This window comes from Ascidia mentula, chromosome 3 (assembly GCF_947561715.1).
Source record: "Ascidia mentula chromosome 3, kaAscMent1.1, whole genome shotgun sequence".
NCBI classification, from domain to species: Eukaryota; Metazoa; Chordata; class Ascidiacea; order Phlebobranchia; family Ascidiidae; genus Ascidia; species Ascidia mentula.
This window is the reverse complement of record NC_138568.1, coordinates 22,675,164-22,740,833: the sequence shown is the minus strand read 5'-3', so window position 1 is coordinate 22,740,833 and position 65,670 is coordinate 22,675,164. Positions and strand designations below refer to the sequence as shown.

The 65,670-nt window shown below is 39.1% G+C and overlaps 2 protein-coding genes and 1 long non-coding RNA gene across 3 annotated transcripts; 1 reads left to right on the top strand and 2 right to left on the bottom strand.

Moving 5' to 3' along the window:
- Positions 1-13,533: 13,533 nt before the first annotated feature.
- LOC145895326 (G-protein coupled receptor GRL101-like) lies at positions 13,534-14,382 on the bottom strand. Its single transcript, XM_082984119.1, has 3 exons — positions 14,207-14,382; positions 13,936-14,147; positions 13,534-13,878 (listed from the first exon to the last, which is right to left on the bottom strand). The coding sequence occupies exons 1-3, from the start codon at positions 14,380-14,382 to the stop codon at positions 13,559-13,561; spliced, it is 708 nt and encodes a 235-aa protein (XP_082840245.1). The 3' UTR covers positions 13,534-13,558.
- A 16,012-nt stretch (positions 14,383-30,394) lies between these two features.
- On the top strand, positions 30,395-31,829 carry LOC145895984 (uncharacterized). Its single transcript, XR_014401633.1, has 3 exons — positions 30,395-30,420; positions 31,187-31,253; positions 31,530-31,829. It is a non-coding gene; the product is annotated as an uncharacterized LOC145895984 (long non-coding RNA).
- Positions 31,830-32,426: 597 nt separating this feature from the next.
- Positions 32,427-41,794, bottom strand: LOC145895982 (uncharacterized). The gene is made up of 6 exons (XM_082984749.1): positions 41,749-41,794; positions 41,503-41,680; positions 41,232-41,443; positions 40,906-41,174; positions 40,455-40,581; positions 32,427-32,593 (listed from the first exon to the last, which is right to left on the bottom strand). Exons 1-6 carry the CDS (start codon positions 41,792-41,794, stop codon positions 32,427-32,429), a joined length of 999 nt encoding a protein of 332 aa, XP_082840875.1.
- Between the last annotated feature and the right edge of the window lie 23,876 nt (positions 41,795-65,670).

The window sequence follows — 65,670 nt, the reverse complement described above, 5'->3', positions numbered from 1 at the left end:
CAACAGAAACCTCGACACCGCCCGCCAAATTCTCAACGACAATCCCTCTCCCGATAACTTCCGTACTTTCGAATCTATCAAAAAAAAACTAAACTCTTTACCTTTCTAAATCCCGTTCTTTTATTCTAAAATCTCTTTCCTCCGACGCCCACTTTAAGAATATAACTGATAAACTTCTTTACTCCCAATTGCTCCCCTCACGCCTTCACAGTCCTATACTAGAGCTTCAAAACACTCATGGTCTCCCTCTTTCTACCCCCAAGGAACTTCTTTCCCACACCCGGCAATTTTTTGAAACTCTTTATTCCGATCAACACCTTCCAATGCCCGACCCTTCTAATTTATTTGTTAAAACTCCTTTTTAAAGTAATACCAGATCAATTCCTTACAACCTTATCGAACCCCATCACACAGCATGAAGTAAGAAAAACACTTTCCCTCTTTCCTTCCGGCAAAACCCCCGGTCCCGACGGTCTCAGCACCCATTTCTCTGTTAAATACTGATCTTAAAATTCTCCACAAACTTTTGAACATAAGACTCAAACCCTTTATACCAAAAATTCTTTCTTCAAACCAATTCGCTACTCCCGGCTCATCCACATCCGACGCAACTTCAATCTTACGCGATCTTCACCACCACGCATCCTCCATCAATTCGGACACTTTCTTCATTTCCCTAGATTTTCAAAAAGCCTTCGATTCTGTTTCATTCTCCTGGTTACTTTTTCAGTTAAATCTTAAACGCTATCCCACTTGCTTTACTAATTACCTTTCTGCTCTTCACTCTAGCGCCAACTCCCGGGCCTTCGTAAACGGCTTTGCCACAACGGACTTTCCGATGAGGAGAGGTATCAGACAAGGTGACCCCCTTAGTCTGAACCTCTTCCTGATTGCCCTAGATCCGCTTCTCGTTGCCCTTCAAAACAACCCTGCTATCACTTCAACCCTAGTGCCATGCCGCAACACACCCAAGGCAATCGCTTGCGCCGATGACGTCACCTTAGTGGTGGCTCATCGGCATTCCCTCACCAAAGCCCTCGGCCTCATTCACAATTTTGCTAAATTTTCTGGTTTAAAACTAAACCCCACCAAAACCGAAGCGATTGCCATCCTTCGACCTCCCCTTGACGACCCAACCTTGTGTAATATAAAGTAGAACCCTAAATCGATAAATCCGTTAAATACCCCAATAGGCTTTTACTTTTACCCCAAATTTCATACCTTGCTAAAACTTACCCCTTACCACCCCAGCAACGAGAACGGATCGACGGCATTGTGGTAAAGTTCGTCGTCGGCCCAAATAATCCAACCTTGTCAATTAACATCCTGGCAGCCCGTCGTAACCATGGTGGTTACGGCGCGGCAAACATTCCCGTCTACGCTGACCTATCACTTCTCTCTCCTATAAAGCAATATTACAATCACCGCCTTTTGGATTCCCCAACTACTCCGCAACTTTCCTTTATAGAATATAATCTTGGACTCCCCCTCAGCAAACTTTTCAACCTTCGCACTAGAAATTACCTACCACACGCAACAACACCTTCTCCCCACTATCTATATATTCTAAACCTCCTCAAATCTTTAAACCTTACCGAAACTGAACTCATGACCCATAAACTAAAGCCCATCTACCACCGTATCGTGGACGAATCCAACACACCCCATCATTTCAACGACTGGTCCCAAATCCACCACCCTATCTTCCCCAACTACCTTAAAACTTTTAATTATCGCCTTCCCCTTAAAATTCTTCCGCTAAAATGCCAACAAACTTACCTTGCCCTGGATCAAGAACCCCACTGCTACCTTTGTAATTCCTCATTAGAAACTTTCTCTCATCTTTTTTACAACTGTCGCTCCATTCAACCTCTTCTCACCCTAACTAGAAATATTTTCCGAACTTTAACTAACTCAAACTCTTCTCTATTTGATACACCTTTACACATCGTCTTTCCACAACTTCACAACACAACACTACACACAAAAACATTAGCAGCATTCCTTAACACCTCACTTACACACACTATTTGGAAAACACGGAACATAATTAAACACGACATACGACCCATCAACGACATTTCCCGGCATTTGGTATCATCCTTCAAAACCTCTGTACACTTTAAGCTAGCTATCCAACGGAACAGAGGCAACCCTTTTCTCGAGGAAGTCTTGGCTGATGTCGTTAACGCCATACCCAACCAATGAATCGCAAAAACCGCGCTCTACCGCCCTCTCCCGGATGACACCCCAAAATTACATCTCCCTGTTTTCTTTTGTTATGTATACTGTATATATTGTAAATTATACATGAAAACTACTCTCCCGGCAAAATGGACAAAACCTCGCCTCAGCGCCCACTTGTGGACCTTATTGTAAGAGCCATTAGACCACCTTGTGTCAGTGCCCGTCAACCTTTTTTTTGTGTACCCGTAGTTGTTGTGTCATTGCAAATTTCCCTAATGACCAATACCCCTTTTCTTGTATACTTGTTGTGTTATTGTTATTTCCTGTTAATGTTCGACATTTCTTTACCACGTACATGTACTCGCTGTGTTATTGTTTTTTTTTCTTGTTAACGTTAGATATTTCTTTATTACGCACCTGTACTTGTTGCTTCTATTGCCTTTTATTGTTAATGCTCGACATTTTTTTTTATCACGTACCTGGACTTTTCCTGTTATTGTTGTATTTTTCGATATCGTCCGATATTCGTGGGGACTATTGGTGCCTCGAATAAAATAATCACCTGTCACAATCTTATGTTGCTCAGGTTTCAGAGGTGTTAAAGCGACAAGACACAGAAACGCGATTTGGTTACTTGATGGCGCTGTTGACGAGTGACGACACAGATGAGAGCGGTCAGGACGGAAGTGATGAAAGCGACTTCACGGATGAATAAACTTTGAACCAACATGTTGATATTTGTTGTCAGTGGAAAAGTTTTGTTTGGTCGCCGACTTGGAAGTTATGCAAGCTACGTAAATTGTACTTTGGAGTTTCAAGGATTCATGAAACTAAGCAGAATTTACTTTGGGTTCAACTTGAGATTTTAATAGGATTTGTACAAGAGAGCATAACTTGGCAAGGAATATAATAGATTTTGATTTGAGCTTATTTCATTTTATTGACTTCCACATTAGCTGCCTATGTTTCATTTGAACTTATTTCAATTGGGCGAATGATCTGACTTGTTTTAATGTCAACACTGTGTTCTTATATTATTATTATTTTCTTCACCTTGCTAGACTTTTTGTATTCGTGTGAAAAACAGAAAAACCAGTTTGTGATGGTGATGGTGGTTTTATCACAGGGAATAGTCCACTGTCGCAGAATGGAAGCAGATTGCTTCGTTCATCAATAGATCAAGGTGTTGTTGTGACTTCTAAACCGACCAGAAGACATCATAAACGTTGTCAGTAAAGTTTAATTTTAACGTCAATGCAGTTTATCAAAATGACCAACCCTGAAAAGGACAGTTTACCATCATGACAGGTTAGACATGAAAAGTCACAGTCGGGAATGCATCTGTCACGGTATATTAGAGAACAGTTCCCAGTATTATGGTTCTAATGTTTACCATGAAATTGCTTTGTCCCGACATCAACCTGTTACAATTAGCTACGGGCACTTCCCAGACTCACGTCAACTCGTTTAGAACGGTCGAACATTCATCATTCTTCCTTCAACCCAATCAACTGCACTCTCTCTGGCTGTATAATCTGTTCAAATTTATCAAGTAACCAGACAAAGACAAAGAGAGAGTGATAGAAAGAAGAGAGACAGGAGCCAATTGGGTTGATGTCGCCTTGATAAACGGGCTGTTGTTTGGGACCCGATTCTATGAGTTGTTTGTAAGTTGTCGATGTAGTTTTTGTTTGTGTTCAACGAATTAAATTGAAGGGGAAATCTTAAAGGTCTACAGTATTTGTTTAAACAGTAACGCAGGAGTCAGATATGCGGCAGTGTTATATTTTGTACGACGTTCCAGGAACGGTCACTGCACAACCGTCATCGAAACGGATTGTCGCGTTAAGTTCCCTTTGAAAGATCGGAGGATTATGCAAGTGTAATTGGTACGAAGCCTCAATGACGACATGAGCTCATCAATGTAAAATATGCTACTGCTTGTTGAAGTTGTATGGACAAGGTTTTACACAAGAAAGTGGTAAACCGTCGTACGGGAACAGGCTTGTAGTTAACGCAGCGTTCTGAGGACCTAGGAAAGCGTTGTTTTAAGAAGCGTAACACCAATATACGAAACAAGTATTTGCCATTATAAGGCCTTGTCCAACAAACTTGTACTAAATGCTGCCAACTCGGCACTCCATTGGAACCACAGTAAGTGTTTATGACGTCATAGGAAGTGGATAGCTACGGGGTTAATTGATAGCACGTGTGTTATAGACGTCATTACACGTCATAGGCATTGGGAAGGAATTTATTTTAAGCTTTCAGATATTTGTTCGTATGTATTTACCATAGTAACTGTTTATACAGCACAAGCCGTCGACTTCTAGCACGAACTTCACGGCTGTCAAGGGGAGAAGTTATGAGAGTATGAATTTGCGAAAACAGCTGTCTGTGTTTTTGTATGGCAAACAAACTTGGCTTAGTTATTCTAATACGTACGTAATGACAAGTTCGCTTGTTTAGGTGACAGTTTTGCCATATTTGATAAACTAATTATCAGGACTATTTCAGAAAAAGCATTGAGGGACACTTGAGGAATTTGTCGAAAAGTATTTAACACCATTTTCCAAAGGGGACGGAACTTATGAATCCAAAATCGATTTGCACCAAATGTCGAAGAACAAACGCATGCAGAATTGGTGAAGATCTTGATTCTGTCACATTCGCCTAAATGCGGACGAAATAAAAAAAAGGCTTAGTAATCTTTATTAAGGAAGATTTTTGTAACGTTTTGGAAAATCCTGATCATTTAAAATCTTAGCTCTTTGCATCTTCAAGTTCCAAGCATTTCCAAGTCGCTCTCACATGATTATCTTCACAACGATTCAGATCTATCTTAAACCTGTGGTCGTTTTACACTAAATTTGTGTTTATTTATTTGCAGTTTAATTCTTGTACATTTTAAATTTACCGGCAATTACAAATACAGCTGCACTGGTGGGAAACAGTGGCCATATGTCTGCAGCTTACACAATTCATATTATTGATTCCACTTTGCTTAAATTAATAATTGTCCAATGCGTTGCCAACCTTACGGAGAAAACAAGGTGGAAACACTCTGGCCAAGCAAAGCTCAACCAATAGTGCCTTTTAGGTCGAAACAGTGGCCATCTGTCTGCAGGTTACACAATTCATATTATTGACTCCAACTGGATAAGAAACAACAAGTCAACGCCTGCTGCTACGTCAGAATAATAAGATTGAAGGCGAGAACCTGAAAAACCCGGGAGATTTTCGCCTTTGTGTTGTTTACGTCATTTTAAAAGGATTTTGAAATCTAGGCAGCAACCAAACATAGACAGACATTTTTATACGAATGACATGGATTTTTTTTACCGCCTGACATTCATAACTGGCATTTCCTAATCCATTTTCTTCTGGTCAACATCCTGGCAAATCAAGACGTCGTTGTGTCAAATGAGTTATTAGATGCATTAAATATTCCCTATCATTACTAACGTTGAAAAGGTTTTCCTCATCATTTGTCAATTGAAGCATTTTTATGTTGGAAATACGAATATCTTAATGGTGAAGCCCACCTCGCTTGTATGCCAGAGTGTTGTAATATTGACACATTGAGACGCACGCATCAAACACTGCTAAAAACACTCTTGTTCTATCCAACACCTTTGAAACGCCATAATTTAAAAGGGAAAGTTTCCGATTGAAGTCAGCTGGTCAACTGGAAAACTAAACGAGTCGACATCGGAAACGTTTGTTAAGTAGAGGCAGGGTGTCGATTTATGCCTTTTTTGCCATTCTGAGTTTTCGACACGCGACGCCACTGTTCGACACGCGAGGCGTGAATAAATGTTGAGTTACCGGTATACAGTACTATGAACAGAACAACGCTATTGTTATCAACCAAAGTCCACAAATTGAATTCCTATAAAAACTTAATTAAGCCTAACGTATCGGTTACGCCAATCTTGCAACATTCACATCGATCTTACTAGTATTCTTTGTTCGAAGATTGGACGCCAACGATTTTCCTATTTACATGCAGTTTTTTTGCCCACATGCTGGTGGCAAAAGTGGTTCGAAGACGTTGGTGCCAGTATAAGTCGTTCAATTTTAAACCGCAAACAAATATTTGGGAAGAAATTTGTATTTCGAGTCACTATTAAACAACAGCATTTAACTGAACCGGTTATGTAATGTTGAAAACTTAACGGCATCATCGCTTGGAATCCCCACCCAACATAAATTTGCATGTTTACATTGCTAAATAAACGCAACCGAAATAAATTTTTGGACAAAATCCATGCAAAAACCAGCCAGCACTTGCTGAACGCGTTAAACTAACCATTGTTTCCAAACATGGAGCATTGTTACCAAACACGTGGCATTTGTTAGCAAACATGTTGCATTGTTACAAAACAAGTACCATTTTTCGTTCAATCGGATTTTAAGAGACATAGCATCCTACAGCATGCAAGGTTATTAATTGCTTTGTCGTTACTTTAACGTGTATACCAAACTTATGCAAAGTACAAGAATCCTGTAATCGAAATAAGCCTGGCCGTTCTCATGCGTTAGTTACCAGATACGACATTTTTACTGTTCGACACGCACGACAATTTTTCTCAAGATGTTCGACACGCGGAAAAAAAATCGACGCCCTGAGTAGAGCGCAGGATTCCAGCACAATTAAGGAATCAAAGAAAAGCAATGATAATGATGCGTGCCATGCTTTACACTAAAAGTTATCTGTGAGTTGGTGATGTTTAAAACGTATCCAGTTAGGAGCGGACAACTTCGACATAAGGATTCAGTGTTGATTTCTATGGTCTCACTCATCACCAAGCCTTATGAATATTTTTTGCTTGTTTGTCACGATTAATCGTGTGTTGGGTAGAACTCGCGCATTGAATGATTATGAGTAAATAAAGGATCGAGTAGTCTCTGAATGTTGTAATGGTGTTGACTTCTTCAAAAATGATCTAGCGGAATGTTAAAAAATTTGTGTGAAATTCCCGCTCTGTTTTCCCGCAGATTTTTATTTTGACACTCGGTCTCCCTCTTCAACAGCTTAACGACCGACTTCCTGCTCAGTATTCAAATATTTCCATAATCATGACGTTACAGCCCTGGTTGCAAGTTGATTGACAGCTTTGAGCTGTTCATTATTGAGGCATGTGGTGAATGTAGAAACCATTGAACTCGTGGCTTTCCCAATACATCACATAGTGGAGTTGATAACAACAGTAAACTTCAAACAGCGAAAACGAGAAACAAAAACGAAATTGTGGCGAATCCATCGCACAAGGTCGACTTTAAGAATCCAACAATCCTTGGACAGATTGAAGGAAAATGGCGCCTCCCTTTTTTGGAAACAATTTACTAATTGCTGCAGACCTATCGACAATCTTTGCCACAACACGCAAAACGTCATGCCAATGAATGGAATAATTTGTTCGTGTGTGTCGTGGACGTGAAGTAACAGAGTATCGCTTTTTGTCATGTACGCCTTCTGTAAAGTGAAAAGAAAAAAAATTAGATGTGGATCTAAGGTTCCATGCAGTAGTTGCTGTCTTCCATACAAAAATTAGTTACGTGAATATGAAACTAAAGAAGTCAAAGTTCTAGAACACAGAACATAATACATGCAAATAAAATAACTCAACTATCACTTACTGCTTGAGAACTGGATGTTAAAATATTTGCATCTCGTTACTGCCACTGTGGTAAACACAGATTTGCGAGTTGTTTGTGTGCACATTCAGACCTGGCGCACTCGAAGTACAAGAAAGTACCGGTCGAAATGTTTTCCCTTCGCCACGGAAAAATTATCCTGCTTTGTGGTCATCTCGCTATTACCGATTGTGTTTGGGATGTGCAAGTAACGCACCCATATGTCATGTAACAATGGTAGACACTTTAACCACTTCACGGACGGGGGAAACGGGATGTCCCCGTTTCATGCGTGGCTACTTCAACTTTCGTTTTCACGAAGACTTTGCAATATTATAACTCTAATATTTACTTTATTTACGCAAAAACGTTGTTACACACTAAGAGCATATTGTTTCTTGAATTTCGGTACTTTGGGACGTGTGTAGCATTGTCGAAGCACATGGTGAACGGAACAATCGTTTCGTTGATGTAAGATCTATTGCTGGTTTTTGAAATAGCTCTATACAATACCTTAATAACTGTTTTAGCTCAGAATGAATGATATTTCTGACAAACATGTCCGAAACACTAGTTTAACCATATCACGATGAACCGGGGAAATCCCTTTTCGCCCGTCCGTGACAACAGTGGCTGTAACCGTTTTCGTGACACGTGCCACACGGTGACATATGTCACTGTTTTCAAGCATGTCACTTCACGTGTCACAAAATTTCAGCATGTCACTTTGCATGTCACCGTTGGTGCGTGTCACTTTATGTGTGGTATTGCGTAATGTCAAATAAGTGGAAATTAAGCCTTTGAGAAATGAGAACAATACAACTCATTGGTCATTGCTCATATTGCAGCAAAACTTTCAAGTTCTGTGACAAAAGAGAAAGGTGACGGAAGATATGTAGTTAAGAACGTTGGTTGGACATATAACTGGCTGCTTAGGGCTGATGCACACGAATAAGATGACACCCATCATAGGACAATGACTTCAAATGAACTATCATATTGTTTTTGTGAGGTGTACAACTAATAATAGTGACATGCTCGGGTTTGATGACACGTGTCATAAAAATAGTTACACGCTTGCCTCGTCCTTGAGGTGGTTGAAGTATCTACATGTAACAATACAGGAGCAAAGTAAATTAAACTTTTCTACTGACGATATTTTACAGACCAACAGCTCTTCATTAAACAATGTCAAAACAAGCAAGAGCATTTCACAGCAAGAAACTTGTAAGCTACTACTGCTTGTAAATGTGTGTTAACTTATTCTGTGTATTTAATAAAAGTAATTGTTTTTCAGGTAGGCGAGTTATTTACACTACCTTACGGGGCATTGGTTTCACAAATTATCAAAGATTATAAAAAAGATGAAGATGTTAACAAACATGCAAACTTTTCCTGTCACATTTGAAAAGACTGCTTTTTGTTTATTTTAAATTCATATGTTGATAAACAGGGTTTGGTTTAGAATCGTTACTAATGAACACAACAAACAGTGCGTTTCAGAGTCACAAGATTGAAACGATTTGTTGTGTAATTTTTTGCACACAACTGAAAATAATTATTCGAAATGTACGCATAGCTCATATGATTTATGTAATATTCTTTTCTCCGTTTAATTGTTGTTGTTTTTTACTTTTTTATCCCCATCTCCACTACGTTGTCTTCACGGCTATATTCGTTATATTGTATTGAGGACGATTATAGAAACAATCTCTACGTCTGCCTGATGTATTTCACATGGGGGAAGTGAGCCGGGATGTCTTTGCAGCGGCGCCGTTTTGCTGGGAAATAAATATTCCAACTCAGCGAAATTATTCACCTATTTAAGAAATCTCACTTAGGAAACACAATGTTTTTTTTTGTGTAGGTTAACGGCGCGGTAATATTTTTTTACTATCAGCATAGACTATATGGGTCATATTGTGTATATTAAAGATTTACAAAACCTGTAGTTATGTTCCTGAGCAAATGAATAGGTCCCACAACCATGCTTTGTCATAACTTGTCCCTTTGGAATGATTCATCAGCAATTTTCCATAAATTCCTGGAAAACTATTAAAAAAGTTGATCGCAAACTTTTTACTTTCTTGGCAGTAAATGATGATTGCAATGCAATATTCCAGTCTCAATGCATGGCTCATTGAAACGTTGTCGGTACCTCGCCACTGTTAACGTTGTCGGTACCTCGCCACTGTTAACGTTGTCGGTACCTCGCCACTGTTAACAGGACAACAATATTGATTATCCGGAAACCGCTTGAATTAAATAAATGATTGTTTTGTCGCAGATTTAATCTTTTCCAAACGTCCTCTTTCTTTGAATTGACCCACGTTAACCGCTAAACGGAAGCCCCGCAACCCCCCATGTTAACGGGTTTTCTGGGTCTGTTGGGTTCAAAAGCTGCTGGAGCTTGGAAAGTGTAGAAAACCACTCAACCGTGTCGATAACTAGCGTGTTTTGTCGAACGTTGATAATCGTTACTGGAAATCGGCGCCACGCGACAAACGGGAGGGGCCCATTGTGGGCAATACAGCGGAACCGTGACGTTTCAAGGTGGAACCCATTTTAAGTGGGTCTTGATGAAAAGTTATCGGCTAAGGTTTAACTGTCAGTGAAATATATAAAAATCATTAACTAAACCTCGCTTGTAATAAGCAGTATTTTCAAATCCAGTTAGCAGTAATGTACAATGGACAATACCTAATTTATGTACATGCGATTACGCTGAACCTTGACCTCTGAGCACCCTAGGTTAAAGATCCAATACCTTCTCATTTAAGCTTTTCCAAATCCCCATTGTTCGGTAAAAATATTCAGTCGGTTCCGGGGAAGTCCCCTGCAGGAACCAAGTTTCATGGCAAGTCCCGGCAAGTTGTGACGTCATCTATTCTACAAATAAAAGGAACCCCCTCGGAACTCCGTGAAACAATTGGCGCCCAAGCGACTGTTTCACTGCAAGAGAACAAAATCGAACGTCGCGCGCGTCTACCGCCCCCCCTCCAATGCGCTTTATTCAACAATCAATCCTCCGAAAATTGGCAACTTGCCGAAATTCACCCCCCTAAACGAGCTCTTTGTCACGTCACAATCGCATCTTCCCGTTGACGGGTTGTTTGTTTTCGTTGCCAGATCGGCGACTGTGACGAAATAAAGGCTCGTGTCTTGCGATAATCACGTGACAGTTAAAGGCGTTTACTCGTGCGCGAAGAATTTTTTCTGGATTATTTTATGAATCGATCAACAAGTGACATAAATTGGACAAAGAGATGGCGCAGGACGTCGATCCCCAGGATTCGTGATTGGTTTTGAGTTGAAGTCACATTTTTAGACAAGTGAAAACTGGTCTCAATCGATGGTGTTTGAAACCTCATTCATTCAAATAAGATTAAAACGTACACATGTAGAACAATTACCAACTGTGAAAAATAAAACTTCGATAAAATGATTGTTTCATGGACACCGCGTTACCAACGAGGCCCGAGATTTAACTTTCCTTAAAAACTGATGACGCCATCGCTGCAGGTTTATCTACGCAGAATTCCAACACATGCAAATCAAACCGTTCAAGGCCACCCTGCCAGCAAACTTACACATTTGAAACTCAACAAACATCTTTGCTCAAGCTGCGACTTTGAAAGCATTCAGTTTGACCACAGTCGGTGATTTGGGAATTGAGAAGACAAGAAAGCATTTGTAGGATAATGATCCCTGAAGTGCTGACATGACAGAGGTTCTAAGATTATCTTAACACAACGTTGGAGAACTCTGTCTCTGTATACCTGGGTAGATAATAACAACCCACCGTAAGTACAAGGTTTAAGGGACACCCTGTGTTTGACGTCTGCAGGTCATCAACAACTCAATTAATTGTGAGACGTTTACTATCAGGCTCCGAGGTAATTCCCCTGTCCGGGAATCGATTTCGCAACTATCAATCGTCTCGTTGTGAAACAAAACTCGCATTGCAATTTCACTTCTAATAATTTCTGACACTGATCGTATTTCCTACAATCTCTCTAGTTCCATCTAACGGAAGACGTGACATTATTATCATTCGATTTCACTGCTTAACGCTCGTCGTCATTCCAGCTGCAATCATTTGTTAGATCTTGATGGTTCTCTACCATTTTTTTCTCTTGCACCTTCAATTCTCTCCTCCTCGTTTCACAATTCAAGTTCAAGAATACACACACTTTTACCCTCTCAACACTGTGTTTATTGATAACAACAACAAGTAGCACAAAATATGCGCAATCAGCAAACATTCAACAAAACGATTAAATTTTCGTGAAAGTTTAAATTAGCCGCGAACCAACCGGTTGATATTGAATGCCAAACAACAATTGATTGTTAGAAAAAAACACTACAAACGAAAAATCTTGCTGCTGGACATGTGATGCAATGTTAACGATGGAATGTGAATTGTGATGCGATTTACACAGAGAGTTTGTCCTGCCAAGAATTCTACGACATCTTGTTTGCAGTAAAATATACTTTTCAATAATATACAAAATACACAGGGCAAGGTTTATGTATAAGTCGTGTAAGAGGGGGTTTTGAGGGGGTGTTTTAAACTTTTTTTAGTGATATTTGAAGGTAGCAGATTATATTTTCATCTGCCGATAGTTTGTATTCCATGAGTTGATTACATGGAATGTTTCCAACATCATAACATCATATTTACAAGTAAACGTTGATCCAGAGACAAAATATAGTAAGGAAGTCACTGGAAGCAAGGGGAATCACCGCATCATTGTAATGTCCAAAATGATTCTACCCAAGTTGATGTCAAGCGTTCCAACACTCACACATAATAAGAGTGTCCATGTGTTGGATGAAATGTGAACGTGGACGACGAGTCCGACCAACTCATCACGTGACTCATACCATGGTACATAAAATGAAGACACACGAAATACAACCAAAAAGCAAAACTATAGGCCAGTGGTTCTCAAACTGTGGTACGCGTACCACTAGTGGTACGCGATTTAGTCTACTCTATACAATTTGCCGCACTTTGCAGAAGCCAAAACCGCTGCAAATACATGATGTCGGTTTTCTTTATTGTGCATTTGTGACGCAATAGTATTAACGTGAAATTGTTGCACTGTTGAAGTAATTCTGACATCGTGTATTCAACTGTGCAACAATTTCACGTTGATACTGTTGCGTCACAAATGCTCAATAAAGAAATCCAAGCAAGTGGTTATATTGGCTAAATTGTTATTCATTGGTGGTATGTCATAACAGTTTTGGTGTAGTAATACGGTGGTACGCAGTGTATTAAAAAACAAATGAGCGGTACGTGATTGGAAAAAGTTTGAGAAACACTGGTGTAGGCAAACGTTGACGTGTTGGATGACGTGTGAACGTTGACGACGAGTCCGACCAACTCATCACGTGACTCATACCATGGTACATAAAATAAAGACACACGAAATACAACCAAAAAGCAAAACTAAGCAAACGGAGTGCGTACACCAACTAAAATCCACGTATTTTCGTTCTTTTGTTTGGGTCTGACGTCAAAGATGTTACTTTGTCCTACTTGTGAGATTATCAAATGGAAAGTTGTAACTTGATATATCAATTTTATGTTGGAATTACTTTGCCATCACAAACTAAATAATATTCTACACAAAGAAGGTACGCGTGACGTCAAAAAAGATTCAGTTCTATCCATTTTATGCCAGGAAAAACACATTTTGCACAAACTAAATGCAAGGTTTATTTACAGAGCGGTTTCTGCTTCAACCACATGTAAGTTTTCTCGGTTAGCAACCACAGCCACATTTTCCTGTTGCTCTTCCTGTTGCTGACGCCTGAAAACGGCATGTAGGCCATCCCGGACTCTATCATAAAGCAGTTTCGGTGCGTTGGAGTAGATGAGGGGATTTAGAGAGCTGTTGACGGGGAGCAGGATAATTGCTGACACAGCGTACATTACTGGAGGCATAGGGACTCCACCGAAGTTTACAAATGCCATGATGGAAATTGGAACCCAGCAAAAAAAATCGGTAAATATCAGTCGAAGGATTTTCTTTTGCATTTCTGCAGAAACAAACAGCATTAATGGTACAATATCTATGCACATACCAATGTGTTTACCTTTGTTTTGTGTTGCAGCCCTACCATCTCTTGGTCTCTCGTTCACTTGCCTGGCACTGGCAGTTGACTTCTTGTAAATCCAAATATACGTAATTGCCACAAACATGAAGGCCAGGAAGTTAAGAGTAATGATAGCGATTGAATATCCCCATGCCTTGTCGTTGGTCGTTACATACAGTTTGCTGATGCAAACACTGCTACTGCTGTAATATCTACACATAAACAATTTTGTAGCGATAAAATTGAAGATTTTGCGCAAATAAAAACGAACCCCAAATATCCAGAAATATCAAATAGCTCAGTGTAATTGTAATCCTCTAGAATATCCATAAAATCCATCCAGGAATTAGCATCATTCACTCGCATAAGGGCAGTGTTGTGTACTTGGGAATCGTTGCTTGTGAAGTTGTGTTGGAAAGTTACAAATCGATCCATGAAGTTATGCATACCTGTATACGCAAATATTTAATGTGATTTGAAACTGGTTTCACCACCAACATCTACGACAATTTCTTACTAGAGAAGTCGACTGCAACATTGTCAAAAAACGGATTCTCATTCATCCAAGCTTTCGTTTCAAACAAATGTTGAAGTTGAGTTGTGAGTGGAATAAAAGCAATTGTAAACGAGAATGCCCAGGAGAGGATAATGCAAAGGATGACAGTTTTCAATTCCGGTTTTAAGGATGCAACGAATGGCTAAAACAAAAAAAGAACATTGACATGTGTTTATTCAAAAGAAAGAAGTTTTGCAAGCTTGGTGATTATATCAATTCGAGGGACGGAGAATGTAGTTGTCAGTTCGAATCCCATCGGACTGGAATTGTTTCCTCTTTCTCTACCCTGTAGTTCCCAAATTAGGCAAAACTGCGTCATTTCAACAATATTCGAAATTCGTGTTGCTGCCAGGCATATTGCAATTAAAAATGTACTGCTCTTCTGGCATAAACGTATTGTATTTTACGACGTTTCGTCTGCCATGCGGCGAGACTTCATCAGGTATGACGCAACAATTGAATCACACTAAAATATTCGTTTCTCATGTCAGGCTTAGAATCTAGCGATAGCTGTGAAAGTGACAATAAATAGGTTTCCAGAGGTAAAGGATTTCCAGAAAGAAAGTTGTCATAAAATTTTGGAAAGGGCCGTCATCGGTTCAACGAAGTTGGCAATAGCTGACTTAACCAAATACAATTGTTTCAGTTACGTTTTTCACAGCATACAGTCGGAATATGGTCAACAAAACCATTGTAAACACCGATGTTTCGCTTGAAAGCGAAACCAATACCCCCATTGTGGTACAACTTCCGCTTGATCTCCAAATAAGGTCATTGGCACAATAACTTCCGGAGTATCTGACACCAGCGGCTCCCAGCATGATCAGATAAACTCCCATGAGTAGATCGGAAACGGATAGATTTAAAACGAGCAGATGGTTTGTGCGAAATGCAGCAGATTGTGATTCTGTCGTCACCAACGTTTTGCCTTCCATCACCATGACAACCTTAAAACAAATTAAAGGAATATAACACGTGTTCCTATTGTGCAACAAAGACAAAACAAACTTAGTTTAATTTACCAAATTTCCGGCAATGGCGAGCATCCCCATTATCCACACAACGGCTCGTAGAAATGGGTTTGCAATCAACTCGTATCGTGATGAAAATATGTTTTCGTTGATCACTTTTGTATTTGTTGGGCACTCGTCTGACCAATCAGAGCAGTCGCCGACTCCATTGAATTTCTATGTGGAGTAAATTAAAGAAAACTTTGTAGTTAAGTTGGTCATATTGGCGTCTGTAAACAGCATATTGCGAAATTACTGTTTTGTATGTAATTGGTGAACAACGGAACTATGGAAATTGGACAAAAAATGTGTACTGCAAAATGCATGTGTAGTTTTGGGTACGTGGAAGGCGTGTGACGCGCTATTTAGCCAGAAATCTGGCGACAAAAATAAGATTTAATTCGTAAACTGGCAGTTCTCATCTGGTGGCAAACGTTGAGGTGTGCTTGTGTGGTTAGGTGTAAAGAACGTGATTTGTGCAGTGGGTCGCACTTTATTCTTTGGTATTCGTGCTTTTAACATTGGGCGCTTCTAAATTATGAAAGTAGCCGCCTCTGTAGATCGGCTTCCAACTTTTGTTTTGACGGTGAGCCGTTAGTGCAGGGTGAACTGAACGTTTACCATAGTTGAGGTTGCGAAATTAAGCGCTGAAATACGGAGAAAAGGTCTTTCTTTATCAGTCCTAAAACTTCCATATCCGAATTCATTAACATGCACGAAATCAAAACATCTTTGACACAGGACACAAAACTTTAAATATTTTTAACATGTGTTTACCTTCTCCTTCTTAACGAACAATGGATCTTTGTTTTCGCAATAAAACCTTCCGTCATTTGTGCAGTTTATTTCGTCACTTTGATCATCGCAGTTAATTGTGAGGTCACAAACATCCGATTCGTTGATAGAAATCTGTCACAAGAATCTGGGAAATACTTAAACCGTCTTTGTGGTTAACTGTGTGCGAAAGATTCAACAAAGGGCATTATGACAAACAATACTAAACAACAGACACCGATACCTTTGCCTTTTATAGTAGTGATGCACCGAAACAGCATTTTTTTTATTCAGCCGAAACCGAATATTCGGCAAAAGTTGCCGAATAAATTCGGCCGAATAAACCGAAACTGATTCTGGTATCCATCTCTTAAAAATCGCAATAAATGTAAACAAAACATATGCCGGAATGCATCTGATCTAGGGATGTGACAAAGCGAACCCAAAGCCGAACAGATTCGCCGAATTTGAGCACAGATTTCAGATTCGTACAAACCCGAATGTTGCGCAAGATTCGTATGCGAATATTTGTTAAAGCATAATATAGTTGTGTGATACAACCGCTAAAGTTTTTGTCTTTTTCGCATGACCAATAACGGTAGCACACCGCTTATAATGCAACGAGAACTGGTGTAGTCGTTTTTGCTATTGGTTTATCACCACGATTGAACAAAACGTGACGAAAATGCCGTTGCGATTGTAGCAAAATCCTGGTGGTCTAACATCGTATTGCAGTTCTGGGCGCTGCTCGTATAGCACGGGTTTTCGTCACCAAAATACAGAAGCGCATTTGAAAACAAAAGAACGGAAGTCCTGTGTTGTTCAACATTATATTTCCTCAATCATGACATATCGGCTTTATTACGTTATGTCAATCAAAGTATCGTTTTTCCTAAACACTGGCGATAAAGGCCACTGTTCGTCTGAGATATAGTATAGATTCGGTTGTTGGTTACCAAAAGTTCATTAAACTTTGCAGAAATCAACTGTATGCAATTTATTTGGCGCATGATAGCAAAACAATAGTTGGTGAAGCAACGTACTTGCGCACGTGATGCAAACGACCAACTATTATTGACGTCACACTTACATAGGAATATATTTGGATTCGCACGAACCCGAATCTTTGTCCATTGGCGCATCCCTATTCTCATCCTATCATACAACCTTTTATTGGCACTTAAAAAATGCTGTACCAACTGCTTAAAGTTGATTTCGATGACAATTACCAAATAAAACACACTAGTACAGTTTGAACTATGATGCAAATCTATACGTAACTTTACGTACCAGTGTTGCATACAGTAAAAAAGTTTCGGTTTCGGCCGAATTTTGCAAAAACCTTCGGCCGAAACCGAATAATTATAAAAACCTTGGTTTCGGCCGAATAAATTCGGCAAACCAAACTTTCGGTGCATCCCTATTTTATAGTTAAAATACAGCTTTGAAGTGATTTTACTCTAACTTTTGCAATTAAGGTGTCTTTAATTTTTTGTGGTTTTGTTGACAAGAAATAACTTTACTTTGGCTCCATTTAACGTTGGACAGTAGAATCTTCCTTTCTTTGTGCAGTTTTGTTCTGGATATTCGTCACTTTCATCCTTGCAATCGATGAAACCGTCGCATACTTTGGACGTAGGAATATTGAGATGTCCGTCTTTTGTGTCGCAGTGTTTCCGATGTTTGCAAAGTTGAGGATCTTCATCGTCGTCCAAGAGTTGACCTGTGTCAGCATTGTAGATCAAACCACCGCGATCCTGCCTCCAATCGCACAGTAGTTTGTTGTCGAGCCAACTCCCCCACAACGCACCCTGTATAAAACACATCACGTGGTTCCTGGTATATTTTTGCGAACGATTTGTTGTTTATGCTGGAAGAAATATTTTGTTATTATTTTAAACGAATCTTTTATTATATATTGTAAGGCTTGCCAGGAATTCTTGTTGCAAGAGTTATTTTTATTAGCAAGTTTTGAAACAGATATGTCTGCCACAAAATCTGTGAATCCGGTGGCGAAAGACCAGCAGCGACCTTAAATTTTTGCTTACAAACTTATTTTGTCAGGTAACGGTGCCCTTGTGGGACACCTAGAAACGTCCAACAATACATCGACAGCAACAGACGTCATGACAGCAAACGTATTCGAGACTTTTATACCTGGGAATGTGATCACTATGTGATTGTCATGCATTACAAGGTGTTTATTTTGTAAACGTTTTTACATCATCCAGGTAAAAAACAAAGAAAGTAACAAAATAAGCTTGACAAACAAATACAATTTGCGACGAAAGGGAGAATTAACTGCTGCTATTTTTGTGCCACTTGTTAAACATGTAGGAATCACAAATCAGTACTACATGCCGTGTTGGGTGGTTTAGTGCAACCCAAATACCACATAAATTCCACGCATGTCAACGTTGCACAGGAAACGTATGGGGAACTCGGTACAAGCACGAGTTCCAACTGTTAACGACCTTGAAGGTATTTCTTTAGTAAACTAATATGATTTTGTAAATAATTATTATCACGTGTTATTGTAGTCTTGTTTCAATTTTTTTTGAATTTTTTTTTCAATGTTTCAGAATGAGCAATCTTGCATGCGAAGCTAGTTTTACTCGCCACCACATCCCATAGTTGGTTTTAAACAATGGGATGGAATTCCAAACTCCGAGCTTTTGAGATTTAAGTACATTACAAAGAGTTAACAAATGTGCAATGTGTCAAAGAGAGCGAACAATCTTCCATGATGATAAGGAATCTGATTGAAAATATCTAAGAGGTTATATATCGCGATAAAAGTATTCAAACGAATCCGTAACGATATTACGGGGATCTTTGTCGGCTACGACGGTGAAGTTCGGTGTTACGAAGTGGCTCAACCTCATGAGACACCGGGTTCGTACATCGTCCGTGAAGATAATGACAAAGTAAGATGCGGCGGAAGTCATATCCACCATAGAGCAGCCGAATGCAACGCGCTTTGGAGGAATTACTTGAACCCTGTGTTTTGTAGCAACGAAGTAGGTGTAGTTTGGTTATTGTGTATGATGTCACTGAATATTGCCCACCAGTATATAACAACGTCTGTACAACGTAATCTTTCTACATGCAACAGTGTTTGAAGTGGTCGCGATGGCGCCACAGACAGAACAAATATTAACGTTTAAACTGGAGTTTGTCCGGCAAGTGAGTAAGTACATTGTGTTGGTAAGAACCTACAAACGTACGTAAACATCTAAACCACTTATTTCCGACTAAACAATAAATTATGTATTCCCACTTACGTAACACTGCCACCTCCCCTGTATGTAGTTGGTTGTTGTTGTTGGGCAGTCGTTCTTCACTTCCTCATCAACACTGAAAATATTTGAATGTTTCGGGTTTATTTTGAAATAAAAAACTTAAATTGAATGCAGATGATATTTTTGTGACTCATGCAGTAATTAAACAAACGTCTTTAAAACCCATACATGGGAATTCAGCTCAAAACTGACCCAAAATTACGAAAGGAAGTTTAACCTCCAAACACCTGCAGCACTCCACTGAAATAACCTCTATAGTACGTCAAGAATATAAACAATACCAAAGATTCGCTTTATCCTAATTGGTTTCAAAACACTGTAGCTGAAGAACAGACAAACATATTGAAACCACTTTAACCCAATAAATAAAACTGTCAACTTAGTAAGCAAACTTCCTATACATGGTCGCCCATTATTGAAACACTGTTACGTCACAATAGATGCTTGCTCAGATATGCGATAACTTGCTTTTAAAGTCTTTTTCGACTGCAATACTTTGTAATCAAGGTCAAAAACGTAATCGACAGTAAAGGAATGGGTATTTTCCTGCAACGGCGAAACACATCCTTAACACCTGCATTAGTTTGTGAGTCATGCCAATGAAAACAAGTCATGTAGTATTTACAGACACTTAACACACCTTACACTATTGCAAGTCATAGAATTCTGGTGACGCATTGGATGTCAGTGGTTTCAATCCAAAGAATAAACTAATGCTTTATCACTTACTAGTGAAACTTGCCACAATCTTTGGTTTTCCTAGGTTGACAAAAACATTCGTCACTTTTATCGGGACAGTCGATGACGTCATCACACACACTTGACCTTGAGATAATCATGGGGTCATTTGTACATTGGAAACATAAACGATGATTAAATGTCTGAGAACTTCGAGTGTCTCTGCGAATGACACAAGTCCATTCTGTCTAATCTTAACGGAAGGAATTTTTAACCAACCACAACAGTTCACAAATACCTGACATCTCCATTCTCCGAGGTGTAACACAAATCAGATTTATCATCACAATCTGAAATGCCGTCCCATAGAAACATCTGCGGAAGATTGCAATTCCTGCCATTCCGAACACATTTAAATCCATGTCCATTATTCCAGTGTTGGAAAGCTGGACAGTCATTGCAAGGATCGCCATCACAAACAGTCGAACGTTTCCGACAAGATGAATTCGGACACTGGAAATGGGAGGGGCAGATGTCAAAAGTTTTTCCAACACATTGGATCACACCTTTGCAAAACTCCTCCACTCTTAGGGCGCATACTTTGTTTGAACCGAGGAAGTCAAACTTGTTGTCGCAACTGTAACAAAAGTAATGTATTACGTCATATAACAATGGTTTCGCGACGTATTGTTTTTGCAAATGGCTGACTTTCTGTATATATTAGGTTGGTTTTAAATAAACCAGCTTAATGCCAAGTATTCATGCACGATTGTGTATGCAAGTATGTGAATAACAATACACAATCTACAACTTTACAATAATTTCGCGTAACATCTGCTGAAAAATAACTAATAGAAAGCAAATTTGAGACAATATTATAAATTCAATGTGCTGTAAACAGTTGACCATTGTTTCGACCTAGATGCATCCATACCGAGAAAACAAGGACGATGAAAACCATTGGAATTAGATAAGCGTCTGAAAGTCAGTCAAGCAAAAGCAAATATATTAAGTCCCTCGCGAAGTTGTGGAGTTTTCCTGTTTCCGTTTTCTTGTTTCAGCTTTCTCGTTTAATGAGCTGTTCTGATAGATTTACTGAAGCCACTCTAAGCAAAGCCAGTCCTGCTCTTGTTAGGGATGCTTTTGTTTTGAGAGGAGAGTTGGGATGCCAGTGGCCAGCCCGCGTGCGCTATTTCTGGAGTCGTACAAGAAAATCGCGTAATCAACTACGAAACGGTAGTTTTCCAGCTAGTGTTTCGGCCGGTTGTGTGAAAGAGGTTAAACCGTTTGCAATGAACGACAACCTTGACGTTAAAGACCTTTTCAACCCTGCTAAAATCATGAACATTTAAAGCTGTTGAAAGAAGAGAGTGGTGATAATGCAAGCATTAGTACTCGCCCAAAACGTTATTCCTGACTGTTGACGTCATGTATGATCGGCAACCGAAAATGTATGATTTTGTGAGAAGAACGACTTTCCAAGCTTTCAATAAATGTCAATGAACGAAAAGCAGCAGCAAATGCGGCAACAGACGCAGGCGCAAAACCACTCAAACCGTAGATAAGGTTAAGACCTCAGAGGCGGGCGCAGCTTCGCTCGTCCAAACGACAGACGCCCGACTCGTATCCCAACCTGGGTTCAAATCCCGGTCTTTTCAGAAAGCTCAGAAAGGAAATGGCCGCACCAGTCAGGCGTGTGAAACAACGTTGTACAGCATACATTGAAGGCAAGGCAAACTTGCATTGACATGGTTATACTTGGGCCAAGCCCAGCAAAGACGATACATTTGGAAGTTATAACATAAAACACAACGACCAATTAGTTTTGTTAATTATGAATTTGTTGCAACTTCAACACATCCTGTTTTTAATCAGGCAATATCTTGTACTTTTGTTATTGTTTTTGACAATGGTGCCTACTTCATGCATACGTGTGTGCATTGAGGACTTCCGGTCCCATCCTCTTAAACTCGTTGCCTCTGCAGGGATTGGTTGTTACGAGGCGGTCAACATCCCCCTCTTTGTTGACCTCTCACTTCTCTCTCCTTTAAAACAATATTACAAACCCCGCATATACTGGAAACCCCCACAACACGCCTTTCCCTCATTGAATACAACCTTGAAATCCCCATAACTATTTACTCGAACTTCGAATCAGACCCTCACTGTCACTTTTGACATCCTTGAAATCTTTGCACACCTATTTCATGACTGCCCATCCATCCAGCTCTTAACCCTGGTAAAAAAACACCCTCAACGCACTTCTCCTTAACTTTCCCAAACTCCCACAACCTAACACACACTACGCCACAACCCTTACATCCTTCTGAACACCTCTATGTTGCCATACCATTTGGAAAACCCGTAACTGAACCCGTAATGATCCCCGTCCTTTGAACAAGATCCCCAACACCTCATCCAATCCCTTAAACAGTCTATAAACTTAAGCTCGCTATCCAGCGGAACATGGACAACACTTTTCCTGAAGGCGTCCTGGCCGATGTCAAACATTCTATAAATATAAATTAATTAACCTTCTCTCCACCCCATTCTTACATCCGCAAAACTTAATCCTGTACCATTACTTAATTTGTTTTTTTTTTGCTCTTCACGTTTAACATAACTTCCTCTTTCTGGCGTTTTTTCCTATCCTCTTTACTCTTCTCCCACATTTTTCTTTCCATTTAATATTATGAAACATGTGTTTTCCGTTATTTGCCATCGTTTATATTATTTCTGTTTAGATTGCTTTGGGTAAGTTTTTGTGTGTGATATTCGTGGTGGCGGATTAGTTTCCAGTACAACAAAAAATGAAAAGAAACAGTGGCCATCTGTCTGCAGCTCACAGAATTCATATTATTGGCTCAAATTTGCTTGTATGCAAGATAAGGAAATCCTGCTAAAATTGTCAACAAAAAACTTTTGCAAATTTGTCATCTGCTGCAAAACAGCAGTTCGTCACCAGCTGTAGAAAACATGACAAATGTCCAAGATCCACTTGACTCATAACAAAAATAAAGCAGTCCAGCATATATCAAAGCAACCATTTCACGTTTCTGGTTTTACTCCCACCATTAAAAACTCTCTTTACCACAACGGGATTCGAACCCAGGATATCCCGGCCACGGTCAGATTTTCTTCTTGGTATGGAGAGGTGGCCAACTTGTCAGCGAAAGTAATCGAGCTTCTGAATAACCGACTCACATGCGACGGGAATATTTAAAAGGTGGGTCGAATTTTGGGGAAGTTTCCTGTATATTTTCGCAGAACCATGTTTGCTGCTTGAGTTCGAGTTGGGCAGAAAACCTGCGTGGGTTTCTGCGTCGTCGCATTTAAGGTAGTTTGCGTAGTTGTGTTGGATTACCGAAGAAATAAAGTACGCATTTCACAAACAAAAGCTTTTACGTCTGTACGTGCGATTTCATAAGAAAGTAAATCAGAATAACATTAAATACGTGCCTGTTGTAAGTGGGTATACACTTTTCGTGCGATATAATTGTCAATTCCTTAACAAAAAGTTTTAGAAGTTAATGCAAATTATGATTGTAACGTATTTATACCACCTACAATATCAAAAATATTTTAACTTTCGTTCTGCGCCAAAAATGTTTTACTGAGGAAACTAGTAATAAAGGCACAGAATGTTGCTTCTTTGTATTGCCGAATAATACCACATGTTTGGTAATAATGCTACGTGTTACGTAACAATGTGCCACGTGTTTGGTAACAATGCTCAATTTAAAAACAATCTGTTAAACTGGCGAACATGAAACTTTTAGTTTTCTCGGTAAATTATGCAAAAAGATTGACGATTACGTTTATTTAAAATTTTGCAAAGTCAACGCAAACTGTGATGCGATCCACGTGTTGGCCATCCCTGATATAAACCTTTACTTATCTTAGATTGTTTCGCAATCAAAAATCCATTGAAATATTAAATTAAAAACACTTCTAAACGCGTGGGTTTTGAAACTGTCTTATTTGACCCGACTTTATTATAAACTGTTCAAAATTGGTTGTTTCAAGTAAAGCCAAACCCTGATAACATCGTCTATTGGTTGGTCAACACTAATACAACGAATGTAGGGAACATATTTAAGTGCTTTCACCTTATGTAAGGACTGGTGAGATTTTCAGGATAAGTGGGAAAGTTGGCCGGTTTCTCATCACTTCCGTCACTGCATTGGGTGTAACGACCATCACAAAACCATATAGCCCACAGCTTCTCCCCATCATCGCAAGTGAACCCTGCACAAAACACATGAACGTAAATCAATTTGAAATCAGTCAAAATCTGTAAAACTAACCATTATATTAAATTAATTAAGAGTTTATGATTTGTAACAAAATACTTACTTTCGCCAGGTTTATACAGTGCTGAAGCAATTGTGGTGAAGGAGAGCAGGATTCCAACCACCTTCAACCAATACCTGATAAAAACACAAAGAGTTTATATCTTGCAATGATATATTTCTCTAACTCAGGAGAATGACGTCATTATGGATTTTAGTGGAGTTTTACAAACTTTATATCCAAGGAACACTGCAAGGTTATTCAAGTTAACTTGTAACCTCCAAAATGGCTTTTATATAAACTGTCGTCACTTTTTTGTTTTTATTCTCATCCGCTTGTTGCTCAAACCCTTAGAATAAATATTCAGTAGTTTTCGTCAAATCTCGACAGCTCACGGAACCCTTCATATTTTTTGATGAAACTTATATTGAAAGAGTTTTTTTGCCAGTTTTGGCAAAAACAAAAAATTAATCACCACATATGTCTGATATAAATACTTTAAACTACGTTTAGTTTTCTCCAGCCGATCCGTCGGGTTTCCAGTGCATACAAAGGCCCGGCAAATATTGTAAGCGACCTTTTATATAGTTTGTTGCTAACGCTGCCAGGCAATATTTGTAATTAAAAGCTCTTCTGGCAAAAGAAAAACTTGTTTGTTCGACGTTTCGGTTGTTATACAACAAACCTTCATCAGGATAATGAAGTAAAAACGCCCACACGATGATAAATATTCACGCGCGCATAAAGCAAAAAAAGGCAAAAAAGGCGAAAGAAACAACACAAGCTAGGAAGAGGGGAGGGGGGGAACACCAATAATAGAAAATGCGCGTCAACAGGACGAAACCGAGGTCTAAAGCATAGCGCCTCGAGGTGCGCAAGACCATCACGTTCAACCAGGGGGCATGTCGTGCAGACCGTTTATCAAATTGCGATAAACGGGTGGAAAGAAGGTTTCCCTCTTATCATTAAGTGCGAACCCATGTGCGTTTATATGAACAGACTCGATAAACATCCTCTTGTACCTGTCCTTTTCCCGGTCCAGAATTATTGTGTTCTCAAAATTAACCGTGTGTCCTGTTGCTGCAACATGTTGCGACAATGCCGTCCCTGCCACCTTATTGGGCTTGCCAACATCCCGTTGATGTTCCTTTAGACGTGTTCGTAGGGCGCGACCCGTCTCACCAATGTACACCTTCTCACACCCTCCACATGGAATGCGGTATATTACCCCTCTAGCATCTAGCGTACCACCAGCGCGATCTTTAGGATGCGATACCAAGGAGCGTAGTGTAACCGCAGGACGCTCGTACACCAGGATGGAAAAGTCCTCCAGCAGTCTCTTTAAGGTCTCTGAAAGTCCTGGAAAATATGGGAGAACAACCACACCAGCGGTGGGACTTTTGTTGCACTTAGGCAGGGATGCAGGATTTTGTCGCAGAAAGGAGATTGGGTAACCATTTCTTAAAAGAGCATCCCGCACACTACCCACCTCTTGTTCTCGGGCCTTTTCCTCTGTAACAAGATTGTCCGCTCTGGTGTATAGTGCACGCACTACAGCCCGCTTGTGGGATATAGGGTGCGCTGACCGGAAAGATAGATACCTGTCAGAATGTGTCGGTTTTCGGTAATGTCCGGAATTCTATTGATTTTGCAGCACAGATGAAAGAATTGCGCGTGGACCACGAAGAGGTAATGGTATCATTTGATGTCGTCTCTCTCTTCACAAACGTACCGGTGAAGTTGGCGGTGGAAGTGGCGGCAGAAAGACTGCAGAGAGATGAAACATTGGAGGCACGTTGTTCGTGGCCACTACCGGAGATCGTGGAATGCATTCAACTTTGTCTGGACGCCACCTATTTGTCGTTCAAAGGTGAATTTTACAAGCAAATATTTGGTACAGCCATGGGGTTTCCGCTTTCAGTTGTGGTCGCCAACATAGTCATGGAATCCGTGGAGCAAAGAGCGTTGTCAACGTTTTTGAGTCCCCCACGCTTGTGGCGACGTTACGTGGACGATACGTTTGTGGTTGTGCATCGCGACTACGTGGAATCGCTGCTTGAGCACCTCAACTCGATCGAAGCGAGCATTAAGTTCACCATGGAGGTTGAGCATGGTGGGATTTTATCGTTTTTAGATGTTGCTGTTCAAAGGGAAAACCGTGGGTCCCTACGCACGAGTGTTTACCGAAAACCGACACATTCTGACAGGTATCTATCTTTCCGTTCAGCGCACCCTATATCCCACAAGCGGGCTGTAGTGCGTGCACTATACACCAGAGCGGACAATCTTGTTACAGAGGAAAAGGCCCGAGAACAAGAGGAGGGTAGTGTGCGGGATGCTCTTTTAAGAAATGGTTACCCAATCTCCTTTCTGCGACAAAATCCTGCATCCCTGCCTAAGTGCAACAAAAGTCCCACCGCTGGTGTGGTTGTTCTCCCATATTTTCCAGGACTTTCAGAGACCTTAAAGAGACTGCTGGAGGACTTTTCCATCCTGGTGTACGAGCGTCCTGCGGTTACACTACGCTCCTTGGTATCGCATCCTAAAGATCGCGCTGGTGGTACGCTAGATGCTAGAGGGGTAATATACCGCATTCCATGTGGAGGGTGTGAGAAGGTGTACATTGGTGAGACGGGTCGCGCCCTACGAACACGTCTAAAGGAACATCAACGGGATGTTGGCAAGCCCAATAAGGTGGCAGGGACGGCATTGTCGCAACATGTTGCAGCAACAGGACACACGGTTAATTTTGAGAACACAATAATTCTGCACCGGGAAAAGGACAGGTACAAGAGGATGTTCATCGAGTCTGTTCATATAAACGCACATGGGTTCGCACTTAATGATAAGAGGGAAACCTTCTTTCCACCCGTTTATCGCAATTTGATAAACGGTCTGCACGACATGCCCCCTGGTTGAACGTGATGGTCTTGCGCACCTCCAGGCGCTATGCTTTAGACCTCGGTTTCGTCCTGTTGACGCGCATTTTCTACTATTGGTGTCCCCCCCCTCCACGCTTCCTAGCTTGTGTTGTTTCTTTCGCCTTTTTTGCACTTTTTTGCCTTTTTTTGCTTTATGCGCGCGTGAATATTTATCATCGTGTGGGCGTTTTTACTTCATTATCCTGATGAAGGTTTGTTGTATAACAACCGAAACGTGGACATTTTATATCTTAAATTATTTTTTGCGCGATATTAACGGACTGAAATTTCGTGTCGCGCTCACAATGCGAATGGCGAAGCGTGAAAAAAAGTATCATTGAACATTTACTTTGATTCACAGGGTTGTACGCGTTTAACTTAGCTCCAGTCTAGACGAAACCCTAATCAAAATGCTTGTCCCAACCATGATGCGACTCTGCACAGAAGTAACGACAAAAAAATGTTTGCGCTCAGTTAGACGCGGGAAGATCTTTATGTTCATTGTTATCCCGCGCAAAAATTATGCCTATTTATTGTTTTTCCGACAAAAATGTTGTTATTTTTTAATATGAAGGGAATTTAAATATCTCACAAACCTTGCTCCCATTTTTCGTCTGTCGGACCCTGCCCTGATCCGTCTTAAATCCCCCCTCTGATCAACCAAAGACTTCTGCAACACAAAATGTTTTCAGTTGTGTAAGTTACAGTTTAACAAATCCTCGCAAAGTAACCAGAATTAAACGACTTTATCTGATATAATGTTTGTTGACGTGGATTCGTATCAACCAATCTACACATACCTGTATAAGGTTGAAAAAGTTGTTTGCAAATAAGTTGGCCTAAATCACAGCAAAATATCCCAACTCAGCATCGAAAATATTTTTCCTGTGGAAATATCAACATATCAATGTACATTGAAGTAGATGCCTAGTCTATACTCATGCAACCTTTGTATTGTCCTTAGGTTTGCCTTTGCACTAAACATCGCCAGCGATTAAATAAAAACAGGCATTGTTACGTCAATAATGTATTCTGCATTGTTCCTTATACCATCTTACATTTATTATGACAATATTTGTTTTTCTTTGCATTTTCTATTGTCCCAACACGAGACCAGGGCACAAAGACCACGCGATTCTAAGGATCCCATGAGTATCAATAGGTGTTGATGAACACATTGGCTTGCTGTTTAACTGATAGATTTCTACACCTAAGTCCTTATGTTTTTGAAAAACAAACAAGGAATGGTAGCTTCGAGACACAACACCTTACTTAACGCTAAGAGTTACCTCTCTGTTGTCAGTGGCCGAAAGCCCTGCCAATAGAATTGAATTGTGTGGTATTTTCGTGATATTACTCATCGTAACCCTTCCTGAGTTTGGGGAAATTGGTTTTCACTTGCAGGCATCACGCGAATTCCAGACGATTGTCTTTCTGCAATCTAATATCACACGACGCTATATTTATTCACGGCGCAATTGTGTTTAGCTTGCTTTCGATCGTCCATTGTGTTTTGCTTAACTTGCGATCGTTCATTGTGTTTTGCTTAACTTGCGATCGTTCATTGTGTTTTGCTTAACTTGCGATCGTTCATTGTGTTTTGCTTAACTTGCGATCGTTCATTGTGTTTTGCATACTTGCGATCGTCCATTGTGTTTTGCTTAACTTGCGATCGTCCTATTACGACGTTATGTCAAAAATACGAATATCTTTTTCTGAGGCCTACCTTGTTCGTATACTTCTATAATATTGTAAAGAGTTTCGTTTCGAGGCGCACGCATTAATTACTGACCGAAACTAAACATGAAGAAAATATCCACAGGAGTTGGTGATAAAATCGCCCGGAATAAACATTCGGTGAGTATTGTGTTGACTTCTCCCCTTCAAAAGGATGCAGCGTATGTTGAAGAATTTGTGCAAAATTAAATTTTAGGCTCGCCGGAGTTCCAGCTCCGCTTTCCCGCAGATTTTTGTTTCAACACTCGATACCCCTCTTTAAACAGCGTGAGGAATGATTTCTTGCTTAGCATTCAAATATTTCCATAACGATGGTTGCAAGTTGATTGACAGATTCGTGCGCGGCGCTTCTCGCCTGCCACTCTGGCAAATTTAATGTTGGCTTCTTGACTGGAGAACCCATATAGTTTTATCGGTATTTTTACTTTTTTATTCGGCGAATCGCAAACTTACAGAATATCGGAAAAAACTTTGAGAGATAAACATGACATTTAACTAAGCACAGAAATAATGGTGGTCATTCAGGTATTTGATTATGATGTCACAGTGAATTAGACATAGAGCAGCGATCCGCAGACTTCTTTTATTTACGTCAAACTTCCAAAGTTTCGTGTCTGTTTTTTTTATGATTTACTTCATGAATATTTGTGAATCAAACCATCAAACAAACAACGCTCCTTAGCAGCATGTGAAGCCAACGTCTTCTTTCGAATATCAAACAAACATCCGAACTGAATTTATCATTTGCAGCAGATAATCAGGGACATACATGGGTTGAAAGTAGCAGTGAAAGGGCGGACTTCACGGACTTTCGAAAATTTACGAGACAAACAATCTTGATGAACGTGACTAAATTTTGGGCACCCGTGGTGAGGAAGGACGAATGAAACCGACAAAATGTTTTGCTGCGCAGATAAAAGAGCTGTGTGTGCAAGAAAAGGTAATGGTTTCGTTCGATGTGTTTTCCTGTTCACCAACGTACCGGTAATGTTGTCCGCGAACGTAGCAGCAGAAAGATTACGAAACGACGGAACATTGGAACAATGTTGCTCGTTGCTGTCACACATTGTAGATGTCATCGTTTGGTCCTGGATGCCACCTGCCTTTGTTTCAGAGGTAATCCTTATTAATTATTTTTGTTACGGTCATTTGGTCTCCACTTTCCGTTGTGGTTGGAAATATTTCATAATGGAGTCGCTTGAACACCGGACAACGTTAGTCAGCCCTCCTCAGTTTTGGGGACGTTATGTTGATGACTCATTCGTTGTCATGCAACGGGATGACGTGCAGTCGCTGCTCTCGCATCTCAACTCTGTAGAACCAAGTTCACAATGGAGTGCGAGGAATGTGGTGAATTGCCTTTTTTGTAGAAGAGAAGAGCGGGCGATCCTGACCACATTTTTTTGATCACGCTGGGATTGGAACCCAGGTTATCTCGGCCACGAATCTCGATGAGATTTTCTTCTTGGTATAAACGGTCGCTCGCCTTGACCAATGCTGCCACCCACCCACCCTCACTACAGCTGTCACTCGAGCACACACTTGATAACAAACGACGTTAAGCGACTACAAGAGGTACTGGGTTACGTTGATAAACCATTGCCAGGTATAGTTGTCATACACGAGGGAAGACAGCTTTCACGCAATTACACAACACAACTGATAACTTGCTAAATGATTTAACAGGTTTCCTTTGGGGATTCACCTTAATTGATTATATTTTCGCCTACACGAAAATTAACAATGTAATTTAACGTAGAGGACGGCTTATAGGAACCCGGCCCAAGGAATGGTGTTGTAAGGTGACAACAACACTCCTGATTGCGTTTGAAACGTCACCTATGAGCATTCTTACACAAATTTATTTCCGTCGTTGGTTGGCAGAAGAATAATAGTAAAATTACAGGCCGACCAACCCGTTTGCAGACGTTTTAACGGATATCTTCCGAAATGCCAAAATTAATGTTACATCACGACAAGAAATGATGACGCAATATTGTTGAGCATTTGTAAAGAAATCGGTCCCGGAAAAGAAGCTTTTCAGAAGGTGAAGATTAAAACTTTCGTAATCCAGGAATCCCCTGACATTCGTGACATCACAATGTGGTTTATTGATGACTCACAAACTGATCATTATTGTTTGTGCTGCGTTCACAATGTGGATTATGTTCACATAATGAAGCGACTGTTACACTTTTTGTGACGTTTGAAACACTAAAATAGTTCAATATATTATGGTGTGCGAGTTGGCGATATGTTATGCTAAATATACTACATTTTGAGCAAAAAATGCACTTGCCTGTCACAATCTTATGCTGCTCAGGCTTCCGAGGTGTTAAAGCGGCAAGACACAGAAACACGGTTTGGTCACTTGATGGCGCTGTTGACGAGTGACGACACAGATGAGAGCGGGCAGGACGGAAGTGACGAAAGCGACTTCACGGATGAATGAACTTTGAACCAACATGTTGATATTTGTTGTTAGTGGAAAAGTTTTGTTTGGTCGCCGACTTCGAAGTTATGCAAGCTGCGTAAATTGTACTTTTGTGTTTCAAGGATTCATGAAACTAAGCAGAATATTGGGTTCAACTTGAGATTTGAATAAGCTTTGTACAAGATAGCATAACTTGGCAATGAAAAATAATAGTTTTTTGTTTTGAGCTGATTTCATTTTATTGACTTCCACATTCGCTGCCTTCATTTAAACTTATTTCAATTGGGAGTATGATCTTCAATTGGGAGTAATGTCAACACTGTGTTCTTATATTATTATTATTTTCTTCACCTTCCTCGACTTTTTGTACTCGTGTGAAAAACAGAAAAACCTGTTTGTGATGGTGATGGTGGTTTGATCACAGAGAATGGTCCACTGTCGCAGAATGGAAGCAGATTGCTTCGTTCATCAATAGATCAATGTGTTGTTGTGACTTCTAAACTGACCAGAAGACATCATAAACGTTGTTAGTAAAGATTAATTTTAACGTCAAGGCAGTTTATCAAAATGACCAACCCTGAAAAGGACAGTTTACCATCATGACAGGTTAGACATGAAAAGTCACAGTCGGGACTGCATTCTGTCACGGTATATTAGAGAACAGTTCCCAGTATTATGGTTCTAATGTTTACCATGAAATTGCTTTGTCCCGACATCAACCTGTTACAATTAGCTACGGGCACTTCCCAGACTCACGTCAACTCGTTTAGAACGGGCGAACATTCATCATTCTTCCTTGAACCCAATCAACTGCACTCTCTCTGGCTGTATAATCTGTTCAAATTTATCAAGTAACCAGACAAAGACAAAGAGAGAGTGATAGAAAGAAGAGAGACAGGAGCCAATTGGGTTGATGTCGCCTTGATAAACGGGCTGTTGTTTGGGACCCGATTCTATGAGTTGTTTGTAAGTTGTCGATGTAGTTTTTGTTTGTGTTCAACGAATTAAATTGAAGGGGAAATCTTAAAGGTCTACAGTATTTGTTTAAACCGTAACGCAGGAGTCAGATATACGGCAGTGTTATATTTTGTACGACGTTCCAGGAACGGTCACTGCACAACCGTCATCGAAACGGATTGTCGCGTTAAGTTCCCTTTGAAAGATCGGAGGATTATGCAAGTGTAATTGGTACGAAGCCTCAATGACGACATGAGCTCATCAATGTAAAATATGCTACTGCTTGTTGAAGTTGTATGGACAAGGTTTTACACAAGAAAGTGGTAAACCGTCGTACGGGAACAGGCTTGTAGTTAACGCAGCGTTCTGAGGACCTAGGAAAGCGTTGTTTCAAGAAGCGTAACACCAATATACGCAACAAGTATTTGCCATTATAAGGCCTTGACCAACAAACTTGTACTAAATGCTGCTAACTCGTCTCCATTGGAACCACAGTAAGTGTTTATGACGTCATAGGAAGTGGATAGCAACGGGGTTAATTGATAGCACGTGTGTTATAGACGTCATTACACGTCATAGGCATTGGGAAGGAATTTATTTTAAGCTTTCAGATATTTGTTCGTATGTATTTACCATAGTAACTGTTTATACAGCACAAGCCGTCGACTTCTAGCACGAACTTCATGGATGTCAAGGGGAGCAGTTATGAGAGTATGAATTTGCGAAAAGAACTGTCTGTGTTTTTGCATGGCAAACAAACTTGGCTTAGTTATTCTAACACGTACTTTATGGCAAGTTTGCTAATTTAGGTGCCAGTTCTGCCATATTTAACAAACTAATTATCAGGACTATTTCAAAAAAAAGCATTGAGGGACACTTGAGGAATTTGTCGAAAAGTATTTAACACCATTTCCCAAAGGGGACGGAACTTATGAATCCAAAATCGATTTGCACCAAATGTCGAAGAACAAACGCATGCAGAATTGGTGAAGATCTTGATTCTGTCACATTCGCCTAAATGCGGACGAAATAAAAAACAGGCTTAGTAATCTTTTTTAAGGAAGTTTTTTTTAACGTTTTGGAAAATCCTGATCATTTAAAATCATAGCTCTTTGCATCTTCAAGTTCCAAGCATTTCCAAGTCGCTCTCACATGATTATCTTCACAACGATTCAGATCTATCTTAAACCTGTGGTCGTTTTAAACTAAATTTGTGTTTATTTATTTGCAGTTTAATTCTTGTACATTTTAAATTTCCGGCAATTACAAATACAGCTGCACTGGTGGGAAACAGTGGCCATATGTCTGCAGCTTACACAATTCATATTATTGATTCCACTTTGCTTAAATTAATAATTGTCCAATGCGTTGCCAACCTTACGGAGAAAACAAGGTGGAAACACTCTGGCCAAGCAAAGCTCAACCAATAGTGCCTTTTAGGTCGAAACAGTGGCCATCTGTCTGCAGGTTACACAATTCATATTATTGACTCCACTTTGCTTAAATTACAAATACATTTATTCCAACAGTGTGAGGTAAACTGGATAAGAAACAACAAGTCAACGCCTGCTGCTACGTCAGAATAATAAGATTGAAGCCGAGAACCTGAAAAACCCGGGAGATTTTCGCCTTTGTGTTGTTTACGTCATTTTAAAAGGATTTTGAAATCTAGGCAGCAACCAAACATAGACAGACATTTTTATACGAATGACATGGATTTTTTTTTACCGCCTGACATTCATAACTGGCATTTCCTAATCCATTTTCTTCTGGTCAACATCCTGGCAAAGACGTCGTTGTGTCAAATGAGTTATTAGATGCATTAAATATTCCCTATCATTACTAACGTTGAAAAGGTTTTCCTCATCATTTGTCAATTGAAGCATTTTTATGTTGGAAATACGAATATCTTAATGGTGAAGCCCACCTCGCTCGTATGCCAGAGTGTTGTAATATTGACACATTGGACGCACGCATCAAACACTGCTAAAAACACTCTTGTTCTATCCAAAACCTTTGAAACGCCATAATTTAAAAGGGAAAGTTTCCGATTGAAGTCAGCTGGTCAACTGGAAAACTAAACGAGTCGACATCGGAAACGTTTGTTAAGTAGAGGCAAGGTGTCGATTTATACCTTTTTTGCCATTTTAAGTTTTCGACACGCGACGCCACTGTTCGACACGCAAGGCGTGAATAAATGTTGAGTTACCGGTATACAGTACTATGAACAGAACAACGCTATTGTTATCAACCAAAGTCCATAAATTGAATTCCTATAAAAACTTAATTAAGCCTAACGTATCGGTTACGCCAATCTTCCAACATTCACATCGATCTTACTAGTATTCTTTGTTCGAAGATTGGACGCCAACGATTTTCCTATTTACATGCAGTTTTTTTGCCCACATGCTGGTGGTAAAAGTGGTTCGAAGACGTTGGTGCCAGTATAAGTCGTTCAATTTTAAACCGCAAACAAATATTTGGGAAGAAATTTGTATTTCGAGTCACTATTAAACAACAGCATTTAACTGAACCGGTTATGTAATGTTGAAAACTTAACGGCATCATCGCTTGGAATCTCCACCCAACATAAATTTGACTGTTTAGATGGCTAAATAAACGCAACCGCAATAAATTTTTGGACAAAATCCATGCAAAAACCAGCCAGCACTTGCTGAACGCGTTAAACTAACCATTGTTTCCAAACATGGAGCATTGTTACCAAACACGTTTTAGTTTTCACGAAGACTTTGCAATATTATAACTCTAATATTTACTTTATTTACGCAAAAACGTTGTTACACAATAAGAGCATATTGTTTCTTGAATTTCGGTACTTTGGGACGTGTGTAGCATTGTCGAAGCACATGGTGAACGGAACAATCGTTTCGTTGATGTAAGATCTATTGCTGGTTTTTGAAATAGCTCTATACAATACCTTAATAACTGTTTTAGCTCAGAAAGAATGATATTTCTGACAAACATGTCCGAAACACTAGTTTAACCATATCACGATGAACCGGGGAAATCCCTTTTCGCCCGTCCGTGACAACAGTGGCTGTAACCGTTTTCGTGACACGTGCCACACGGTGACATATGTCACTGTTTTCAAGCATGTCACTTCACGTGTCACAAAATTTCAGCATGTCACTTTGCATGTCACCGTTGGTGCGTGTCACTTTATGTGCGGTATTGCGTGATGTCAAATAAGTGGAAATTAAGCCTTTGAGAAATGAGAACAATACAACTCATTGGTCATTGCTCATATTGCAGCAAAACTTTCAAGTTCTGTGACAAAAGAGAATGGTGACGGAAGAGATGTAGTTAAGAACGTTGTTTGGACATATAACTGGCTGCTTAGGGCTGATGCACACGAATAAGATGACACCCATCATAGGACAATGACTTCAAATGAACTATCATATTGTTTTTGTGAGGTGTACAACTAATAATAGTGACATGCTCGGGTTTGATGACACGTGTCATAAAAATAGTTACACGCTTGCCTCGTCCTTGAGGTGGTTGAAGTATCTACATGTAACAATATAGGAGCAAAGTAAATTAAACTTTTCTACTGACGATATTTTACAGACCAACAGCTCTTCATTAAGCAATGTCAAAACAAGCAAGAGCATTTCACAGCAAGAAACTTGTAAGCTACTACTGCTTGTAAATGTGTGTTAACTTATTCTGTGTATTTAATAAAAGTAATTGTTTTTCAGGTAGGCGAGTTATTTACACTAACTTACGGGGCATTGGTTTCACAAATTATCAAAGATTATAAAAAAGATGAAGATGTTAACAAACATGCAAACTTTTCCTGTCACATTTGAAAAGACTGCTTTTTGTTTATTTTAAATTCACATGTTGATAAACAGGGTTTGGTTTTGAATCGTTACTAATGAACACAACAAACAGTGCGTTTCAGTGTCACAAGATTGAAACGATTTGTTGTGTAATTTTTTGCACACAACTGAAAATAATTATTCGAAATGTACGCATAGCTCATATGATTTATGTAATATTCTTTTCTCCGTTTAATTGTTGTTGTTTTTTACTTTTTTATCCCCATCTCCACTACGTTGTCTTCACGGCTATATTCGTTATATTGTATTGAGGACGATTATGGAAACAATCTCTACGTCTGCCTGATGTATTTCACATGGGGAAAGTGAGCCGGGATGTCTTTGCAGCGGCGCCGTTTTGCTGGGAAATAAATATTCCAACTCAGCGAAATTATTCACCTATTTAAGAAATCTCACTTAGGAAACACAATGTTTTTTTTGTGTAGGTTAACGGCGCGGTAATATTTTTTTACTATCAGCATAGACTATATGGGTCATATTGTGTATATTAAAGATTTACAAAACCTGTAGTTATGTTCCTGAGCAAATGAATAGGTCCCACAACCATACTTTGTCATAACTTGTCCCTTTGGAATGATTCGTCAGCAATTTTCCATAAATTCCTGGAAAACTATTAAAAAAGTTGATCGCAAACTTTTTACTTTCTTGGCAGTGAATGATGATTGCAATGCAATATTCCAGTCTCAATGTATTGCTCATTGAAACGTTGTCGGTACCTCGCCACTGTTAACGTTGTCGGTACCTCGCCCCTGTTAACGTTGTCGGTACCTCGCCCCTGTTAACGTTGTCGGTACCTCGCCCCTGTTAACGTTGTCGGTACCTCGCCACTGTTAACGTTGTCGGTACCTCGCCACTGTTAACAGGACAACAATATTGATTATCCGGAAATCGCTTGAATTAAATAAATGATTGTTTTGTCGCAGATTTAATCCAAAGATTCTTCTTCGTCACACTTTTCCAAACGTCCTCTTTCTTTGAATTGACCCACGTTAACCGCTAAACGGAAGCCCCGCAACCCCCCATGTTAACGGGTTTTCTGGGTCTGTTGGGCTCAAAAGCTCGTGGAGCTCGGAAAGTGTAGAAAACCACTCAACCGTGTCGATAACTAGCGTGTTTTGTCGAACGTTGATAATCGTCACTGGAAATCGGCGCCACGCGACAGACGGGAGGGGCCCATTGTGGGCAATACAGCGGAACCGTGACGTTTCAAGGTGGAACCCATTTTAAGTGGGACTTGATGAAAAGTTATCGGCTAAGGTTTAACTGTCAGTGAAATATATAAAAATCATTAACTAAACCTCGCTTGTAATAAGCAGTATTTTCAAATCCAGTTAGCAGTAATGTACAATGGACAATACCTAATTTATGTACATGCGATTACGCTGAACCTTGACCTCTGAGCACCCTAGGTTAAAGATCCAATACCTTCTCATTTAAGCTTTTCCAAATCTCCATTGTTCGGTAAAATAATTCAGTCGGTTCCGGGGAAGTCCCCTGCAGGAACCAAGTTTCATGGCAAGTCCCGGCAAGTTGTGACGTCATCTATTCTACAAATAAAAGGAACCCCCTCGGAACTCCGTGAAACAATTGGCGCCTGAGCGACTGTTTCACTGCACGAGAACAAAATCGAACGTCGCGCGCGTCTACCGCCCCCCCTCCAATGCGCTTTATTCAACAATCAATCCTCCGAAAATTGGCAACTTGCCGAAATTCACCCCCCTAAACGAGCTCTTTGTCACGTCACAATCGCAGCTTCCCGTTGACGGGTTGTTTGTTTTCGTTGCCAGATCGGCGACTGTGACGAAATAAAGGCTCGTGTCTTGCGTTAATCACGTGACAGTTAAAGGCGTTTACTCGTGCGCGAAGAATTTTTTCTGGATTATTTTATGAATCGATCAACAAGTGACATAAATTGGACAAAGAGATGGCGCCGGACGTTGATTCCCAGGATTCGTGATTGGTTTTGAGTTGAAGTCACATTTTTAGACAAGTGAAAAGCGGCAAAAGTCTCCATCGGTGATGTTTAAAACCTCATTAATTCAAACAAGATTAAAACGTACTCATGTACAACAAATACCCACTGAGAAAAATAAAACTTCGATAAAATGATTGTTTCATGGACAACGCGTTACCAACGAGGCCCGAGATTTAACTTTCCTTAAAAACTGATGACGCATCGTTGCAGGTTTTTCTTCGCAGAAATCCAACACATGCAAATCAAACCGTTCAAGGCCACCCTCCCAGCAAACTTATCCCTCTCTAGTGAAACGACTTAAAGCTTGTAAACATTTGAAACTCAACAAACATCTTTGCTCAAGCTGCGACTTTGAAAGCATTCAGTTTGAAAACAGTCGGTGATTTGGGAATTGAGAAGACAAGAAAGTATTTGTAGGATAATGATCCTTGAAGTGCTGACATGACAGAGGTTCTAAGATTATCTTGACACAACGTTGGAGAACTCTGTCTCTGTATACCTGGGTAGATAATAACAACCCACCCTAAGTACAAGGTTTAAGGGACACCCTGTGTTTGACGTCTACAGGTCATCAACAACTCAATTAATTGTGAGACGTTTACTATCAGGCTCCGAGGTAATTCCCCTGTCCGGGAATCGATTTCGCATCATGGATCGTCTCGTTGTGAAACAAAACTCGCATTGCAATTTCACTTCTAATACTTTCTGACACTGATCGTATTTCCTACTCTCTAGTTCCATCTAACGGAAGACGTGACGTTATTATCATTCGATTTCACTGCTTAACGCTCGTCGTCATTCCAGCTGCAATCATTTGTTAGATCTTGATGGTTCTCTACCATTTTTTTCTCTTGTACCTTCAATTCTCTCCTCCTCGTTTCACAATTCAAGTTCAAGAATACACACACTTTTACCCTCTCAACACTGTGTTTATTGATAACAACAACAAGTAGCACAAAATATGCGCAATCAGCAAACATTCAACAAAACGATTAAATTTTCGTGAAAGTTTAAATTAGCCGCGAACGAACCAGTTGATATTGAATGCCAAACAACAATTGATTGTTAGAAAAAACACTAGAAACGAAAAATTTTGCTGCTGGACATGTGATGCAATGTTAACGATGGAATGTGATTTTTGATGCGATTTACACAGAGAGTTTGTCCTGCCAAGAATTCCACGACATCTTGTTTGCAGTAAAATATACTTTTCAATAATATACAAAATACACAGGGCAAGGTTTATGTACAAGTCGTGTAAGAGGGGGTTTTGAGGGGGTGTTTTAAACTTTTTTTGGTGATATTTGAAGGTAGCAGATTATATTTTCATCTGCCGATAGTTTGTATTCCATGAGTTGATTACATGGAATGTTTCCAACATCATAACATCATATTTACAAGTAAACGTTGATCCAGAGACAAAATATAGTAAGGAAGTCACTGGAAGCAAGGGGAATCACCGCATCATTGTAATGTCCAAAATGATTCTACCCAAGTTGATGCCAAGCTTTCCAACACTCACACATGATAACAGTGTCCATGTGTTGGATGACGTGTGAACGTGGACGACGAGTCCGACCAACTCATCACGTGACTCATACCATGGTACATAAAATGAAGACACACGAAATACAACCAAAAAGCAAAACTATAGGCCACTAGTGGTACGCGATTTAGTCTACTCTATACAATTTGCCGCACTTTGCAGAAGCCAAAACCGCTGCAAATACATGATGTCGGTTTTCTTTATTGTGCATTTGTGACGCAATAGTATTAACGTGAAATTGTTGCACTGTTGAAGCAATTCTGACATCGTGTATTCAACTGTGCAACAATTTCACGTTGATACTGTTGCGTCACAAATGCTCAATAAAGAAATCCAAGCAACTGGTTATATTGGCTAAATTGTTATTCATTGGTGGTATGTCATAACAGTTTTGGTGTAGTAATACGGTGGTACGCAGTGTATTACAAAACAAATGAGCGGTACGTGATTGGAAAAAGTTTGAGAAACACTGGTGTAGGCAAACGTTGACGTGTTGGATGACGTGTGAACGTTGAAGACGAGTCCGACCAACTCATCACGTGACTCATACCATGGTACATAAAATGAAGACACACGAAATACAACCAAAAAGCCAAACTAAGCAAACGGAGTGCGTACATCAACCAAAATTCACGTATTTTCGTTCTTTTGTTTGGGTCTGACGTCAAAGATGTTACTTTGTCCTACTTGTGAGATTTTTAAATGGAAAGTTGTAACTCGATATATCAATTTTGTGTTGGAATTACTTTGCCATGACAAACTAAATAGTATTCTACACAAAGAAGGTACGCGTGACGTCAAAAAAGATTCAGTTCTATCCATTTTATGCCAGAAAAAACACATTTTGCACAAACTAAATGCAAGATGAGTTTACAGATCGGTTTCTGCTTCAACCACATGTAAGTTTTCTCGGTTAGCAACCACAACCACATTTTCCTGTTGCTCTTCCTGTTGCTGACGTCTGAAAACGGTACGTAGGCCATCCCGGACTCTATCATAAAGCAGTTTCGCTGCGTTGGAGTAGATGAGGGGATTTAGAGAGCTGTTGATGGGGAGCAGGATAATTGCTGACACAGCGTACATCACTGGAGGCATAGGGACTCCACCGAAGTTTACAAATGCCATGATGGAAATTGGAACCCAGCAAAAAAAATCGGTAATTATCAATCGAAGGATTTTCTTTTGCATTTCTGCCCGAACAAACAGCTTTAATGGTATAATATGTCTGCAAATACGAATGTGCTTACCTTTGTTTTGTTTTGCCACCCTTCCATCTCTTAGTCTCTCGTTCACTTGCCTGGCACTGGCAGTTGACTTCTTGTAAATCCAAAAATACGTAATTGCCACGAACACGAAGGCCAGGAAGTTGAGAGTAATGATGGCGATTGAATATCCCCATGCCTTGTCGTTGGTTGTTACATACAGTTTGCTGATGCAAACACTGCTGCTGCTGTAATATCTACACATAAACAATTTTGTAGCAATAAAATTGAAGATTTTGCGCGAATAAAAACAAACCCCAAATATCCAGAAATATCAAATAACTCAGTGTAATTGTAATCCTCAAGAATATCCATCAAATCCATCCAGGAATTACATTCATTTACTCGCATGAGGGCAGTGTTGAGTACTTGGGAATCTTTGCTTGTGAAGTTGTGTTGGAAAGTTACAAATCGATCCATGAAGTTATTCATGCCTGTATACGCAAATATTTAATGTGATTTGAAACTGGTTTCACCACTAACATCTACGACAATTTCTTACTAGAAAAATCGACTGCAACATTGTCAAAAAACGGATTCTCATTCATCCAAGCTTTGGTTTCGAACAAATGTTGAAGTTGAGTTGTGAGTGGAATAAAAGCAATTGTAAACGAGAATGCCCAGGAGAGGATAATGCAAAGGATGACAGTTTTCAATTCCGGTTTCAAGGATGCATCGAGTGGCTGAAACAAAATAGAACATTGACATGTGTTTATTGAAAAGAAAGAAGTTTTGCAAGCTCGGTGGTTATTTTAATTCGAGAGACGGAGAATGTAGTTGTCAGTTCGAATCTCATCGGACTAAAAATTGTTTCTTCTTTCTCTACCCTGTAGATCCCAAATTGGGCAAAACTGCGTCATTTCAACAATATTCGTTTCAGTTTCGTTTCTCATGTCAGGCTTAGAATCTAGCGATAGCTGGGAGAGTGATTACAAATAGGTTTCCGGAGATAAAAGATTTCCAGAGAGAAAGTTGTCATAAAATTTTGGAAAGGGCCGTCACCGGTTCAACGAAAGTTGGCAATAGCTGACTTAACTAAACACAATTGTTTCACTTACGTTTTTCACAGCATACAGTCGGAATATGGTCAACAGAACCATTGTAAACACCGATGTTTCGCTTGAAAGCAAAACCAATACCCCCATTGTGGTGCAACTTCCGCTTGATCTCCAAATAAGGTCATTGGCACAATAACTTCCGGAGTATCTGACACCAGCGGCGCCCAGCATGATCAGATAAACTCCCATAAGTAGATCGGAAACAGATAGATTCAAAACGAGCAGATGGTTTGTGCGAAATGCAGCAGAGTGTGATTCTGTCGTCGCCAACGTTTTGCCTTCCATCACCATGACAACCTTAAAACAAATTAAAGGAATACAACACGTGTTCTTATTGTGCAACAAAGACAAAACAAACTTAGTTTAATTTACCAAATTCCCGGCAATGGCGAGCATCCCCATTATCCAAACAATGGCTCGTAGAAACGGGTTTGCAATCAACTCGTATCGTGATGAAAATATGTTTTCGTTGATCACTTTTGTGTTTGTTGGGCACTCGTCTGACCAATCAGAGCAGTCGCCGACTCCATTGAATTTCTATGTGGAGTAAATTAAAGAAAACTTTGTAGTTAAGTTGGTCATATTGGCGTCTGTAAACAGCATAATGCGAAATTACTGTTTTGTATGTAATTGGTGAACAACGGAACTATAGAAATTGGACAAAAAATGTGTACTGCAAAATGCATGTGTAGTTTTGGGTACGTGGAAGGCGTGTGACGCGCTATTTAGCCAGAAATCTGGCGACAAAAATAAGAATTAATTCGTAAACTGGCAGTTCTCATCTGGTGGCAAACGTTGAGGTGTGCTTGTGTGGTTAGGTGTAAAGAACATGATTTGTGCAGTGGGTCGCACTTTATTCTTTGGTATTCGTGCTTTTAACATTGGGCGCTTCCAAATTATGAAAGTAGCCGACTCTGTAGTTCGGCTCCCAACTTTTGTTTTGACGGTGAGCCGTTAGTGCAGGGTGAACTGAACGTTTACCATAGTTGAGGTTGCGAAATTAAGCGCTGAAATACGGAGAAAAGGTCTTTCTAAATCTGTCTTAAAACTTCCATATCCGAATTCGGGATCGCTGAATTAATTTCGGTCACAACATTAACATGCACGAAATCAAAAGGACACAAAACTTTAAATATTGTTAACATGTGTTTACCTTCTCCTTCTTAACGAACAATGGATCTTTGTTTTCGCAACAAAACCTTCCGTCATTTGTGCAGTTTATTTCGTCACTTTGATCATCGCAGTTAATTGTGAGGTCACAAACATCCGATTCGTTTATAGAAATCTGTCACAAGAATCTGGGAAATACTTAAACCGTCTTTGTGGTTAACTGTGTGCGAAAGATTCTACAAAGGGCATTATGACAAACAATACTAAACAACAGACACCAATACCTTTGCCTTTTATAGTAGTGATGCACCGAAACAGCATTTTTTTTATTCGGCCGAAACCGAATATTCGGCAAAAGTTGCCGAATAAATTCGGCCGAATAAACCGAAACTAATTCTGTATCCATCTCCTAAAAATCGCAATAAATGTAAACAAAACATATGCCGGAATGCATCTGATCTAGGGATGTGACAAAGCGAACCCAAAGCCGAACAGATTCGCCGAATTTGAGCACAGATTTCAGATTCGTACAAACCCGAATGTTGCGCAAGATTCGTATGCGAATATTTATTAAAGCATAATATAGTTGCGTGATACAACCGCTAAAGTTTTTGTCGTTTTCGCATGACCAATAACGGTAGCACACCGCTTATAATGCAACGAGAACTGGTGTAGTCGTGTTTGCTATTGGTTTATCACCACGATTGAACAAAACGTGACGAAAATGCCGTTGCGATTGTAGCAAAATCCTGGTGGTCTAACATCATATTGCAGTTCTGGGCGCTGCTCGTATAGCACGGGTTTTCGTCACCAAAATACAGAAGCGCATTTGAAAACAAAAGAACGGAAGTCCTGTGTTGTTCAACATTATATTTGCTCAATCATGACATATCGGCTTTATTACGTTATGTCAATCAAAGTATCGTTTTTCCTTAACACTAGCGTTAAAGGCCACTGTTCGTCTGAGGAATAGTATAGACTCGGTTGTTGGTTACCAAAAGTTCATTAAACTTTGCAGAAATCAACTGTATGCAATTTATTTGGCGTATGATAGCAAAACAATAGTTGGTGAAGCAACATACTTGCGCACGTGATGCAAACGACCAACTATTATTGACGTCACACTTACATACCAATATATTTGGATTCGCACGAACCCGAATCTTTGTCCATTGGCGCATCCCTATTCTCATCCTATCATACAACCTTTTATTGGCACTTAAAAAATGCTGTACCAACTGCTTAAAGTTGATTTCGATGAAAATTATCAAATAAAACACACTAGTACAGTTTGAACTATGATTCAAATCTATACGTAACTTTACGTACCAGTGTCGCATACAGTAAAAAAGTTTCGGTTTCGGCCGAATTTTGCAAAAATATTCGGCCGAAACCGAATAATTATAAAAACCTTGGTTTCGGCCGAATAAATTCGGCAAACCAAACTTTCGGTGCATCCCTATTTTATAGTAAAAATACAGCTTTGAAGTGATTTTACTCTAACTTTTGCAATTAAGGTGTCTTTAATTTTTTGTGGTTTTGTTGACAAGAAATAACTTTACTTTGGCTCCATTTAACGCTGGACAGTAGAATCTTCCTTCCTTTGTGCAGTTTTGTTCTGGATATTCGTCACTTTCATCCTTGCAATCGATGAAACCGTCGCATACTTTGGACATAGGAATATTGACAAGTCCGTCTTTTGTGATGCAATGTTTCCGATGTTTGCAAAGTTGAGGATCTTCATCGTCGAAGAAGTATCCACCTGTGTCAGCATTGCTGATCCGACCGCAATCCAGCCTCCCATCGCACAGTAGTTTGTTGTCGACCTTCCTCAACACATCACGTGGTTCCTGGTATGTTTTTTGCGAACGATTTGTTGTTTATGTTGGAAGAAATATTTTGTTATTATTTTAAACGAATCTTTTATTATATATTGTAAGGCTTGCCAGGAATTCCTGTTGCAAGAGTTATTTTTATTAATAAGTTTTGTAACAGATTTCTCTGCCACAAAATCTGTGAATCCGGTGGCGAAAGACCAGCAGTGACCGTAAACTTTTTGCTTACAAACTCAATTTGTCAGGCAACGGTGCCCTTGTGGGACACCTAGAAACGTCCAACAATACATCGACAGCAACAGACGTCATGACAGCAAACGTGTTCGAGACTTTTATACCTGGGAATGTGATCACTATGTGATTGTCATGCATTACAAGATGTTTATTTTTTTAAGTTTTTTTTTCAACCAGGTAAAAAACAAAGAAAATAACAAAATAACCTTGACAAACAAATACAATTTGCGACAAAAGGGAGAATTGACTGCTGCTATTTTTGTGCCACTTGTTAAACATGTAGGTATCACAAATCAGTACTACATGCCGTGTTCGGTGGTTTAGTGCAACCCAAATACCACATAAATTCCACGCATGACAATGTTGCACAGGAAACGTATGGGGAACTCGGTACAAGCACGAGTTCCAACTGTTAACGACCTTGAAGGTATTTCTTTAGTAAACTAATATGATTTTGTAAATAATTATTATCACGTGTAATTGAAGTCTTGTTTCAATTTTTGCAAAATAAACTTTTGAAATTTTTTTTCAATGTTTCAGAATAAGCAATCTTGCATGCGAAGCTAGTTTTACTCGCCACCACATCCCATAGTTGGTTTTAAACAATGGGATGGAATTCCAAACTCCGAGCTTTTGAGATTTAAGTACATTACAAAGAGTTAACAAATGTGCAATGTGTCAAAGAGAGCGAACAATCTTCCATGATGATAAGGAATCTGATTGAAAATATCTAAGAGGTTATAACTCGCGATAAAAGTATTCAAACGAATCCGTAACGATATTACGGGGATCTTTGTCGGCTACGACGGTGAAGTTCGGTAATACGAAGTGGCTCAACCTCATGAGACACCGGGTTCGTACATCGTCCGTGAAGATAATGACAAAGTAAGATGCGGCGGAAGTTATATCCACCATAGAGCAGGCGAATGCAACGCGCTTTGGAGGAATTACTTGAACCCTGTGTTTTGTAGCAACGAAGTAGGTGTAGTTTGGTTATTGTGTATGATGTCACTGAATGTTGTCCACCAGTATATAACAACGTCTGTACAACGTAATCTTTCTACATGCAATAGTGTTTGAAGTGGTCGCGATGACGCCACAGTCAGAACAAATATTCACGTTTAAACTGGAGTTTGTCCAGCAAGTGAGTAAGTACATAGTGTTGGTAAGAACCTGCAAATGTACGTAAACATCTAAACCATTTTCTTTAAGTCTGGTAAACTTATTTCCGACTAAACAATAAGTTATGTATTCTCACTTACCAAACACCACCACCTCCCCTGTATGTAGTTGGTTGTTGTTGTTGTTGTTGTTGTTATTGTTGTTGTTGTTGTTGAGCAGTCGTTCTTCACTTCCTCATCAACACTGAAAATATTTGACTGTTTCGCGTTTATTTTATAATTAAAAACTTAAATTGAGTGTAGATGATATTTACTTGCGGCTTCTGTAGTAATTAAACAAACGTGTTTAAAACCCATACATGGGAATTCAGCTCAGAACTGACCCAAAATTACGTAAGGAAGTTAAACCTCCAAACACCTGCTGGACTTCACTGAAGCAAAAATGCCTCACACTGGATTTGTTACAACATCTTGTCATAACATCAATAGTATGTCAAGAAATATAAACAATACCGAAGATTCGCTTTATCTTAATTGGCATTCAAAACACGGTAGCTAAAGAACAGACAAACAACCACCTCAACCCAATAAATAAAACTGTTACTTAGTATTAAGCAAGTTTTCTATGCTTGGTCGTCCATTATAGAAACACTGTTGCGTCACAAAGGTTGCTGGTTTGTAGTGCCCAGATATGCGATAACTTGCATTTAAATTCTTTTTCGACTACAATACTTTGTAATCAAGGTCAAAAACGTAATCGACAGTAAAGGAATGGGTATTTTCCTGCATCGGCGAAACACATCCTTAACACCTGCATTAGTTTATGAGTCATCCCAATGAAAACAAGTCATGTAGTATTTACAGACACTTAACACACCTTACACTATTGCAAGTCATAGATTTCTGGTGACGCATTGGATGTCAGTGGTTTCAATCCAAAGAATAAACTAATGCTTTATCACTTACTAACGAAACTTGCCACAATCTTTGATTTTCCCAGGTTGACAAAAACATTCGTCACTTTTATCGGGACAGTCGATGACGTCATCACATACACTTGACCTTGAGATGATCGTGGGGTCATTTGTACATTGGAAACATAAACGATGATTAAATGTCTGAGAACTTCGAATGTCTCTGCGAATGACACAAGTAAATTCTGTCTTACCTTATTCTGTAGGAATTTTAACCAAACACAACAGTTCACAAATACCTGATATCTCCATTCTCCGAGGTGTAACACAAATCAGATTTATCATCACAATCGGCAATGCCCTCCCATAGAAACATTTGCGGAAGATTGCAATTCCTGCCACTCCGAACACATTTGAATCCATGTCCATTATTCCTGTGTTGGAAAGCTGGACAGTCATTGCAAGGATCGCCATCACAAACAGTCGAACGGGACTGGAAGCTGTAGGGGCAGATGTCACACAGCGTTTTTCCAACACATTGGATCATTCCTTTGCAAAACTCCTTCACTCTTAGGGCGCATACTTTGTTTGTTTTGAAGACGTCAAACTTGTTGTCGCAACTGTAACAAAAGTAATGTATTACGTCATATAACAATAGTTTCGCGACGTATTGTTTTTGTAAATGGCGGATAATCTGTTAATGTTAAGTTTGGTTTTAAATAAACTAAATTAATGCCAACTATTCATGCACGATTGTGTATGCAGATGTGTGAATAACAATCTACGACTTCACAATAATTTCGCGTAACATCTGCTGAAAAATAACTAATAGAAAGCAAATTGGAGCCAATATTATAAATTCTGTGTGCTGTAAACAGTTGACCATTGTTTGGACCTAGATGCATCCATACGGAGAAAACAAGGACGATGAAAACTATTGGAATTAGATAAGCGTCTGAAAGTCAGTCAAGCAAAAGCAAATATATCAAGTCTCTCGCGAAGTTGTGGAGTTTTCCTGTTTCCGTTTTCTTGTTTCAGCTTTCTCGTTTAATGAGCAGTTCTGATAGACTTACTGAAGCCACTCTTTGCAAAGCCAGTCCTGCTCTTGTAAGGGCTGCTTTTGTTTTAAGATGAGAGTTGAGATGCCAGTGGCCAGCCCGTGCGCTATTTGTGGAGTCGTACAAGAAAACCGCGTAATCAACTACGCGAAGGCAATTTTCCAGCTTAGTGTTTCGGCCGTGGTTTGAAAGAGGTTAAACCGTTTGCAACGGACTACAACCTTGACGTTAAAGATCTTTTCAACCCTGCTAAAATCTTAAACATTTAAAGCTGATGAAAGAAGAGAGTGGTGATAATGCAAGCAGTACTCGCCCAAAACGTTATTCCTGACGGTTGATCTCATGTAGGATCGGCAACCGAAAAGGTATGATTTTGTGAGAAGAACGACTTTCCAAGCTTTCAATAAATGTCAATGAACGAAAAGTAGCAGCAAATGCGGCAGCAGACACAGGCGCAAAACCACCGCAAACCGTAGATAAGATAAAGACCTCAGAGGCGGACGCAGCTTCGCTCGTCCAAACGACAGACGCCCGACTCGTATCCCAACCTGGGTTCAAATCCCAGTCTTTTCAGAAAGCTCCGAAAGGAAATGACCGCACCAGTCAGGCGTGTGAAACAACGTTGTACAACATACATTGAAGGCAAGGCAAACTAGCATTGACATGGTTATACTTGGGCCAAGCCCAGCAAAGACGAGACATTTGGAAGTTATAACATAAAACACAACGACCAATTTTTCTTTAGTGACATAACAATATGACCTTTATGAATCAATTAGTTTTGTTAATTATGAATTCGTTGCAACTTCAACACATCCTGTTTTTAATCAGCCAATATCTTGTACTTTTGTCATTGTTTATGACAATGGTGCCTACTTTGTACATACGTGTGTGCATTTAGGACTTCCGATCCCATCCTCTTAAACTCGGTGCCTCTGCAGGGATTGGTTGCTACGACGCGGTCAACATCCCCCTCTTTGTTGACCTCTTACTTCTCTCTCCTTTAAAACAATATTACAAACCCCGCATATACTGGAAACCCCCACAACACCCCAACTTTCCCTCATTGAATACAACCTTGAAATCCCCATAACTATTTACTCGAACTTCGAATCAGAACCTCACTGACACTTTTGACATCCTTGAAATCTTTACACCACTATTTCACGACTGCCAATCCATCCAGCTCCTATAAACCCTGGTACATAAACACCCTCAACGCACTTTTCCTTAACTTTCCCAAACTCCCACACCCTAACACACACTACGCCACAACCCTTACATCCTTCTGAACACCTCTATGTTGCCATACCATTTGGAAAACCCGTAACTGAACCCGTAATGATCCCCGTCCTTTGAACAAGATCCCCAACACCTCATCCAGTCCCTTAAACCGTCCATAAACTTAATCTCGTAATCCAGCGCAACATGGACAACACTTTTCCTGAAGGCGTCCTGGCCGATGTCAAACATTCTATAAATATAAATTAATTAACCTTCTCTCCACCCCATTCTTTCATACGCAAAACTTAATCCTGTACCATTATTTAATTTGTTTTTTGTACTCTTCACGTTTAACATAACTTCTTCTTTCTGGCGTTTTTTTCCTATCCTCTTTACTCTTCTCCCACAGATTTCTTTCCATTTAATATTATGTAACATGGGTTTGTCGTTTTCGCCATCGTTTATATTAATTCTGTTTAGATTGCTTTGTGTAGTTTTTTTGTGTGATATTCGTGGTGGCGGATAAAAGAAAAGAAACAGTGGCCATCTGTCTGCTGCTCACAGAATTCATATTATTGGCTCAAATTTGCTTGTATGCAAGATAAGGAAATCCTGATAAAACTGTCAACAAAAACTTTTGCAAATTTGTCATCTGCTGCAAAACAGCAGTTCGTCACCAGCGGTAGAAAACATAACAAATGTCCAAGATCCACTTGACTCATAACAAAAATAAAGCAGTTCAACATATAACAAAGCAACCATTTCACGTTTCTGGTTGTACTCCCACCATTAAAAACTCTCTTTACCACAACGGGATTCGAACCCAGGATATCCCGGCCACGATCAGACTATCTTCTCGGTATGGAGAGGTGGCCAACTTGTCAGCGAAAGCAATCGAGCTTCTGAATAATCGACTCACGTGCGACAAGAATATTGAAAACATTGGGTCGAATTCTGGGGAAGATTCCTGTATATTTTCGCAGAACTATGTTTGCTGCTTGAGTTCGAGTTGGGCAGAAAACCTACGTGGGTTTCTGCGGCGTCGCATTTAAGGTAGTTTGCGTAGTTGTGTTGGATTACAGAAGAAATAAAGTACGCATTTCACAAACAAAAGCTTTTACATCGGTACGTGCGCCAGGTACTGAATTCATAAGAAAGTAAATCAGAATAACATTAAATCATAGAATACTAAACATGTTTTAGTATTCTATGATTAAATACGTGCCTGTTGTAAGTGGGTATACACTTTTCGTGTGCAATAATAGTCAATTCCTTAACACAGAGTTTTAGAAGTAAATGCATTATGAATGTAACGTATTTACACCACCTACAATATCAAAAACATTTTAACTTTTGCTCTGCGCCAAAAATGTTTTACTGAGGAAACTAGTGATAAAGGCACAGAATGTTGCTTCTTTGTATTGCCGAATAATACCACATGTTTGGTAATAATGCTACGTGTTACGTAACAATGTGCCACGTGATTGGTAACAATGCTCAATTTAAAAACAATCTGTTAAACAGGCGAACATGAAACTTTTAGTTTTCTCGGTAAATTATGCAAAACGCTTCTGAACTCGTGGGGTTTTGAAACTGTCTTATTTGACCCGACTTTATTATAAACTGTTCAAAATTGGTTGTTTCAAGTTAGGTCAAACCCTAATAACATCGTCTATTGGTTGGTCAACACTAATACAACGAATGTAGGGAACATATTTAAGTGCTTTCACCTCATGTAAGGACTGGTTGGGTTTTCAGGATAAGTGGGAAAGTTGGCCGGTTTCTCATCACTTCTGTCACTGCAATCGAGGTAACCACCATCACAAAACCTCTCAGCCAATAACAACTCCCTCCCATTATCGCAAGTGAACCCTGCACAAAACACATGAACGTAAATCGATTTGAAATCCATCAAAATCTGTAAAACTAACCAATATATTTGATTAATTGAGGGTTTATGATTTGTAACAAAATACTTACTTTCGCTATATTTATACCGTGCTGAAGCAATTGTGATGAAGGAGAGCAGGATTTCAACCACCTTCAACCAATACCTGATAAAAACACAAAGAGTTTATATCTTGCAATGATATATTTCTCTAACTCAGGAGAATGACGTCATCATGGATTTTAGTGGAGTTTTACAAACTTTATATCCAAGGAACACTGCAAGGTTATGTAAGTTAACTTGTAACCTCTAAAATGGCTTTTATATAAACTGTCGTCACTTTTTCTGTTTGTTTTTATTCTCATCCGCTTGTTGCTCAGACGCTTAGAATAAATATTCATTAGTTTTCGCCAAATCTCGACAGCTCACGGAACCCTTCATATTTTTGATGAAACTTATATTGAAAGAGTTTTTGTTGCCAGTTTTGGCAAAAACAAAAAATTAATTACCACATATGTCTGATATAAATACTTTAAACTACGTTTTGTTTACTCCAGCCGATCCGTCGGGTTTCCAGTGCATACAAAGGCCCGGCAAATATTGTAAGCGACCTTTTATATCTTAAATTATTTTTTGCGCGATATTAACGGACCAAAATTTCGTGTCGCGCTCACAATGCGAATGGCAAACCGTGAGAAACGTCTCATTGAACATTTACTTTGATTCACAGGTTGTACGCGTTTAACTTAGCTACAGTCTAGACGAAACCCTAATCAAAATGCTTGTCCCAACCATGATGCGACTCTGCACAGAAGTAAGGACAAAATATGTTTGCGCTTAGTTTGACGCGGGAAGATATTTATGTTCATTGTTATCCCGCGCAAAAATTATGCCTATTTATTGTTTTTCCGACATAAATGTTCTTATTTTTTAATATGAAGATAATTTAAATAGCTCACAAACCTTGCTCCCATTTTTAGTCTGTCGGATCCTGCCCTGATCCGTCTTAAATCTCCCCTCTGATCAACCAAAGACTTCTGCAACACAAAATGTTTTCAGTTGTGTAAGTTACAGTTTAACAAATCCTCGCAAAGTAACCAGAATTAAACGACTTTATCTGATATAATGTTTGTTGACGTGGATTCGTAGCAACTAATCTACACATACCTGTATAAGGTTGAAAAAGTTGTTGGCAAATAAGCTGGCCTAAATCACAGCAAAATATCCCAACTCAGCATCGAAAATATTTTTTCTATGGAAATATCAACATATCAATGTACATTGTTAAGTAGATGCACAGTCTGTATTCATGCAACCTTTCTATTGTCCTTAGGTTTGCCTTCGCACTAAACATCGCCAGCGATTAAATAAAGACAGGCATTGTTACGTCAATAATGTATTCTGCATTGTTCCTTATACCATCTGACATTTATTATGACAATATTTTTTTTTCTTTGCATTTTCTATTGTCCCAACACGAGACCAGGGCACAAAGACCACGCGATTCTAAGGATCCCATGAGTATCAATAGGTGTTCATGAACGCATTGGCTTGCTGTTTAACTGATAGATTTCTACACCTAAGTCCTTATGTTTTTGAAAAACAAACAAGGAATGGTAGCTTCGAGACACAACACCTTACTTAACGCTAAGAGTTACCTCTCTGTTGTCAGTGGCCGAAAGCCCTCTGCCATTAGCATTGTGTGGTATTTTTGTGATATTACTCATCATAACCCTTCCTGAATTTGGGGAAATTGGTTTTCACTTGCAGGCATCACGCGAATTCCAGACGATTGTCTTTCTGCAATCTAGTATCACACGACGCTATATTTATTCACGGCGCAATTGTGTTTAGCTTGCTTTCGATCGTCCATTGTGTTTTGCTTAACTTGCGATCGTTCATTGTGTTTTGCATACTTGCGATCGTTCATTGTGTTTTGCTTAACTTGCGATCGTCATATTACGACGTTATGTTAAAAATACGAATATTGTGTTCCGAAAATCGACCAAGCCAAAAATCACCACTAGATGTCGACAAAGAGACGAAGAAAACGTGGTTTTGCTCACGAGCATAAGGTTGATTTTATTACGAATATATGTTTTCAAACGTAAACACTTACGGGAAGATGAAAATATGCATGGAACATAATTTTCGTTCCCGGAACAGAATTTGCGTTCCTGGAACCGAATTTTTATTCTGGGAACGGAATTTTTGTTACTGGAACAGAATTTTCGTTACGGGAACGGAATTTTCGTTACGGGAACGGAATTTTCGTTACTGGAACAAAATTATCGTACCAGAAGAATAATTACATTTCCATTACTTTTCGATCGAGGAACACAATTGTCGTTCTTCAAGAAAATTGTTGTTGAGCGACCTAAATTTTGTTCAAAATACTGAGTTTTCGATCCTGGAACAGTATTTTCGTTACGGCAACGGAATTATTGTCTCTGGATCAGATTTTTCGCGCCTGGAACAGAATTTTGGTTATGGGAACTTAATTTTCGTTACTGGAACGTAATTTTCGTTTATGGAAAAGAATTCTCGTTACGGGAACGGAATTTTTGTTACTGGAACAGAAATTTCGTTACTGGAATAGAATTTTCGTTACGAGAAAGGAATTTTCGTTACTGGAACAGAATTTTCGTTGCGGGAACGGAATTTCGTTAATGGAACGGAATTTTAGTTACTGGAATGGAATTTTCGTTACTGGAATGGAATTTTCATTACGGGAATGGAATTTTCGTTACGGTAACGGAATTTTGTTACTGGAACAGAAATTTCGTTTCTGGAACAGAATTATTGTACAATGAGGAATAATTACATTCCCGTTGAAGGTACCATTTCGATCCAAGGACACAATGTCGTTCTTTCAAGAAAATTGTTGATACGCGACCTAAATGTCGTTCAAAAATGTGACTTATTGATCCTGGAACGGAATTTTCGTTACTGGAACAGAATTTTCGTTACGGGAACGGAATTTCGTTACGGGAACAGAATTTTCGTTACGGAAACGGAATTTTCGTTACGGGAATGGAATTTTCGTTTATGGAACAGAATTTTCGTTACGGAAACGGAATTTTCGTTACGGGAACGGAATTTCGTTACGGGAACAGAATTTTCGTTACGGGAACGGAATTTTCGTTACTGGAACAGAATTTTCGTTACGGAAACGGAATTTTCGTTACGGGAATGGAATTTTCGTTTATGGAACAGAATTTTCGTTACGGAAACGGAATTTTCGTTACGGGAACGGAATTTTCGTTTATGGAACAGAATTTTCGTTACGGAAACGGAATTTTCGTTACGGGAACGGAATTTTCGTTACTGGAACAGAATTTTCATTACGGGAATGGAATTTTCGTTACGGTAACGGAATTTTGTTACTGGAACAGAAATTTCGTTTCTGGAACAGAATTATTGTACAATGAGGAATAATTACATTCCCGTTGAAGGTACCATTTCGATCCAAGGACACAATGTCGTTCTTTCAAGAAAATTGTTGATACGCGACCTAAATGTCGTTCAAAAATGTGACTTTTTGATCCTGGAACGGAATTTTCGTTACTGGAACCGAATTTTCGTTACGGGAACGGAATTTCGTTACGGGAACAGAATTTTCGTTACGGGAACGGAATTTTCGTTACTGGAACAGAATTTTCGTTACTGGAACAGAATTTTCGATACGGGAACGGAATTTTCGTTACGGGAACAGAATTTTCGTTACTGGAACAGAATTTTAGTTACGGGAACGGAATTTTCGTTACGGGAAATTTCGTTTCTGGAACAGAATTTTAGTTACGGGAACGGAATTTTCGTTACTGGAACGGAATTTTCGTTACGGGAACAGAATTTTCGTTACGGAAACGGAATTTTCGTTACGGGAATGGAATTTTCGTTTATGGAACAGAATTTTCGTTACGGAAACGGAATTTTCGTTACGGGAACGGAATTTCGTTACGGGAACAGAATTTTCGTTACGGGAACGGAATTTTCGTTACGGGAACAGAATTTTCGTTACGGAAACGGAATTTTCGTTACGGGAATGGAATTTTCGTTTATGGAACAGAATTTTCGTTACGGAAACGGAATTTTCGTTACGGGAACGGAATTTTCGTTTATGGAACAGAATTTTCGTTACGGAAACGGAATTTTCGTTACGGGAACGGAATTTTCGTTACTGGAACAGAATTTTCATTACGGGAATGGAATTTTCGTTACGGTAACGGAATTTTGTTACTGGAACAGAAATTTCGTTTCTGGAACAGAATTATTGTACAATGAGGAATAATTACATTCCCGTTGAAGGTACCATTTCGATCCAAGGACACAATGTCGTTCTTTCAAGAAAATTGTTGATACGCGACCTAAATGTCGTTCAAAAATGTGACTTTTAGATCCTGGAACGGAATTTTCGTTACTGGAACCGAATTTTCGTTACGGGAACGGAATTTCGTTACGGGAACAGAATTTTCGTTACGGGAACGGAATTTTCGTTACTGGAACAGAATTTTCGTTACTGGAACAAAATTTTCGATACGGGAACGGAATTTTCGTTACGGGAACAGAATTTTCGTTACTGGAACAGAATTTTAGTTACGGGAACGGAATTTTCGTTACGGGAAATTTCGTTTCTGGAACAGAATTTTAGTTACGGGAACGGAATTTTCGTTACTGGAACGGAATTTTCGTTACGGGAACAGAATTTTCGTTATTTGAACAAAATTTTTGTTAGTGGAACAGAATTTTAGTTACGGGAACGGAATTTTCGTTACGGGAACGGAATTTTCGTTACTGGAACAGAATTTTAGTTACGGGAACGGAATTTTCGTTACTGGAACGGAATTTTCGTTACGGGAACAGAATTTTCGTTATTTGAACAAAATTTTTGTTAGTGGAACAGAATTTTAGTTACGGGAACGGAATTTTCGTTACGGGAACGGAATTTTCGTTACGGGAACGGAATTTTCGTTACAGGAACGGAATTTTCGTTACGGTAACGGAATTTTCGTTACGGGAACAGAATTTTCGTTACTGGAACAGAATTTTTGTTTCTGGAACAGAATTTTAGTTACGGGAACAGAATTTTCGATACGGTAACGGAATTTTCGATACGGTAACGGAATTTTCGTTACGGGAACAGAATTTTCGTTATTTGAACAAAATTTTTGTTAGTGGAACAGAATTTTAGTTACGGGAACGGAATTTTCGATACGGGAACGGAATTTTCGTTACGGGAACGGAATTTTCGTTACAGGAACGGAATTTTCGTTACTGGAACGGAATTTTCGTTACTGGAACAGAATTTTCGTTACAGGAACGGAATTTTCGTTACTGGAACAGAATTTTAGTTACGGGAACAGAATTTTCGTTACTGGAACAGAATTTTCGTTACTGGAACAGAATTTTCGTTACAGGAACGGAATTTTCGTTACTGGAACAGAATTTTCGTTACAGGAACGGAATTTTCGTTACTGGAACAGAATTTTAGTTACGGGAACAGAATTTTCGTTACTGGAACAGAATTTTCGTTACAGGAACGGAATTTTCGTTACTGGAACAGAATTTTCGTTACAGGAACGGAATTTTCGTACGGGAACAGAATTTTCGTTACTGGAACAGAATTTTTGTTACTGGAACAGAAATTTCGTTTTTGGAACATAATTATCGTACTATGAGGAATAATTACATTTCCGTCGAATGTGCTTTTTCGATCCATGGACACAATTGTCGTTGTTTCAAGAAAATTGTTGATACGCGACCTAAATGTCGTTCAAAAAAGTGACTTTTTGATCTTGGAACAGAATTTTCGTTACAGGAACGGAATTTCGTTACGGGAACGGAATTTTCGTTACGGGAACGGAATTTTCGTTACCGGAACAGAATTTTCGTTACTGGAACAGAATTTTAGTTACGGGAACGGAATTTTCGTTACTGGAACAGAATTTTCGTTACGGGAACGGAATTTTCGTTACGGGAACAAAATTTTCGTTACTGGAACAGTATTTTAGTTACGGGAAATTTCGTTTCTGGAACATAATTATCGTACTATGAGGAATAATTACATTTCCGTCGAAGGTACTTTTTCGATCCATGGACACAATTGTCGTTCTTTTAAGAAAATTGTTGATACGCGACCTAAATGTCGTTCAAAAAAGTGACTTTTTGATCCTGGAACAAAATTTTCGTTACAGAAACAGAATTTTTGTTACTGGAACAGAAATTTCGTTACTGGAACATAAGTTTCGTTAGGGGAACAGAATTTTCGATACTGGAATGAATTTTTTTTGCTTGAACAGAATTTTCGTTACTGGAACGGAATTTTCGTACGGGAACAGAATTTTTGTTACTGGAACAGAAATTTCGTTACTGGAACAGAATTTTCGTTACTGGAACAGAATTTTCGTTACAGGAACGGAATTTTCGTACGGGAACAGAATTTTCGTTACTGGAACAGAATTTTTGTTACTGGAACAGAAATTTCGTTTTTGGAACATAATTATCGTACTATGAGGAATAATTACATTTCCGTCGAATGTGCTTTTTCGATCCATGGACACAATTGTCGTTCTTTCAAGAAAATTGTTGATACGCGACCTAAATGTCGTTCAAAAAAGTGACTTTTTGATCTTGGAACAGAATTTTCGTTACGGGAACGGAATTTTCGTTACCGGAACAGAATTTTCGTTACTGGAACAGAATTTTAGTTACGGGAACGGAATTTTCGTTACTGGAACAGAATTTTCGTTACGGGAACGGAATTTTCGTTACGGGAACAAAATTTTCGTTACTGGAACAGTATTTTAGTTACGGGAAATTTCGTTTCTGGAACATAATTATTGTACTATGAGGAATAATTACATTTCCGTCGAAGGTACTTTTTCGATCCATGGACACAATTGTCGTTCTTTTAAGAAAATTGTTGATACGCGACCTAAATGTCGTTCAAAAAAGTGACTTTTTGATCCTGGAACAAAATTTTCGTTACAGGAACAGAATTTTTGTTACTGGAACAGAAATTTCGTTACTGGAACATAAGTTTCGTTAGGGGAACAGAATTTTCGATACTGGAAGGAATTTTTTTTGCTTGAACAGAATTTTCGTTCCCGGAGAACGTAATTTTTGATGTTGGAATATATTTTCGTTCCTCGGATAGACTTTTTAGACGGTAATGGGGCATAATGCAAATTTCCATTTACTCTAAAATACCGCTAACAAAACCGTTCTGAGTAACAAAATTTCGTTCCAAATTGAACAATTTCGTTTCAGAAAATTTTGTTAAATTTCTGGTATGTCGTAACAAAAATTTTTTGAAGTGAAATATATCGTTAAATTGGCTGCAACAAAAAATTTGTTGCCATATTTTTGTGTGCATTAGATGACGATTTTTTCATAGATGGTGTAAAGTATATCAATTGGATCTCGTTACCAAAAGTGTTAGCTGCAACAAAATTTTTATACAAATCTCTTAATTGGAAGAAATTACTTGTTTTAAAATTGTCGAAATTGCCGGCGCGAATTCTCAAAATTAGTTAATTCCGCCCGACCTTCGCGACAATTGTTTGTAACATGCGTTTTCGCGCAGCAATAAAAAACTAAAGGACATACGCCAATTTGGTTTTCATTGCTCGTTTTATACTGGCATCCAATATTTGTGTGCAAAATTTCAAGTCGCATGATATAAAAATATTTAAATAACAGGCTTACAACTGTCAAATTTAGTTAAATCCGCCGAACCTTAGCCACCATAGTTTCAAACATGCGTTTTCGGCAAGCAATAAAATTCCAAAAAACAGACTCCAATTTAGTTTTCATTGCTCGTTTTATACTGGCATCTAATATTTGTGTACAAAATTTCAAGTCGCTTGATATAAAAATGTTTAAATCACAGGCTTACAACTGTCAAATTTATTAAAATCCGCCGAACCTTAGCCACCATAGTTTCAAACATGCGTTTTCGCCAAGCAATAAAATTCTAAACGACAGACGCCAATTTAGTTTTCATTGCTCGTTTTGTACTGGCATCTAATATTTGTGTGCAAAACTTCAAGTCGCTTGATAGAAAAATGTTGAAATCACAGGCGGACAACTGTCAAATTTAATTAAAACCGCCGAACCTTAGACACCATAGTTTCAAACATGGGTTTTCGGCAAGCAATAAAATTCTAAAGGACAGACGCCAATTTAGTTTTCATTACTCGTTTTGAAGTGGCATCTAATATTTGTGTGCAAAACTTCAAGTCGCTTGATAGAAAAATGTTGAAATCACAGGCGGACAACTGACAAATTTAGTTAAAACCGCCGAACCTTAGACACCATAGTTTCAAACATGGGTTTTCGGCAAGCAATAAAATTCTGAAGGACAGACGCCAATTTAGTTTTCATTTCTCGTTTTTTAGTAGCACCTATTATTTTTGTGCGAAATTTCAGGTCGCTTGATTGAAAATTGTGTATATTGCCGGCGGGAATTTTCAAAATTAGTTAATTCCTCACGACCTAAGCGACCATTGTTTGTAACATGCGTTTTCGCGCAGCAATAAGAAACTAAAGGACATACGTCAATTTAGTTTTCATTGCTCGTTTTGTAGTGGAATCTAATATTAGTGTGCAAAACTTCAAGTCGCTTGATATAAAAATGTTGAAATCACAGACGGAGAACTGTCAAATTTAGTCAAAACCGCCGAACCTTAGCGACCATTGTTTGTAACATGCGTTTTCGCGCAGCAATAAGAAACTAAAGGACATACGTCAATTTAGTTTTCATTGCTAGTTTTGTAGTGGCATCTAATATTTGTGAGCAAAATTTCAAGTCGCTTGATATAAAAATGCTGAAATCACAGGCGGACAACTGTCAAATTTAGTCAAAACCGCCGAACCTTAGCGACCATTGTTTGTGACATGCGTTTTCGCGCAGCAATAAGAAACTAAAGGACATACGTCAATTTAGTTTTCATTGCTCGTTTTGTAGTGGCATCTAATATTTGTGAGCAAAAATTCAAGTCGCTTGATATAAAAATGTTGAAATCACAGGCGGACAACTGTCAAATTCAGTCAAAACCGCCGAACCTTAGCGACCATTGTTTGTAACATGCGTTTTCGCGCAGCAATAAGAAACTAAAGGACATACGCCAATTTAGTTTTCATTGCTCGTTTTGTAGTGGCATGTAATATTTGTGTGCAAAACTTCAAGTCGCTTGATATAAAAATGTTGAAATCACAGGCGGACAACTGTCAAATTTAGTTAAAATCGCCGAACCTTAGCCACCATAGTTTGAAACATGCGTTTTCGGCAAGCAATAAAATTCTAAAGGACAGACGCCAATTTAGTTTTCATTTCTGGTTTTGTAGAGGCACCTAGTATTTGTGTGCAAAATTTCAGGTCGCTTGATTGAAAATTGTTTATGTTGCCGGCGGGAATTTTTAAAATTAGTTAATTCCGCACGACCTTAGCGACCATTGTTTGTAACATGCGTTTTCGCGCAGCAATAAGAAACTAAAGGACATACGTCAATTTAGTTTTCATTGCTCGTTTTGTAGTTGCAACTAATATTTGTGTGCAAAATTTCAAGTCGCTTGATATAAAAATGTTGAAATCACAGGCGCACAACTTTCAAATTTAGTCAAAACCGCCGAACCTTAGCGACCATTGTTAGTGACATGCGTTTTCGCGCAGCAATAAGAAACTAAAGGACACACGTCAATTTAGTTTTCATTGCTCGTTTTGTAGTGGCATCTAATATTTGTGTGCAAAACTTCAAGTCGCTTGATATAAAAATGTTGAAATCACAGGCGGACAACTGTCAAATTCAGTCAAAACCGCCGAACCTTAGCGACCATTGTTTGTAACATGCGTTTTCGCGCAGCAATAAGAAACTAAAGAACATACGCCAATTTAGTTTTCATTGCTCGTTTTGTAGTGGCATGTAATATTTGTGTGCAAATCTTCAAGTCGCTTGATATAAAAATGTTGAAATCACAGGCGGACAACTGTCAAATTTAGTTAAAATCGCCGAACCTTAGCCTCCATAGTTTGAAACATGCGTTTTCGGCAAGCAATAAAATTCTAAAGGACAAACGACAATTTAGTTTTCATTTCTGGTTTTGTAGAGGCACCTAGTATTTGTGTGCAAAATTTCAGGTCGCTTGATTGAAAATTGTTTATGTTGCCGGCGGGAATTCTTAAAATTAGTTAATTCCGCACGACCTTAGCGACCATTGTTTGTAACATGCGTTTTCGCGCAGCAATAAGAAACCAAAGGACATACGTCAATTTAGTTTTCATTGCTCGTTTTGTAGTGGCATCTAATATTTGTGTGCAAAATTTCAAGTCGCTTGACATAAAAATGTTGAAATCACAGGCGGACAACTGTCAAATTTAGTCAAAACCGCCGAACCTTAGCGACCATTGTTAGTGACATGCGTTTTCGCGCAGCAATAAGAAACTAAAGGACACACGTCAATTTAGTTTTCATTGCTCGTTTTGTAGTGGCATCTAATATTTGTGAGCAAAAATTCAAGTCGCTTGATATAAAAATGTTGAAATCACAGGCGGACAACTGTCAAATTCAGTCAAAACCGCCGAACCTTAGCGACCATTGTTTGTAACATGCGTTTTCGCGCAGCAATAAGAAACTAAAGGACATACGCCAATTTAGTTTTCATTGCTCGTTTTGTAGTGGCATGTAATATTTGTGTGCAAAACTTCAAGTCGCTTGATATAAAAATGTTGAAATCACAGGCGGACAACTGTCAAATTTAGTTAAAATCGCCGAACCTTAGCCACCATAGTTTGAAACATGCGTTTTCGGCAAGCAATAAAATTCTAAAGGACAGACGCCAATTTAGTTTTCATTTCTGGTTTTGTAGAGGCACCTAGTATTTGTGTGCAAAATTTCAGGTCGCTTGATTGAAAATTGTGTATGTTGCCGGCGGGAATTCTTAAAATTAGTTAATTCCGCACGACCTTAGCGACCATTGTTTGTAACATGCGTTTTCGTGCAGCAATAAGAAACTAAAGGACATACGTCAATTTAGTTTTCATTGCTCGTTTTGTAGTGGCAACTAATATTTGTGTGCAAAATTTCAAGTCGCTTGATATAAAAATGTTGAAATCACAGGCGGACAACTTTCAAATTTAGTCAAAACCGCCGAACCTTAGCGACCATTGTTAGTGACATGCGTTTTCGCGCAGCAATAAGAAACTAAAGGACACACGTCAATTTAGTTTTCATTGCTCGTTTTGTAGTGGCATCTAATATTTGTGTGCAAAACTTCAAGTCGCTTGATATAAAAATGTTGAAATCACAGGCGGACAACTGTCAAATTCAGTCAAAACCGCCGAACCTTAGCGACCATTGTTTGTAACATGCGTTTTCGCGCAGCAATAAGAAACTAAAGGACATACGCCAATTTAGTTTTCATTGCTCGTTTTGTAGTGGCATGTAATATTTGTGTGCAAATCTTCAAGTCGCTTGATATAAAAATGTTGAAATCACAGGCGGACAACTGTCAAATTTAGTTAAAATCGCCGAACCTTAGCTTCCATAGTTTGAAACACGCGTTTTCGGCAAGCAATAAAATTCTAAAGGACAAACGCCAATTTAGTTTTCATTTCTGGTTTTGTAGAGGCACCTAGTATTTGTGTGCAAAATTTCAGGTCGCTTGATTGAAAATTGTTTATGTTGCCGGCGGGAATTCTTAAAATTAGTTAATTCCGCACGACCTTAGCGACCATTGTTTGTAACATGCGTTTTCGCGCAGCAATAAGAAACTAAAAGACACACGTCAATTTAGTTTTCATTTCTCGTTTTGTAGTGGCATCTAATATTTGTGAGCAAAAATTCAAGTCGCTTGATATAAAAATGTTGAAATCACAGGCGGACAACTGTCAAATTTACTGAATCCGCCGAACCTTAGCGACAATAGTTTCAAACGTGCGTTTCCGGCAAGCAATAAAATTCTAAAGGACAGACGCCAATTTAGCTTTCATTTCTCGTTTTGTAGTGGCATCTAATATTTGTGAGCAAAATTTCAAGTCGCTTGATAAAAAAATGTTGAAATCACAGGCGGACAACTGTCAAATTTAGTCAAAACCGCCGAACCTTAGCGACCATTGTTAGTGACATGCGTTTTCGCGCAGCAATAAGAAACTAAAGGACACACGTCAATTTAGTTTTCATTGCTCGTTTTGTAGTGGCATCTAATATTTGTGAGCAAAAATTCAAGTCGCTTGATATAAAAATGTTGAAATCACAGGCGGACAACTGTCAAATTTACTGAATCCGCCGAACCTTAGCGACCATAGTTTCAAACGTGCGTTTTCGGCAAGCAATAAAATTCTAAAGGACAGACCCCAATTTAGCTTTCATTTCTCGTTTTGTAGTGGCATCTAATATTTGTGAGCAAAATTTCAAGTCGCTTGATATAAAAATGTTGAAATCACAGGCGGACAACTGTCAAATTCAGTCAAAACCGCCGAACCTTAACGACCATTGTTTGTAACATGCGTTTTCGCGCAGCAATAAGAAACTAAAGGACATACGCCAATTTAGTTTTCATTGCTCGTTTTGTAGTGGCATCTAATATTTGTGAGCAAAAATTCAAGTCGCTTGATATAAAAATGTTGAAATCACAGGCGGACAACTGTCAAATTTAGTCAAAACCGCCGAAACTTAGCGACCATTGTTAGTGACATGCGTTTTCGCGCAGCAATAAGAAACTAAAGGACACACGTCAATTTAGTTTTCATTGCTCGTTTTGTAGTGGCATCTAATATTTGTGAGCAAAAATTCAAGTCGCTTGATATAAAAATGTTGAAATCACAGGCGGACAACTGTCAAATTCAGTCAAAACCGCCGAACCTTAGCGACCATTGTTTGTAACATGCGTTTTCGCGCAGCAATAAGAAACTAAAGGACATACGCCAATTTAGTTTTCATTGCTCGTTTTCTAGTGGCATGTAATATTTGTGTGCAAAACTTCAAGTCGCTTGATATAAAAATGTTGAAATCACAGGCGGACAACTGTCAAATTTAGTTAAAATCGCCGAACCTTAGCCACCATAGTTTGAAACATGCGTTTTCGGCAAGCAATAAAATTCTAAAGGACAGACGCCAATTTAGTTTTCATTTCTGGTTTTGTAGAGGCACCCAGTATTTGTGTGCAAAATTTCAGGTCGCTTGATTGAAAATTGTTTATGTTGCCGGCGGGAATTCTTAAAATTAGTTAATTCCGCACGACCTTAGCGACCATTGTTTGTAACATGCGTTTTCGCGCAGCAATAAGAAACTAAAGGACATACGTCAATTTAGTTTTCATTGCTCGTTTTCTAGTGGCAACTAATATTTGTGTGCAACATTTCAAGTCGCTTGATATAAAAATGTTGAAATCACAGGCGGACAACTGTCAAATTTAGTCAAAACCGCCGAACCTTAGCGACCATTGTTAGTGACATGCGTTTTCGCGCAGCAATAAGAAACTAAAGGACACACGTCAATTTAGTTTTCATTGCTCGTTTTGTAGTGGCATCTAATATTTGTGTGCAAAACTTTAAGTCGCTTGATATAAAAATGTTGAAATCACAGGCGGACAACTGTCAAATTCAGTCAAAAACGCCGAACATTAGCGACCATTGTTTGTAACATGCGTTTTCGCGCAGCAATAAGAAACTAAAGGACATACGCCAATTTAGTTTTCTTTGCTCGTTTTGTAGTGGCATGTAATATTTGTGTGCAAAACTTCAAGTCGCTTGATATAAAAATGTTGAAATCACAGGCGGACAACTGTCAAATTTAGTTAAAATCGCCGAACCTTAGCCACCATAGTTTGAAACATGCGTTTTCGGCAAGCAATAAAATTCTAAAGGACAGACGCCAATTTAGTTTTCATTTCTGGTTTTGTAGAGGCACCTAGTATTTGTGTGCAAAATTTCAGGTCGCTTGATTGAAAATTGTTTATGTTGCCGGCGGGAATTCTTAAAATTA

Coding starts and splice junctions, on each gene's coding strand:
- LOC145895982 (XM_082984749.1), bottom strand. CDS start 41,794: ATGAATGAGAATCCGTTTTTTGACAATGTTGCAGTCGATTTTTCTA. Junction 41,681..41,748: donor TGTTGCAGTCGATTTTTCTA/GTAAGAAATTGT, acceptor TTGCGTATACAG/GCATGAATAACTTCATGGAT. Junction 40,582..40,905: donor AACAGGAAAATGTGGTTGTG/GTTGCTAACCGA, acceptor CCGTTTGCTTAG/TTTGGCTTTTTGGTTGTATT.
- LOC145895326 (XM_082984119.1), bottom strand. CDS start 14,382: ATGCATAACTTCATGGATCGATTTGTAACTTTCCAACACAACTTCACA. Junction 14,148..14,206: donor GATATTTCTGGATATTTGGG/GTTCGTTTTTAT, acceptor GTTTATGTGTAG/ATATTACAGCAGTAGCAGTG. Junction 13,879..13,935: donor GGCTGCAACACAAAACAAAG/GTAAACACATTG, acceptor TTGTTTCTGCAG/AAATGCAAAAGAAAATCCTT.